At 32.7% G+C, this 72089-nt stretch overlaps 4 protein-coding genes across 5 annotated transcripts in view; 2 read left to right on the top strand and 2 right to left on the bottom strand.

Annotated features, from left to right (window-relative positions):
* The window catches only part of LOC118063362 (branched-chain amino acid aminotransferase 2, chloroplastic), an 8287-nt gene extending 3131 nt beyond the window's left edge, over nucleotides 1–5156 (top strand). Inside the window, exons 8-10 of the mRNA XM_035077384.2 lie at nucleotides 132–227; nucleotides 3284–3396; nucleotides 4700–5156. Of these exons, the coding sequence (XP_034933275.1) occupies nucleotides 132–227; nucleotides 3284–3396; nucleotides 4700–4817 (327 nt within the window). The 3' untranslated portion in view covers nucleotides 4818–5156. The remainder of the gene's footprint in view (nucleotides 1–131; nucleotides 228–3283; nucleotides 3397–4699) is intronic.
* Nucleotides 5157–10565: 5409 nt separating this feature from the next.
* On the top strand, nucleotides 10566–12223 carry LOC118063347 (transcription factor RAX3). 2 transcript variants are annotated; one of them, XM_035077369.2, is made up of 3 exons: nucleotides 10566–11028; nucleotides 11121–11253; nucleotides 11341–12223. In XM_035077369.2, exons 1-3 carry the CDS (start codon nucleotides 10893–10895, stop codon nucleotides 12104–12106), a joined length of 1035 nt encoding a protein of 344 aa, XP_034933260.1. In that variant the 5' UTR covers nucleotides 10566–10892; the 3' UTR covers nucleotides 12107–12223. The 2 variants fall into 2 exon arrangements, with proteins under 2 accessions (XP_034933260.1, XP_034933261.1); XM_035077370.2 differs by having other exon boundaries at nucleotides 10573–11028; nucleotides 11124–11253.
* A 23589-nt stretch (nucleotides 12224–35812) lies between these two features.
* On the bottom strand, nucleotides 35813–38005 carry LOC118063348 (1-aminocyclopropane-1-carboxylate synthase). Its single transcript, XM_035077372.2, has 4 exons — nucleotides 37688–38005; nucleotides 37468–37599; nucleotides 37222–37382; nucleotides 35813–37123 (listed from the first exon to the last, which is right to left on the bottom strand). Exons 1-4 carry the CDS (start codon nucleotides 37832–37834, stop codon nucleotides 36160–36162), a joined length of 1404 nt encoding a protein of 467 aa, XP_034933263.1. The 5' UTR covers nucleotides 37835–38005; the 3' UTR covers nucleotides 35813–36159.
* Nucleotides 38006–55417: 17412 nt separating this feature from the next.
* Nucleotides 55418–61785, bottom strand: LOC118063299 (GTP-binding protein At3g49725, chloroplastic). Its single transcript, XM_035077312.2, has 13 exons — nucleotides 61342–61785; nucleotides 61189–61253; nucleotides 61049–61111; nucleotides 60866–60955; nucleotides 60644–60756; nucleotides 59632–59700; nucleotides 58167–58311; nucleotides 58018–58073; nucleotides 57847–57897; nucleotides 57661–57715; nucleotides 57525–57581; nucleotides 56531–56650; nucleotides 55418–56413 (listed from the first exon to the last, which is right to left on the bottom strand). The coding sequence occupies exons 1-13, from the start codon at nucleotides 61700–61702 to the stop codon at nucleotides 55904–55906; spliced, it is 1755 nt and encodes a 584-aa protein (XP_034933203.1). The 5' UTR covers nucleotides 61703–61785; the 3' UTR covers nucleotides 55418–55903.
* Between the last annotated feature and the right edge of the window lie 10304 nt (nucleotides 61786–72089).

Below are 72089 nucleotides of genomic sequence, written 5' to 3'. Positions count from 1 at the left end.
TCTCTGATTTCATCTTGAATGCATCTGTTATTTGGTGAAATAATTACATTAGAGGATGTTTTTGGGTCTTATTTCGAGTCCATTGTTCTTAGAGGTAATGAGTGCTGATAGATTCTCACTTCTTTTCTTAGGGTAACAGCATCTCCACTCCTGCAATAAAAGGGACAATCCTACCAGGAATTACAAGGAAGAGCATAATTGATGTTGCTCGAAGCCAAGGATTTCAGGTACTTGTGCTGCAGTTATGAAGATCATCGCTAACTTGTGATACTAGAGGATTGATATCTTGATTTTGTTCTAGATAATGGCATCCTCCCACAACATGTACAATAATAGGCAATTCTAGGTTCATTATGCTTGTAATCTATGCATAGAGGTAATGAGTGCTGATAGATTCTCACTTCTTTTCTTAGGGTAACAGCATTATGCTTGTAATCTATGCATTTGTTTGTTTTGTGGAGCTAGCTTGCAAGGTTTATGAAGTGTCTTATCAATTAACCCCCTCAACCAGAGTTATTAAACTTGACCCGGGTTCTAGACTGGGAGGATTAACCTGGGTTGACCCCGTTTGACCTATTTTCTTTTAAATAAAAGCATAAAAAAGACGTAGTTGTAAAGGTTGCAGGTCAATCCGGATTTCTGAACAAGTCAAACCGGGTCAATTCCTTCCCCATTTTTCTTTAACTTGTACCGGTCTAGGCCCCGGTTGGCTTGGTCCCGAGTCGACCCACCGGGCTTGTCCAAGTTTTATAACTATGCCCTCAACTTTCATAGCATCTAAAATTTTTCCTTTCTGTCTATTTCTGTCCATAAAACTAATGGAAACTAGGAAACCATACATGAGAGGCAAATACTCCCTAGCATGACTCACAAAACAAAAACAGAAACTTGTAGCCCAAAGTGTTGTCTAGTTTGTGTTCTTGTGTTACACTCTCTTATTATCTAACAAAGTTTTTGTCCATTTGTTATACCTGCATGTCTAGGAATGTGTCTGTGCCATTGTAGACTAGTGAAAATTTTTAGAGTACTCTAGGAGTAACTACCAATACTTACTCCATGAGACCACTTTGAAGAGAGAGATGATGAAAGGGAATCATATCTGGACCCACCAAAAGTGACAAGTATTATTTCCATCTGGGTTCAAATATTTTTTCATTCTCTCATGTTTTTCTCTCCTCCTTGTGTGTGTGTGTCTCTCACTCTCTTGTAGAATAAGTATTGGTAGTTATTCCTGAAGTACTCTGAAATTTCTCAGAGACTAGTGTACTTGTATGGGTTCTTTGTCTTATTTGCATGCTTTGTTGTGTCAAAGCCAAATCCTGTGTATTTGCATTATAGGGGGGCACTCCTGAAAAGCTATATTCAGGGAGAAATCTATGTTTTTAGGACTATTGCCTCTGGATGAGACAGGTGGTCAGAAGTAGAGGATGTGGTTGAAAACATGGGGATTGAGGGGGTTACAAAGTTTCAGAGAAGAATGGATGGCAAAGACTTGTATGATGCACTTTAGTGAAAGATGAACATGCAGTTAATATGGTCTCCCAAATTCCCATTAACAAGGTTGTAGTGATTTGCTTGGAGCATAATGTGATTGCGAGTCAAGTAGGTTTAACTTTTGGTGTTTTTGGAAAATGCAAAAGAAACGAGGAATCGCGTAAGCTTGATGTTGATTTAGGTGACAATTTTCATGGCAGTCAGCATATAGCTGGGAGTCAAGTGATAGGTGGAAGTCAAGTCATCAGAGGTTGTCAAGGTATAGGTGATAGTCACTTCCTTTGAGGTAATCTGATGATAGGTGCAAGTAAAGTGGGACGTAGTAGTGAGGGTACACATAGTGGGAAGGGTGCATCCAATAGTAAGATTGTGGACTTGACTTTAATTAAGACTGATAAGAATCCTGATTTTGATGATAATAATAATTCTTATGAAAATGTAGATGAAAGAATGTTGGGCTGATCCTCTTAACAAAGGAGACTGGTTTGAAGATTTACTTAAATATGATAATAAAGAAGACAATGATATCCATTAGTTAATCTAGCCCTCAAAAAATGATCACCAGCTTTGGGAGATTGAAGTTCGAAGGTTGTTGGGTGGTTTAATTTTGTCTTGAGTTTTTTTGTAACAAACTCATGATTTAGAAATTTGGTTTTGGACTAGTGTATGAGTGTTGTTTTGTCTATTTGTTTTTTGGGGTGGGGGTTGTTGGGGGTGGGGATGTATTGATGTTTTTTAAGCCTATTTGAGAGTCTATGAATTCTAGTTTCACTGGCCAAAAACTTGCTGCCAAAATAGGGCTCTATTATTTTTAGGATGGGTGGGAAAATTAGTGTGATGAAAGTTGAGGCTTCTTGGGTGGTGTTGAGACTCCCCATAAACCTTGGGGGGGGGGGGGGCGTGGGTGTGGTTTGCAGCTCACACTTTCTTCCCCTAAGAATTCTTGTGATTTATTTATTCAAGCGATGGAGCTTGCTCATGAAAATATTCGATGATATAGTCCATCCCTGGTTGGTTTTTTGCTTTCTTTGTCCAGTATTTCATTGTCAATGATTTCCAGCTAGCTGGACGTTGGGTTGTGTGGGCTTGAACATTTAGAGGTCCAATTGCTTAGGTTGTCCAAATGGGGTTTAAAGTACTCAGTTTTAGAAGTCGTCATTCTGAATGTTCTAGTATACCAATAATCTGCTTAAGTTGGGTCCTCCCCTTGCCTGCAGTATAGCCCAAGAATTAAATCTTTAAATGTGATCGTCTTTAGTGATAGGTGCTTCTGGATGCCAAAAGTTTCATAGCACACGTTTCATGGTAAAAAGTGTGCTCGATTTCTCTCCCTCATAATGTCTTGGCAGTCTCCGAATTTATTCTGTTGACTTTTCCTTACCTTCTTTATCAAGTTTTACTAGGAATTTCATTTGGTTATATTTGATTCTATGAATGACTCTGCCACAATTCTTCTGTCACTGACCTCCTTCAGACCCAAACATGTTCTGCATGTTGCTATTGGTATAAACTCAGGAGTCCATTTTGTTGACAAGTCATAACTGACAGGCATGTGTTGGTTAGTCCAACCTTTTGAAATTCCATGTATGCCAATGCACTGATTTTAGTGGTGCCTAGCTTATCCCTTCACAATTCCAATTCTCCCACTTTCTCTACCTGGCACTTTACCTAATTGATAAAATTTTGTATATCTATGCTAATAGTGCAATAATTATGCCATGAGAGGTCATGGATACCGTACCATTCAAAAGAATTATTTGACTTACTAATGCTGATATGGTAAATGCAGGTTGAGGAACGGCCTGTGACAGTAGATGAATTGCTTGATGCTGATGAGGTTTTTTGTACTGGAACAGCTGTTGTTGTGTCACCTGTGGGAAGCATCACCTACAAGGGTAAAAGGTAAATCCTGTAACCTCATCAGTGAATGTGTTGAAATTAATTTGCTGTCAATACATTGACAGACGAGTTCTTTAAGTTGATCTGGTGTTCTATACATTGACTAATCAGTTCCAAAGCTAAAATCTTGACCTTGAAGCGGGTAGAAAAGTGTTTTTTTTTTGTGGCATTTGGTAATTGAGAGGAGACAATGTTTAAAAGTCTATCTTTGTACTGGTCTCATTGAAGTATTATCCATTTTGCATGTAGAGTTAAAATGATTATGTATATATACTGTTTTTGGACATAGAACATTAAATAGTTCAGCGATGAAGTGTATAATGGATAGGCTCATGGTCAGCATGAGCATGACTCAGTATGAGCCACGCTTGGCATGGCACATCAATAAACTGTGCGAAGTGGGGCTAAAGTTTCATGGGATAATTGCACTATTAGTACACCAAAGGATAAACTGCAATTTCTGTACACCAACTTTCACCTTTCTCAATCAAGTAATTGGATTTTATTTTATTTTTTGTTTTTGTATATACTGACCTTTTTGATTGTGTCAATCAAGTACTTTCATAAAAAGCCACTACCTTTCCCATCTAGTTTGCATTGACAGTAAAAGGTCATGTTTCAACAACACATGATTTTGATCAAAAACAATTTTGCTTTATTCAACACTTTAAAGGAAAAACCAATCATAACACAAATGCACATATATTTTGTCAATAATATAAGAGGCAGTTAAGAGTGCATTTGGTATCGTTGCTGTTTATGTGTTTCTTATATGGTACCTTTGACGTGTTTGGTATACAAGTTGCCTTTTCCATTTGAAGAGAAGGGAGAAAAATGCGCATGTTTATGGACAATATAAAGTGGTTTTTCATATGATGTTTCAATATTTCTTTCCTTGCACAATTCTTTCTACCCTTCTCACATGCAAACTCAATTATCAAACACATCTGTATAAACAACCACCCTGAGACAACAAAACCCATCAATTTCCCTATGTTTTTTTTGTTCACCCCCCTACTCTCTTTCTTTAATTTGGTGACTTCAAGTGTCCAATTTTTTTAAATGACCAGCAGGTTAGATCATATATTTAAGATTAATTGCTCCTTTGAGTAGTGGAATTAAATTCGAGATTTGGTTTTGGTTCAAACGCAATGATAGATGAATTTTGATGAAAGGTGGTTTCGGTGTCATCAAGAGCTGCTAATTCAGGTGGCTATGGTGGTTTGGTATAAAAGCCATGGTGGGAGCGTTCTTGTGCATTTGGCAACATTGGATGTGAATTTATGCAACTTTTCCTGTTGTGCAGGGTGTCTTATGGAGAAGAAGGTTTTGGTGCTGTCGCGCAACAACTCTATAGTGTGCTAACCAAGCTACAGATGGGCCTTATAGAGGACAAGATGAATTGGACTGTGGAGCTGAGTTAGGCGTACTGCAGTGATCGAATTAGTAGAGGAAGCACAGCCGTATCCATTTTCTGGCAGTTCAAGAGGTGTCACCTTAGTCTGCTTTTTTCTTGGTAACATGTAGATAGGTTTTCCAGATTGTTGTTCAGTACTTTTTTCCATCACAACGTGTGACAGGATGGTTGTGTCTTCAAACGTCTGGAGTTATATTCGATTGATAACTGTATTCAGGGTAATAATGAAGGTGTTCCTGGATAGTATTGTCAGCCTGAGCTAATTTCCACCATGTTGCATGGTTAGCTCATTTCTTTGAAGAATTTTCATGCTTCTGCTGTCAATTCATTTCCGTTTTTAGGTTTCCATCCATCCCCAGATAAAATATATTATCCCGTGTTTTGATATTTCTAAAACACAACATAATCAAGTTGAGAGAGGAGAGGCAGGAAGACTAGCTGAAAAGGGAGAGAGGAGAGCTTTCGGCTGGCTATATTTCTAGCTATAGAAGGAAGATCCAAGTGTCACTAAGTTTGTCTCGTAAAAATGAGTTTAATGAAGGTGGCTGGTAGATTGAAATTATTTTGAGCTTTTAAGTTAATTAGAGTATGTTTTGGCCTTCTAAGATTTTCTTCATTAAAACATGTTGAAATTTGAGTTTGATTTTCCAATAATTAGATGAAAAATAAAATAAAATGTATGATAGTATATTCATATAGGCGAATGACATTTCTACTGTGTTTTTTTACTTTGAAGTATATATATGAACTTTATACATGTAATATTTTTTAAAAAAAATTGCTACCGAATATTCAATAAGAATAAATTATCTATTTTATTACCTTTCATATTATAATTTCTATACATATTTTTTTATTTGCAAATTAACTATCCTTTTATATTTTTTTTCATATAACCGCATAAAAATCATCCATACATATTTTTTTTTTGTTTTTCTAACCAAAAGATATAGTAGAGTCTCTAGTGTTTAGACATGTAATAATAAGAAACCCAATATTTTAAAATGCAGTCAAATACCCCAGAGCTAGGTCTATGCGGAACTTGTCTTCTCCTTGTATTTACCAGACGCATCCATCCATCTTTTTCTTCTTCCAAGTAGCTTTAGACCTCATAGTGCATGAAGGATCAAAAAGCATTAAAACGCGTTCATGACTTGCTTTTTACGGCAGGTTATATATATAAAACTAAGTGGAGGTGCTTTAATTATGTTGACTTGATTATTTCAGTTTCGGAAAAGCTTCTTCTCTCTGGTCGCCTAAGGCTTGGTCACCGTCATGTTCAGTGACATGCTGTGAGACAAGTAAGCTTTCACCAAAATTTGTTCACACAATCTTCTCCAAAAAAGTCTAGATAATATCATTTACTGAATATTTTTCTTAAAAAAAAAACATTCATAAATTCAGTAGGTTTAAATGCATGGGATTTTCTTCGTGGTTTCAGGCCTTGTAAAGTCGAAATTGGTATTAATTTATGTGCAAGTTATTTTTTTTTTTTTTTTTATAATGGGTGTCCGGGCCAGCTTACGCGCACCACAACTAATCCTAGGGCCCACTGAACATCCTGCAAGCCCAGTAGGCAGGTAAGACACCGCGGGAGTGACAGACTGGTACTCTTGAGGATCGAACCCAGAACCTTCGCAAAAATAAACCTTGCTGTTGATCAATGAGACTAGACCCTCAAGTGTACGTGCAAGTTATTCTTGGAGTGACCAGAGGTGGAGCCTAACATTTATTAGTTTTACATAGGCCAAGCAATGCTGTGCAATATTATAACCTCGATCAAATATTTTTGTTTTAACTCGATAGATAAAGCATGTAATTTTATATAATAATATATAACAAAAATCGCACCAACATGATGTAATTTTTGTGTAATATTAAAATTTAATCTCTAGAATAAATGAGCAGAAAATCATTAATCTACAGTTTGCCTAGCTTAAAAAAATCAGATTAAACAATAACTACCTTGTCATTAGCTAAGAGACAAAGTAATTGAAAGAAGTAAAAGTACTGACTTTTAACTCGCACATCAAAATGATTTTCACTTTTAAAACAAGAAAATTTGTTCAATCCAATAAAGTTAGAATGATTGTATCTCCAAGATAAGGGAAGAGTGAAAAAAGAAGGGAAGTTTTACTAGCAATATTTATTTATGGACTTGAGAGCTTGAACATCCAGGTCCCAACTTTGTTTCTACAGTTGAATAACAAACCTAGAGGCTAGAAGGAAACCAAGACATGTCAAATAATGTCTTAATTTGCAAATCTTTTGGAAATCTCATCAAGCTAGATCCTGCCTGCTCTCATCTACAATATGCCCCTTAGAGGGACCATGTCCCATTTGGAGAAGAGTTGCCAATATTCAAGGAGGGACAACTAATTAAGGTTAAGTTTATTTTCATGGTAGGTAAGTATCTTGTCTTAAATATAGTTTCAAAGTGGTTGGTTAATTAATGCACAAATAATTTAGCATGCTTGAAATCCTAGTTATTTTTTTTTTTTTACTTTGTTATATTTATACTTGTTAGGAAATGGACTGAAATAAATCTCAACGAGGGATGGAAGCAGTAATGAGAGTTAATTGAAACAAATCAAAAGTTTGAGGTGGGATTTAGAAAGCAAAAATCTAAATTTACCCCATTACAAAGGATGACGCATGCAGGAGACAATTAAGCAAATTTAATCAGAAAAGAAATGTTCTAGAAACTTGTCAATGTAAACGACAGTAAGGTTCCACTATAAAATATTAATTAACTATAGGAATTTTCATTGACGATAGAAAAGTACCTCGAGGAGGCATCTCTAGCTAGAAAATGCCTCGAGAAGAATGGAGCTTTGAGCTCATGTGTTCGTTGGGTGAGAAAATAGTGTCAGATAAGACTCTTTCAAAGTAAAAAAGGTGCAAAGATCTCTCGCACACAATTAAATAAAATGAGAGAAGGTGGCCTACCAAGAAGACCATTTCCTTGCGAGTTGACAAACTTGTTCACAGAAACAGTGAAAATCTAATCCATCAAGAAAGATCAAAATCAAGGAACTTTCTTTCTCTTTTTTAAAATAATATTGCCGTCATTGACATGTACCCTAGCCAGCTTGAAGCCGTTTCGTCTTGCAATTGAAATTACGACTGCTTGAGTTTTAAACATATATTTAGCATGAAAATAAAATAAAAGTAGTGTTGTTTTTAGTATTTCTAGGTAATTTTAATATGTTTATATAAAAAATAAATAAAAATCTTTTGATTTCTCATTAGTTTTTGATTGCTCTAAAAGAAATAACTAGGTTTTCCAAGTTCAACAATCACGGTGTCAAAAAACTATCTCAACCTAATAGGTGAGGTTTTAAGATATGATTTATATTATTCTCTAACACACCTCCTAAATGAAATTCCTTTAAACTTGAAACTTGCACATACTTACATTATTTTGTACTTAATTTTTATCAAATAAATAGGGATAGTGAGATTCAAACTCGTGACCGCTTGATTATCAATGCTCTGATACAATGTTAAAGAATTATCTCAACCTAATAATTTAAGCTAATTTATATTATTTTTTAAGATGTAGTTTTAAATTGTAGAAAAAACCTTGGTTTGCTAAATACTGAATATTAATAATTATTATTGAATAATCTATTATGAGAAAAATAAACCATATAACAATATTCTTACTAGTTTTAGATCTAGATATTTTATAAGAGAAAGGATCCTTAATAAAAGTTACATGGCTAACAAAACTCAACTATTATTAAAAAAATTAAACTAAATAAATAAAATTCAAGATTACTAAATAAATTCAAGAATAATTCTGATCAACCATTTCTAGATCTAATATACTAACCTCGTCTAATCTAATAATAGCTTGCTGGCCCAATAAAAAATTCATTTAATTCCCCCAACCTTTTTTCTTCTTGGATTTGGACTCCTTGATCTGACATAAAAATTATTTATAAAAATTATTTGCTAGTTGCTATGTAAACTCATGAGATTGTTATTTTTATTGATTTTCCAGATTCAAATTCTAAGACCCACGAGTTAATTAAATTCATTTGAATGAATAAAACAAACATAGAGGATGCATATTTAGGGTTCTATGAGATAAAAAATAGTTCCATGAACACACAAATTGATTTTAAAAATAATTTTTCTATCATGAATACAAGAAATCGTATAACGTGCCAAGAAAGTGTAAGAGACAAGCGGCGAGGTCTCAATCGTGAGTTAATGGATGGGACAGTGGACTTGCCTGTTCGTTATAGATATTACATTTTGGGTCCCAAATGGCATGACTCATTGGTCTCCCTTTGCATAGTTTGATTAAGTAATTAAACCCATCAATTATTGTTGTTATTATAATTGATCCTTTTTTTATTAAAAAATAATAAAGGTTTTTTAAATCAGTATTAATTCTTTTTTTCTTCTTCTAAATAATCAGAAAAATACATTTCCATATTAATTTAATGCATTTGAATTTAAGATTTCTTTTAGCAGCAGAAATCCAAGGCCTTGATTCGAATTCCATGGCGAATTTTCTTTTTAGGTGGTTCCTCCGGTCACCAACCACCACTACATACAGTAGTTTTTCATCATTCTAGAATGGCATTTGACTTTTTGACCTTTGTATTTAACATTTTTTCCTCTCCTCATTCAATAAGAATCTCAGAAAATAGCTAGAAAATACCAATTGTTTGCGATAATTGCTATTAAATATGAATAAATTCATTTTTTAAAGATTAATAATCAGTAAGTTTTATAGTATTTATGTTAGATCAATAAATATAATATATATTTTTTTTATTTCAAATAAGTTTATATCTTATTATATCTTTATGTAAAAATATTCTTATAATTAATACATTTTAAAACTTGATGTTCATCTTCTTGTTTTTTCATTGAAAAATATCTTTACATCACGTCTTGCTATGTAACTTTTTTCACTTACATTTACATATTTTTATTTTATTTTATTTTATTTTTCGAAGTCTATACATATATATACAAGGTTACTTCTAAAAATCTAGCAAATCAATGTGGAATTGTGACACTTCTAGGAAGTGAATTATCAGATTATATACATATCAACTTAAATTTTTATTAGTAATATAAACTTGTTCCATGAGTTTCATGTGTAGAATGACAAAATTACCTCTAACTATTCATGTCACTAGAAAACAATTGGGGACAAACAATTAGGTGTAATTTGGTCACTTCAAACATAAATTAAGAATCGACTCTGCCAGCACAATCCCATTAATTGGTCCCATAATAGTTATAATACCTGCATATGAATCTCGGGTCAGGAGGATGAATTAAAACTTGATTTTTTTTTAATTTTAAATAATATCAAAATAATATATTTTTTTAATATATATTTTTTAAATTAACAGATTTTAACATGGGTTTTTGTTATCGGGTTTTACTTCGCGGTTGCGTGTCAATTTAGTTTTATAAATCGGTTTAGGCCGAGTCAATTTCTCACAAATAATAAATATCAGTTGCTATTGGCTGATGTTAGATCCTACGTTGCCAGAGCCGAAGGAACTATTCAACCAATGTTTTTGAGGTTTGATCTGCTCTACTTAGCATTTAGCCAGGTCCAAACAATTGCAGGGTAGGGTCATGATCATATGATCAAATCATATCATATCATGAGACACTATGGGTAAATTAGATTTGGGTATTATATATGAGAAAGAAGAAAGTCAAGAAGAGAGATGGGTGTGAACTAGTGGGTATCTTGAATAGATTCTGGGCTAATAACAAGGACAAATAAGAAAAACCTTGCTCTACTGTTGTGCCTATTCTTAATTGAATTACCCATTATTCAATTCATAAAGTCTCCTCCTTTTTCTCATAAAGTCTTCTTTTTGAAAATCTTGACGAGTCTCCATGTTTCTCCTTGATCTCCAGCTACCATACAGTACTTACAGTTAACATTTTCTCCCACACACTTGTGTGTGTGTGTCTATGTATATATACACACACACACACATATAAGTAACGTTATATATCATTACCATTCTTCCCAAGGAGATATAAGAAAGGGAAGCTAAAGCTTTAACACAAAAACAAGAGAGCAAGAATCATGGGGAGAGCTCCTTGCTGTGACAAAGCCAACGTGAAGAAAGGTCCATGGTCTCCGGAGGAAGATGCCATACTCAAGGCCTATATTGAGCAGCATGGAACGGGTGGCAATTGGATTGCCTTGCCCCAGAAGATAGGTAACTGATATATATATGTACATAGATTGTTAATTTGCCTGTAATTTAGTGTATGTGATCATCAACTAACTAATTTATTTGCTATATACAAGTAGGCCTGAAAAGGTGTGGCAAGAGTTGTCGACTTAGATGGTTGAATTATCTCCGTCCAAACATTAAACATGGAGGGTTTTCAGAGGAAGAAGATAACATTATTTGCAGTCTCTATATAAGTATTGGAAGCAGGTAATATAGTTAGTGCATTTTTCATGTGCAATATGCATCTATATCCATGATCCTAACAATAATTCGTTCGTATAATTAATGATATAGGTGGTCTATCATTGCTGCTCAGCTACCTGGAAGAACCGATAATGATATAAAAAACTACTGGAACACAAGGCTTAAGAAGAAGCTCTTAGGAAAACAGCGCAAGGAACAAGCAGCCCGGCGAGCTAGTCTCAAGCAAGAAATCATGACAAAGAGAGAAATAAACGAGAGCTTCATGGTTCCTGGGGCTATCCCTCATCAACAAAGCCCTTACTGGCCAGAGGTACCAGCTCTAGTCATGAATCAAAACCAAGATTCTCATTTGATGGATCAAGAATCCATTAGGAACTTGCTGATCAAACTTGGTGGGAGATTTTCTGACAATAATCAAGAGTCAGCCCTATTCACTACAGTCAACAATTACCCTCTCGACGGTTCAAGCAGACAAGATCAAGTACCATACACAAACTCCATAGATGTGCTTTCTTCTTCGGCACCCATGCGATCAATGGATAGTACCAGTTGTTCACAATTTCCTAATAGCAACTACAACGGTCCAGATATGTGTCAAGCTGGACTTGAAAACTTGTTGGTCGAGCTAGGTGGATTGGTCTGTAGCAACCCACAACGTGTAGAAGGTTTGGATAGTTTCTATGGGATGGACATGGCTGCCAGTGGCAGCACGGGGGCTAGTTCTGCAGAAAGTAACAGCTGGGGACATATAAGCTCTCTTGGTTATCCTCAGCTTGTTTCTGACTATGAAACTTGCTTGCAAAGCATGCCACAAGATTCATCTTTTGAAGATTCAAGCTTCTTTGGGCCACAATGACAATACTAGCTGTATAAACCAGTTTGTTCAGTTTATATATATATCTATAGGAATTTGGAGTCTGGATGTCAGGAAACCTTGAGAATTTAATTTAGTCAAGAAATTTGTTTTTGTTTTTGTTTTGTTTTTTTTTTTTTTTTTTGTGACTTTCACTTTCATTTTCACCACTTCATCGATCATTTTCCCGTTCATTAATGATAAGCAGCTAATTTCTTTCCATTTAATCCTCTTGATTTCTACTGTTTTGGTTGAATTGCTTCATAGCAGAATGAATTAAGAGGAACTTAATTTGACACCATTCTTTTCGTTTTTTTAGGCTTAACTAACTATTAAATTGTATGCGGAACCTGAACTCAAAAATCAATCACCACTTATTAGAAAAACATTAGAAATGAATTCTGTAAATAATTTAAATACATCATTAACGCAAACTTTACTACTCTAGATTATGTTAAATAGCAAAACCAAACTATTATTAGATCTCAATCCTCACAGAGAAATCGAGTTTAATTAGTTTCTAGATTAAAATAGCATATTTTCATGAGTGTGGGCACCACTAGACAACATTCATTGGTAATTGGGTTAAATCCAGGTTTATATTAGTGACTCAGAGCGATAGATAAAGATCAATGGAGCTGTGGAAGACTTAGTGCTGTATTATCTATTAATTTCTTAAATGAAACGTAAAAAGTACGTACAATTGGTGGAATTAAGTAAATGCACCTGTCACAAAGTTTGCTCAAGTTGTTCATGGAATGGCATGCAGTAATAAAAGCGGGAAAGATTGCTTTGACGTTTTGGCAATGATTTGCTCGGCTCTAGCTAAAGTAGGGCATCACAAAGTGGCTGCATTCCCTTTTCTTTTATCTTCATGTCTGCAACGCAACAAGAGGTGTGTCTTCGCACATGCTATGATCACTCCATGTAGTTCCAACTACATCTGCCAAATCGCCAAGCACTTTCTATATGGGACTTTACTGCTAGTGTTATATATGTTACTGATTCTATCTATGTGTGTGTCTTCAGATCGATTAATTTATAATATGTAATAACAGAATATATTTATAATATATTCTTGAGCATCCTAGCTATCTAGCTAGGTCATTTAACCTCCTTTTCTACAGTTCAATTCATGATGCATTCTCTACCTGGTATATTAACGAAAGCAAATTGCTACAGATGTTGATTCCAAGATTAAAACTTAGAAAACTAATTAATGATCAAAGAAATTAATTATAGTTTAAAAATATCTAAATTGAATCCTTTTGATGTATGGAAATATGTCATATTTACACCTCAGTGCAACCTCATCCAATTGAGACCTTATGATTTGAATTTTCGACAGCTTATAGGCATGTGCTGTGATCCAAGATAGTTTGCTTGGAGTCAACATTCTTGGTTTACTTTTGGAGGGTGAGTTTTAATGCGTTAGAAACATGTCGAAAACTCATTTGTCATCCATAATGCCGTTTTTCAGAGACTTAATTTCATTTTAGTTGTAAAGTTTTTTTCTTAAGAAATTTATCTAGACTGTAGTTTTATTTTATTGCAATTTGGTCCCCTTTTGGGATCCTTTGGTCCTCACGTTTATAATCTAGTCCTTATAACAAAACCTCCTTGCAATTATTGTCCATGATTCAAATAGTTTTCTTTGTATTATTGTATCGATAGTGCTTGTGGTAAAGGTAATTTCATTTTTCCTTAAATCATTACGTGATTAAGAATTCATATTTTTTTTTTAAATTAAAGGGATTAAAATGAAAGTTTGACAACTTTCATATATTATTATAATTTTTATGGTTCAAATAATTAAAAAATTATTTTAAGGAGACAGATTGTATTTTTGAAGAACACATAAGGACCTAAAAAATCTTTCAAATAAGAATCAAATTTTAAATAAGAAAGTAGAGGGACTATTTCTTTTTTTCAAAATTATAAGACTGAAATGAGAATTTATTGACATTATTTTTTAATAGATAAAACAATATAATCGGATATAACCAATGGGTTTTTCACACATGTCCGATTGCCAAAATCCACCCTTCAATAATCACCAAAACATTTCGACCCCAAACACACTCCCTTCGGGTTCTTAAATTTCAAATTCTAACATTCTAATTTGAGAGAAGTTAACAAAAGAAAAAAAAAACTTGCTTACCCATGAAATTTAATAAAAAAAAAATGTGATTTTTGCAATGTAGGGTTTAGAACTATAAGAGTATATATCCACCACCTGACCTACCACCTTAGGGTTGATGCAGAAAAATAAATTATAAACATTTAACAGTGGTGGGATACTTATAATATTCATTATTAAAATTGTAGGGTTGAAAAGCAAACACCAAAGGAAAATACATGCATGACGTAAATTCTCTTTTTCCATGCTCATAAGTCAAAAACATAGAAAAAAGGTAAGCACTATGATTGACAAAATTGACCTGGTCCCTTTGTGGCCTCGGGAAAAATTCAAGATCAAGCACTGACAGCTTACACGTTTTTTATTTTTATTTATGTGGATGTCCGGCTAGCTTACGCGTATCACGATTAATCTTATGACCATTACTGAACATTTTGCAAACTCAATAAACATGTAAAGCACCACAGGAGTAACAGGCGTGCACAGTAAGGTTTGAATCCAGGATGCAGAGAAAACAAAATAAATCTCTTTAATCGCTGGGTCAAAACCTCAATTGCAGCAGCTTACAAGTTTCATGACATGGTTTAGTGATGAAAGTGGTATGTATCTAATAATATTCATGAGTCTCAGGTTGAACAATTTTCAATGTCCTATCTATCTTATATATAGTCACCAACTCAAAAAAAAAAAAAAAAATCACTGTTTATTCACTTCACTTTATAATTTATTTATTTTTAAATTTTTTTATCTGTTTGAAATTAATTTTTTTAGTGTTATCTCATTTTTTTGATATATTAATGTAAAAAATAATTTTTAAATAATAAAAAATAATTATAGCTTAGTTGACGTCGCACGGATTCCTCGAAAAAATAAAATGCAAGTACTCTACCTCTTGCCATTGATGTCACTGCTTACACAATACATCATTCTAGCTTGTTCAAACGTTTTGAAATGGCTAGAGAGAAGTTTCCTGGGTCTTGCGCGGCACAAGGGCACGATTTTCTGTGGATTTTCATGTCTGGTTTTGGATGGTGCGCATGCTCTCTCCTCAACCATTGGATGTGCAGCATGCCAAGTTTGATCAATATATCTTGATGGCTGGGAGGCTTTGAATTTCCTTGTCAATTTCTGTTGTGGCATTATAGAATTACTGCTTAATTGAGTGCAAAATTATTAGTCATGGGTGCATGCTTGTTGTGTAGGGATCAACTTTTTAATATTCTAATAATATAGCCATTATACCTTCCATTTGGATTTGTTGTGTAGCTGTTTGTTGAGGATGTTGAAACATTCACTAGCTCGGTCATTCATATTTGTCAACAAGAGCTGCCGTGAGAGGGAGATCGGAGTTCATTTGTTAATTCTTCAGCCGACGTTCACACAGAGAAACAAGTGTTAACATTTCCAGAAAAACGACTCCGTGGATGACAGGAGAAATTAAGAACACACACACACACACACACACACACACACACACACCTTGAGGAGCAAAGTTTTCTTATATTGTCTGGCTTGGTCCTAGCTAGGGGTCAAAGAAATTAAGAGAACACACACACACACACACACACACACACCTTGAGGAGCAAAGTTTTCTTATATTGTCTGGCTTGGTCCTAGCTAGGGGTCAAAGAAATTAAGAACACACACACACACACCTTGAGGAGCAATTAAAATTTTCTTATATTGTCTGGCTTGGGTCCTAGCTAGGGGTCAAAGAAGCATGTATTTTCCAGTCTCTGAAAGGAGAAATGAGGAGCCAGCTCATTGCTAAATTGGCGAAGAAAACAAGCTCAAAATGTAAAGTGCTTCGCGGTAGGTTCTCCCATCTCTTTCCGTACAAAAAAAAGAAGAAAGAGGAAAGCGAAATAAATTAATACAAACGGGTAGAAAGAATCATAGATTGATTTTTTTAGATTTATACTTCATTATCAAATTAACGTGCAAATCCATGCCATGATAATATTAATAGCAAATTAGAAACTGTGCTCTCTCTCCTTTTTCTTTGTACAAATCCATCATAACTTATTGTATTTGGTTTTTTAGGTGGTTCAATCTATCCTTATATAATAATAATAATAACAACCAATTTATTTTACATATAATTAACCAAATTCACAGCCAGTAGTTTGATGCCATCTTTTCAATAATTAATACCGCTACTCCTCAACAACGACAAGATGGAAACAACTCAGCATTCATACATATCGACACAGATGATGGGCCCATAAGTGACTTGTTTTAGTTAGTCTTTTTTATATCTCGGGATTGATTTGAGAGATATCATGGACTTCTAAGCCAGCTTTGCATTTACATTGACAAATGCAATTGCTAGCTAGCTAGCTAGCATTTCAAATTCTTGTCAACCAAAGAATATTATACTTTATGGTGCTGGTGTACATTATATCTTTGGTGCACCAAATAAAATTTGATGTAATTAAAGTCAAGATGCACAACTCTATGTGTGATCACACGAATTCTCAGAAATTTGAGTTGGTTCGTTTTTGACCTTAATAGGTCATACCTATATTGTCTTTCTTTAACTTTCTATTTTCGTTTTTTATAATATATAGTCGATTATATTATAAACAGCCTAGATGACAAAGAAAAAAAGGAAAAGCTATCATGTTGTCTTTGTTTAACTATTCTTAGTTTTCTAGCTATTTAGCTGAATAGCATGCAGCAAAAGTATAATAGATATTTATTTAATTCCTTCAACACACTTCTGAGTGTGAAACCAATGAACTGTGTGCTCATTATCTTTCTCATTTTCAATTAGGCTAGATAATGTTCGCTTGATGACCAAATGAATTATCTCTACACTAGAAAAAATTACTTGGGTTTCAAGCATGAATAGGATGTTACTATATATATATATTTCAACTTTAAAACTTGAGTTATTGGACTTGAAACTTTCACATATTCACACTAGTTATTTTTATTTTTAATTAATTTTAATTAAAAGTGTGATTTAAACTTGTGGTTATTTGGTCAGTAAATTTTTGAATATCATGTTAAAAAATCATTTTAAATTTCAATCCAAGAACTTAAAATATCATACAAAATTTTAAAATATAATTTATACTATTTTCTAATAGTTATAATCCTCATAACAGTCTATCATATTAAAAAATTATTTTAATTCAGGTTTTTTTGTATGTGTTTATCATTGTTTTTCCATTGCTTTTAGATGGTTTAGATTAATCTGTATTTCTTTTACATTGATATATTCCATATTTTAGATTAATACATGGCTAATCAATAATACAAAGGTAACCTCTTATTTGTCTTTACAAAATCTTATTTTACAAATAATTTAGAAAAAAATAATCTAATTTTGATTGATTTGTAAGCTCCGAGTATATTTTTATTGTCAGAAAAAAAAAAAGAATTAATGGAAAAATGTTATACAAACAAATAAACCATATTTACTTGAACGTTATAAACACTTATGTATTAAATATAATAGAAGAGATACACTTTGGATTCCAAGGAAAAAGTAAACTATCACCGAAGAATAAAAACAAAACTATCATATCAATCTTTTTGTTTATTTATATAGCATGATAGATCACGTAAAGGAGCTCAATCTTGTAACGTTTATTTATGAAATTGATGAGATATAAACCGGATCAAAAGATTTGTAGCCTGGACAAGGATGACAATTAATAGGTCAAATCATGCAATTGTATTTTTTTTGATAAGATTGTTTTTGAAGGATGTAGTCATTTCAAATCTAATGTATAATTTAAAGTGGCTTGTAATCTAAAATCAACTTTAGGCTCCGTTTGTTTGCAGGAAAGTGAATTCCTTTTGGAAAGTGAATTCCTGGAAAGTGAATTCCGATGTTTGGTAGTGTTATGGAAAATAAACTGGAAAACACTTTCCGGTGTTTGTTTGTGTTATGGAAAATGAACTGGAAAATAATTTATTAATGAATTATTTTTTTTTCAAGTTTATCTATATATATATATAAAATATTTAATATAAATATTTAATCACTTACAATAAAAAAATAAAATCTAAAAAGTATAATGATAATTTTTTTTTATTATTATTATATCCTATATTCATACATAGCTTATTTTATAAAATATAACTATATATATCATATCATATTATATAGAAATAAGCTTGTGAAATATTTTTGAAGCAAAACCTAGTAATATATTTTTTTCAATTTTAAAAGCTTAAAATAAGTTTTTTTTTTCATATGAAGAAAGCCAAATTAGTTTTTTTTTTTGGTATGAAGAATTTTTTTAAAAGATAAATACATACAAAATATATTTTGATTGGTTTTTTGGATAAATATTTTTTTTTACGGGTAAAGGCAATTACCCCTTGAATATATATCAAATAATCATTAAGAAATAAATATAAATACCTAACATCAAACACAATCATGCATAAATATTACGTTTCGATGTCATACTTGTCAAATAACAAACATAGTCTGAACCTAAATTTTCGACATATTAAAACCATCTTAGCAAGCAGGCCTGTAGCAGTGTTGGTTCACAAAATTCTGAACCCAAATTTTTCTCAAATTAGCATTTTTTACCATAAATGCTTTTACCAACATTTCATTTTGGACCAAATGATCGAATATATATTATAATTGGTTCTACTACAACAATATGAATAAATTAACATAAAATTAAAGACAGTTTCATTTCTTCCCCATATTTCGGTTTCATTCCCCTTCCCTGTGTAATTTTCTCTATTCTGCCTATCTCTAACTCTCTCCCATAAAATTAAAGACAATTTCATTCATTCTCCTCATTCGGTTTCATTCCCGTTCGGTTTCATTCGTTCGGTTTCTGCTCCCATTTCATTCCACTGTCATTCCCATCTCATTCGGTTTGTCGTTCCCCTGGCAATCGGTTTGTCGTTCCCCTGGCAATCGGTCACTTACACTTCGGTTTCTCAGGCTCGCCTTTCATTCCCCTCTGATTCCCCTAATTCCCCTCATTCCCCCTAATAATTTTATTGCCTATCACTGTTCGTTCTCTCTCGCCTATCACAGATCATTCTCTCTCGGCTCTGTCTCACCAATCCCCTGTTCTCTGAAGAAGCAGGACACCATCACATATTGAAGGGGCAAGGAGCAGGAGAGCTAGACCTCAAGATCTGCTCATCATCCCCAGTTCTCATCCCTCTCTCACCCGACAGTTTACCCTCATGTTTGCGTCTCTCTTTGTGCTGGATCTGTCACAGGGTAGGGGCTAGTTGGGTTTTGTTGGGGATTTTGATTTCTCTCAAGAAGCTGCCGAATGTGTGAAGGAAAAATGACTTGATTGTGATGCTTCAATTGGTTGGGTTTTTCTGTGCAGATGTTGAATGTGCCGAATGTGGAAGAAAAAATGTGTGTTTTATGGCTTGATTGTGATGCTTCAGTTGGTTGGGTTTTTCTGGGTTGAATGTGACGAGAAAGAAGAAAACTGGGTTGGGTATGAGAAAAAAAATTGACAGGCAAAAGATAAATTAACAGAAATAAAAGTTTTGTTGGAACAGACAAACAAGATCAAGGATTGTTTTAACGGAGCTCAAAATAAGAAAGTGTTTTCCTTTTGATAAGGAAAGGAAAACACTTTCCTACGAGGAAAGGGAAAGTTTAAGTTGACTGGAATTGGAAGGAATTGATTTTTCTTTGACTTATTTTCCTGATAGTCACCAAACATGGGAAAGTGAGGAAAATGAATTTCGGGAATTCATTTTCCTTGAAACAAACAAAGCATTATACAGGTGGTGAATTTTTTCCTCAAACACGGGTTACTTTCAATAAAGCAATCAATAAGTTTATATTGTGCAATAGAGCAAGAGATCCCTGGTGCATCCCTCGGACTTTAGATTTTTTTGATTTATTAATGGTTTTTTTTAGTGAAAGATGAATTTCAGATTCGAGCATAAAATCTCCTTTCCTTCAACATAACATGGAGTTTTTAATATGATACATCTGGATTAGAATTCAAATTTTTCTTTAATGATCAATAGACTATAGGTTTGACTAAAGTATCATGAATTTAATTTTATCTGGTAACGATTTTATTCATAATACGTATTCAAATGTAAACAGGTACAAATCATTAAATTGACTACTGTTTCATTTTATATTTTTCTTTGTTTTCTCTTATCTTTTTTGTAACACATTCATTTTATTTTCATGTAAATGATCTTTTAACTTTTCAAGAGTCATTCTAAATGACTTTATTTTTATTAATACACTCTATTATTATATAAAAAAAGATAATTTGATGTGTACTTAAATATTCTTTACATGAAAATGTTACTATACCACTAAAACCATTTAAAAAAAAAAAACATTTTCAAGACCACATTCTGTCAACGCCATGAGGATTATATTTATATATGCAAATGTAAAAGTAAATATCAAATGAAGCCTTGATTGATGCCTTATGGTCACCGGAGACGAGACAAAAGCCTCACAACCTTTTCATTTTAATATTACCAAAGCCATCTTTTTTTTTTTGTTTATTTATTTGACATGGACACTCACTAACATGCATAGTCTCATTTTCTTTCTCATCTCCAAAGTTAGCATACTTGTTTTTTTATTACATTAAACAATTCATTCATGTCTTGTTATGTTTTTTTTATGCCGTATGAAAACAAGAGTGATAAAGGGATGGAGATAGTTCACAAGATAACATCTTTCCTCAGTGTGTTTTGTTTGTTTCATTTGGACCAATTTAACCGGATTTATGTTCTACTTGGCTTTCCTTTTTTATGAAAAAAAAAAAATTTTATATTTGGTTCCCGGTTAATCTTGCATTTAAATGTGTAATCCGGTATTAATTTGAGGTAATAATCTTTTATTTTTGTAATCCGGTACCAGCTTTTAAGTTATATGACGTGTGTATTATTTAGTGATCTATGAAAAAAAATTGGATCCCAACGTATGAAACATGTATTAGGGCCATATTTGAGTACTTTATTTTTAAATATTTTATTTATTTGAGTTAGTACTTTTTTTTTTTAACTTTTTATGTGGCACCTATTGTTTATTAAGTACTGATGTGTCCGTTATCTAATAAGAGAAGGTAAAAAAGAGTTTCATATCCCGTTTATTTGTTGGAAAGTAGTTTTTTTTAAAAATGAATTATGAAAAAGTGAATTTCAAAAAGTGAATTTTTTTCGATGTTTGGTAATATAATAGAAAATAAGTTGGAAAACACTTTTCAATATTTGGTTATGTCATGTAAAATGAACTGGAAAATAACTTATTAATGTTTAATATTTTTCAAGTTTATTAAAATAATGAACAACAACTCTTACAAATTAAAAAGTTAGAAGAAAATGAAATTGAAAAAAAATATAATTTCATAAATTATCTCAAATAAAATAAATAATAATCAAAATAATAGAGATCAAATATAAAAAATAAAAAAAATCAAAAGATGAAAAAATTAAAATAATAATAATTAACATTTCATAAATTATTTCAAATAAAATAAGTAACAATCAAAAGAATGAGGACCAAATTTGATAGATAAAAAATTTCAATTAAAAAATGATAAGGGAAAAGAAAATAATAATTATAAAAATAAGGACCAAAATTAATATAAAAATTAAATTGTAAGGGATGAGATTGAAAAATAAATATTCAAAACAAAATATATATAGCAATAAAAATTTGAGGATCAAATTTGATATAATCAACAAATAATATGATATTTTTAAATTTTTCACAACTTCTAAAAAGTGTTTTCTATCCAAAATAAAAGGAAAATACTTTTCTAAAAACCAAGTTAAATTTTCGTTTAACTGGAAAGTGTTTTTCGTTGACCAACTTTTCTAATGACAAACAAACACAAGAAAGTTTGGAAAGTGATTTTTTGAAAACCAGTTTTCGGGAAACAAACATAGCCCTACATAGATAAATACGGAAACACTAATAAATAATTTTTTAAAAAATAAAAATGAAAGAAAACAAGTTAATAATGCTTATTGTTACTCATTTTAGAGGCCCTACATAAACAAAAAATAAAGAGAAAATACAAAAAAAAAAATCAAAGAAATGTTGGAAGAGAAAAAAATATATGATATAAGTGAGAAGAGTAAACTAGAACATCTAGAAAATTATCAAAGACTGATTGAAAAAGATCAAATATATAAGATAAAAAAAATCTGATAGTGCATTTTCAACTAATGAAGACCCTTTTAACAAATAAAATTCAATTTGAGGAGGAAAATTTAAAATTGGATATTTAAGGACTCAATTATAATTCTTCAAGGTTTATTCAAATTTATTAAGGGTTTAATTGCAAAAAAAAATATTAATTTTTAAAAGCCAATTTAGGCTTTAATTGGAAGAAATTAAGGTTCGAGGTCGAATTGTAATTTTTAGAAGTTAATTTGGTTAAATCAAGGGTTTAATAGGTCGAATTGTAATTTTTAGAAGTTAATTTGGTTAAATCAAGGGTTTAATTTCATAAATATTGAAATTTGATGAGAAATTAGAGACTTGATTGAAAAAATTCAAAACCAAAATCAAACTAGAAAAGCCATGTGAATATAGGGGCTGAAATTGATCAAATCAGTGGTCAAATTAAAGAAATTGAAAGTTTGTTAGTTAATTGAGAGTTAAAACACACAAATTCAAAATCAAGTACCAAAACAAAAAAGATGGCCAGCTTAAGGGTTGATATTTGAGTCTGGAAGGGGTTAAATTGCATGCAATTAAAAAGTTTTTTGTGTCTATTAAAGGTGCTTGTACCAAAATTGGAAGAATAGGGAAGAAATTGAAACTGTCAAATTTCAAATTAAAAACCCTTGTTTATAGGGTTTTAACCTAAGACAACACGTCATTTAACCTCTGTTCTTTTTCTTCTTTGACAATTAACGAAAATCAGGTTAACATATCCAAGAGTTTGTTCTAAAGTTTTAGAAATCCAAATAACATGAATTTTTTTTTTTAACAAATGGAAAAGAAACATCCTTTACACAATCTTATTTCCATAAAATTAGACATTTACATCATAATTCTTCTACAGACAGGGAAAGGAAATGAGCAAGGCGGAGCTGTGCTGAGGGCTAGGGTGGGCTCTAGGCCAGGTTAAAATTTTATCATTACTTTTTTTTACTAGTATTATATAAAATAAATTTTTAATTTTTAATTAAGTTATTAAAAAATTTTAAAATTTTGTGTAGAGCCTTGTAATATAATACTTTAGCTTGGATTAAAATTTCAGAATTTTTGGAGAAATTTAGAAATTTAATGAAAAATCACAATTTGACTAGTTTTACGTTATTGAACGTAATTTTTAATCCGACTATTAAATTGAGCTGAAATTTTGCAAGGGATCTTAAAATATATTGAATAAAATCTGGTTAAAATTTTAGGATGAACGGAGCTTGATAGTGCTAATAAAAAAAACTGTCAAATAAAAGCAAACACAACTCATTAAAAGTAAAATAATTATTTGCCATTAAAAAATAAAACAAATAAGCTCTTTCTTTTTTATATATGTTGATGACCGAAAAGAAGCAGAATAGAAAAAGAAAGAAAAGAAAAGGCAAGAGAGAAAAAGAGAGAAGAAAGGGAAAACATAAAAAAAAATCCAAAGAAAAAAAATAAAAAAAAAGTAAGAGAATAACCTTATAAACTTATAAAACCCTAATCTAAGGAAGAATCAAGTGAAGGAAGGAGGAATTGAGAGGGGGAAAAAAATTAATTATTTTTTTTTTCAGTTGACATGAGATTATTATTTTATCTTGGTTGAGGGGTTATTATAAATATCGATTCAGATTTGATTATAAATGAATTATATTTCATAAAACATCGAATAATGTAACTTCAATAGTGAGTTTCTTTTTACTTTTTATTTTAATTTTATGTATTTTTAATTTTTTTTAATATTTTATGTAATGTATTTGAATTAAAACTGTAATGTTAACTTCAAAAATTTATATACATAAATTAATAATTATTTTTAAAAAATTATATATTTATTTAATAGCCCACGACATGGAAAATTCCTGGTTCCGCCCTTGGAAATAAGCATACCTGATTATGAAAAAAGTGGAGCCGATGGTGATGGTGGCCTGCTCTGTTATTTCCTTTATTCTGGAAAAGAAAGAACAGATGGTGGCTCAACTCCTCTGTTGGTGTTGCGTTTTTTGCTGGTCCTCGGTTCATCTGATGGTTTTCTCATCCTCTCTGTTTTCTCTCTTATCTGGCTCACTCCATTTGCCTCTCTCTTCTCTCTGTTTTTTTTTCCTGCCCTTTCTCCCCCTCTGTCCCGTTCTTTCTTCTTCCTCTGTGCAGTCCCTCCTTCTTCTACCCCTGCTCCTCCTCCACCTCTTGGTTAAGTCTTTTTCTCCTGCTTTTATCGGTCAGAGAGAGCCTTATGCTGGTAACGGCCGGCTTGTCATATGGAATGGAGGGATCACAGCGTTAAAGCATGCTCCATAATGGATGCCATGCTGCAGAAAACGCCTCAGCCATTACTACTGAAAACGGCTGCATGGAAGAGACAATGAATAGTGTCCAAGAAACGGTGCCGTTTCAAAATTCAAATAGATAATTCTGATTTGGTCATTGAATATTTTGCACTTTTGTAATCAAGCCCCCCGAAAACATTGTAATTGAATCCCTTGATTTTAGCGCCGTTTCTGGTTTGGTCCTTGGTTTCGGATTGTTTCAATTAAGTCCTAATTGACCATCAAACTTCAATAATTATACAATTAAGCCCCTAATTTGACCAAATCAACTATTCAAAATTATAATTGGATCTCAAAACTTTAATTTATTCAAATAAAAGCATCAATCAACTTAAAATTTAATTTTTATTATAATCAAACCCTTCATAAATTCAATTAAATCTTAGATAAAATTTAATTTAGCCCATAAATATTTGATTTTGGACTTTTCTTCATAAAATTCAATTTTCTTTGTCAATAGGGTTCTCACTAGTTAAAAATATACTGTCAAATTTTAAAATTTTATATTTTTGAACCTTTTCAACTAATTTTGGTATTTTTCAGCATTCTAGTATTCTTTTCTCACTCCTATTATTTTTTGAATTTTTTTTGAATATTTTTGAATATATTTTTTTGTATTTTCTCTTCTTTTTTTTTTGGCAGCCCAAAAGTGGGTGACAACAATTTTTTTACTTGAAAGCTTCTAAAAAACACTATAAAACCTTCATAAACCACTTACCAACCATAAAACATCCTAAAATCACTCAAAAAACTAAAATTAACTAAATTAAAATTATCCAAACAATTCCCCATCTAGATTTTTAGGCATGTTTATAGAAAACAAATACCATCATTGAACTTTTCTCGTCAAATAAAACCTATTGACCCAAATATCTACTATTTTTATTAGTGGAATATAACCAATTGACAATTTTCTCTCTACCCTATTATTTTCTAGTGATTATACCTTTCTTCTATCAAACTCAAAAACTAAAAAATAAAAAAATAAATTTTTAGACCAAAATAAATATTTTAAGAATTTTGAGATTAACAACATATTTTTTGTGTGTTTTACATTGGTGGTCTTCTATCTTTTAATTTTATCTTCCTACTACAACTTAAAAGTCTATCTTATGGAATTAGGCTGCAAAATGATTAAATAAAAAAAATTAAGGATAAGGTTTATATTATAAAAGGATGAAAAAAAAAGAGAGCTATGAATAGGGAAGCAGTGGGAGAAAAACCCCAGTGAAGAAGAATGAGAAAAAACCTTATTTCGTCTAGTATATTTATTAAAATGCTAATGACTAATTTTTGTAGTTGATAATAACCAGGTTAGATAAATTAGTTATCTTCAACACAAACTCCTCGAATCTGATCAATTTGTTCTTCCCACTTCCTACTTTTATACATTAACAAAAACATATTAAAAAACAAGAAAAAAAAAATCTGTAAAATGCGAGTCATCGTCTAGCAAATACCCAAATCAAATTAAGAGAAAGTCGGCCTCATGGACACTCCCATGCACTTTAGTAGGCCTAGAGGTGGAGTATATATGGTTTGAATAGGAAACAACAAGTACTAAGGCAATGAGCCCAACTTCAAAATCCAGTATAATTCATCTTCACTGTACCCCAGCCCGTTAAATTTGCCACCCAAGGTCCAGCTTCTTGAAATTACCCTAGATATTATTACTGATATTTTTTTTTTTAATTTATATTGTAATTTATTGATAATTTTTTTATACATATTGTCATTGGCATATAATTGATTATATAATTCTATTATTATTATTATTATTATTGTAATAATAATTTTACTGTGTTATTAAAATCATTAAGAAACAGTACATATGGTGAAAGGCAACTAATCACAAATATAAATCCCATTATTCCGGTTTCAAGAATCTGATTTTTTTTCTTCTTTTTATAAGGAAAGCATGAAATTGGTCTGGGATTAAGCGTGTTGTTCGATAAGATCAAAGTTAACATGTAATTATTTCTCAAAAACATAAATCCAATTATTGTGTCATGTTCAATAATTGAAGAATTAGGATTGGGAATTGATCAGGGAGGGAACCATGTTCGTCTGCCTTGTTCTTAAAGTTAACCCCATTTAATCTGAAGGTGCTCTTGCCGGTCCATAAATGGAGGCAGACATTTTGGCTAATCTTTATTTACTTCGTTATTTGAGTAAAGGGGGGGAATATGTAGAGTGCTCCAACAGCCATGGCCCTTTACCCTAGCAGATCAGAACTAAAAAAATGGCATAAAGGCTCACTTTATCACTGGAAGATCATGACCACAATCTTCGGGGAGGCAGAAATATTAACATGGCATTATTTATTTATTGTATTTTTCATCTACAAATTGATCGTTTATTATACATGTACCACAAGCATACTGAACAAAAGAGAATTTACTTATTCAACTCAAGAAAATATTTTTCATATCCATTAATAAAATCTTTTTAACATTTTTATAAAGTGTTTGATTCAAAACAATTGTTTTTTTTTTCATCCTATGTATCGATCGACTTTTCGAATAATTTAAAGACTAAACTATATAAACACATATGTTGAGTTCTTGAATAATTTGAGGGATTTCACCTCACAAAGACACATAAGTTCTATTCTTGAAAACCACAGACCAGTATAAGATTAATTATGCTATTTACATGAAGTCATCTAAGCAAAGAAATTTGTTCAATGTTAGGAATAAAATATTAAAATGTTCAAATGTACATTGACTAAAATGTGATGTTTTTCAAAACCTAGTAGGCTACTGCCCTTTCCAGTCCCTTCAAGGATCCGTATTTCTTTCTAATTATTATTATCGTAAGAGAAAAGGGTTCAGACTCGAGACTTTTTTAGAGAAGAAAATTAAAAACATCAGTATCAATTGAGCTATATAACTTTGAAAAAGGTTGACAAACAAAATGCAGCATCTCAAGTTGTCTTTCCCCATTCGTAATCAGATTCTATAACTTTCTAGATGTTGAATTATACAGAGATGCCAAGATGATGTTTGGTGCAAAGTATACCGATCTCCTCTAAACACAAGGCCGGATATTCGCTTAGCATGATCATTCCATATATATATATATATATATATATGGAATGATCATGACTTTTTGAACAACACTTTGTTCCAGCAGAAAAATGTTTTCCTTGGTCTGCTAGATCAATACTGTCGATCCCCTCCCTATGTAAGGCCAATTCGAGATCGACCACGGTACGATTGGAATGCCCCACACAAACCCCACTAAACATGACAGCATAATTAAAAAATAACCTAAACTGATGCAGCTAGCTCATCTGCTCATCTGTTCATCTGCCCTTTCTTAGGAGCGAGGCGGGATATAAGGGATATACCCTCCACTTTGGAAGCAGAAAAGGAATTGCAAATTTACAATAGTCTAGAGGAAAAGGACGCATCTCATGAAAGCGTGTTTGGAATCACTCAGAACCACTTTATACACTGAAATTTCTTGGAAATTTAAGAACCCAACATAAAAAGTCTTGAGATACTATAGCTAACTTCCCGCAAAAAAGTATTTTACTTTATCTCTTTTGTTTGCAATAATAAATATGAATGGTTAATATCTTATGAAAAAAAAATCTATATGTTAAATGGATTCAATACTCTTTAATTTAAGCTGTTATATTGAAATTGGTGTTCATCCTTGCATGCATGTGATCCTCATATGTGCATGCTCGATCAATACACATGTGAAGATAGTATAATTTTGATAACTTAATATTTGATAAATAATATATCAATTAATTAACAAATATTCATGGTACAATGGTTAATATCTTATATATATATATATATATATATATATATATATATATATATATATATATATATATATATAAGCAACTCCCTAACATCCTATATTTTTCAGGTAGAGGCATGCAACTATCTAGATGACATCTCTTGAAGAAATACTGAAACAACTAGCTAGCTAGGGTCTGGTAGGTACCTAGCGACAAGCGAGTAATGTAGATTTTCATTGTTAGCTTTGACATTGCTCCAAAAGCACTTCCTGAAATGGCTATTTTAGTTGGTAAAGCCTTAACTCTTGAAATAAATTTTCAAACCTAATCCATGACAAAAATTCAAAAAAGTTGAGTGTGAAATTTTTAAACTAGTTGGCTGCTGTCATGATCCGAGAGAAACCTTGATAAGATTTTCTTTTATTTTTGTTTTTTAGCATGTTGTCAAACGCGTGCTAAAATTGACACATGTACAGGTAAAAAATCACAGACCTCTTATATGATGCTATACATCTGAGTAACTAGGGGTCCTTAATTTTAGAAAATATCTTTTATCAAGTGATGTGGCATTTCATTTTGTGAAAAGTCCTTCAAAATATACGTTGCGAATCTTATGACAATTAATGATATAATGATAATTTATGAAAACTATCCACCTAATGCCTAATGTTCATGATTGAGTTGTTCACCATATATTTCTAATGGTTGGAATTTGTAACAAAATCTTAAAGAGTTTTCTTATCGTATATTCAATTGGGAAACTATTTTACTAGAGAGGAGCTCTATAAAAATTAAAAAAGAAAAAAAAATAGAGAGATAGCATGTATTAATGGATCTCAAAAGAAATAAAGGGGTAAAATGCTTTCATATGAACATCTATGATTCTAATCAAAATAATCTATACACTTTATTTTTCATAAAAATTGCCAACCTTAATATAACCAAAAGCAATTGAAATACTAGTGTGAAAATAAAAACTTAGTGATTCTAAGTTAAGGGTTTGTTTTGCTTCCTCTATTCTCTATACTCTCTATTGTACTAATTAATGATTTTATCTCTTTATCTATTATATTAAATATTATTAATTAAATAATAAGATACAACGTTAAATTCACTAATATCTTATAAGGTTATAAGGCGTAAACAAAAGGTTGAAAAGCAAAGAAAATTTAAGAATACCTAGAAACTTACTAATAAAATGAGCATAGCTATCATGAAGAGTTTGTGAAATCAAAACATTCAAACTTTTGAATCTTGAATCTTTCCATATACTGGATTAATGACTTCTAAAATAATCATAATCTTATAAACAACCTAAGTAAACTAGAAACAACAATAAAGTGTAAACATAACTAGGAGTTTACTGAGATTTCTTTGGAGAACCAAATTTTGATGCTCTAAGATTTTTTTTTTCCCAACTATTAAAGGTTGTCAATAAGCATTGCTGAGATATTTGCACTACTTGTGCTAACTTTTTAGTCATTTCATAAGTATTTAATATCAAGATAGTATATGTAATGAGATAAGCTAGATGACTCATTTTATTCTTCCTTTGATAAGCTGTTTAATGTGGTGTTATCGAGTGAAGTTGATAATAAACTGATATGAAAATCCAATTTTAATGGTCTTTATTCAGTTAAATCTATGTGTGGCCTTTTATCAACTCTTGATCAACTTAATTCATTTAATTCTTTTAATAATGTATGAAAAGGATTGGTTCCTCCAAAATGTTTTTATTTTTATTTTTGCTAGATGGTTGTTCATGGTAAAATCAATAGTAGAGGAATCTTGGTTAGGTGGGGTATTATTGAAGCTAGAGATGCATACTATCCATTTTATTTGGCGTTAGAGAAATTGATGGATCACCTACTTATTCATTGTTATAATCACTAGTGTATTTGGTCTAAATTTGTTGTTTGATGGGGTTTATCTTAATGTTGCCTTGAAAATATATTAACCTTATTTCATTAATGAGAATCTCTTGTTCAAGAAAAATTCCAAAGGAAAACTTGGTTTATGCTATTTTTTTATAATCTCATAAATAGCATATGTATAATAGCATATGTATAATACTCTTTTTCTCCTAATTCTAACCAGATTATTTGTGGATTAAGGCTTTATTCTCTGTATTTTCTTATTGTGCTCTTCATTTGTTAATCTATTGACAGTTTAGTTTGATAATGAAATAATAAGAGTGTTAGAGCTTACATTTTGTGGTCTTTTGTTGAATCTCATATGCTGAAATGGAATCTTGATGGTTCATCCATTAGCAAACCATGCTTTGCTAATATTAGAGGGGGTTTTCACAATCATAAAAGCTTGATGTTTGGTTTTTCCTTTATTCTTGTTAGGATTAAAGATTCAAATGAAGATGATGTTATAGCTGTGATAAAAACATTTGAATTCAAATGAAGATGATGTTATAGCTGTGATTAAAACATTTGAATTCAAATAAATTTAATCTTTGAATCTTATTCTGCTATTGTGGTTTATTTCATGAATAAGCCTTATAGTAGGCCATGAAGATAACATAAGCTTTTCATCCTTGCATCTAGATTTCTTCAAATCTAGGTTACATATCTTTCTTTCATGCTATTTGCGAAGCTAAGCTTATGGCTGATGATTTTGTAAAGCAAGGTGTGACTCAAAGTCTTGACTTTGTGACCTGATTATGATTTTCCCACTTATTTACTTGTATATCTAAAAATTATATTGTTGTAACTATTAGTTGTTTATTGTTATTGCCTTTAATTTTTGTTGGAATAGATTCCAGTACCTCTTTTTTTTTTTCTTTATTATTTTAGGTTGGTGTCATTGATGCTTGCTAGGTTATTGGCTTACCTAATAACAAAAGCAAGGTGTCTCTCATACATAAGAATATAGCATGGTCGTCAAACTACACCTTCTATTTTTATGGTGTCTTGGTTATGTAGTCTTTCTTGGATAAAAGTATTTGATAACCTATACCTTTCAATTCTATAGTTTCTATTATTCTATGGTTTTATTTCAATTATTTAGCTTTCTTAGTAAATGTTATGTAAATTTGCTAAGTTCTAATATAGGTAATCTGTTGTTTCATTTTTAGCATATTCATTTTGTACTTATTTGCTATTCTTTATGGTGTTTTAATGCAATATCTTGCTTATATAAAGAAAAAATTCATAATAATTATGGGGAAAAAATCATTTTTTTTCATAAGTGATTAGTGTTGATTTTTATTAAGCTTAGGCAACAATGAAATTGCTTAGGTTTATTTATGATAAGATTGATAGTTTGCTAAACTTTTTCATTTTGCACTAGTTAAATGATCTTGAATTTGTTGCAAGGTTTATGCACAAATTTGATATAACCCCAACCAAAATGAAAATAGTAAGTTAGTTGTACATAAAAAGATAATATGCTTTACATTTACCCCAATGTTACAAAGGTATGCTGGATTTTTGGAGATAAGAATTTGATTTGTGATAAAATAAAGGGGGGGTTGCTGTTATATGCAGAGAAAAATGAAGGAAGAAGAAGAAATGAGGGAGGGGGAGAGAATGAGATCATTCGCTAGGTCATAAATTAAATATTAATAATGGATTTACAAACGAATTTCATTGGTGGGTTAATTCTGTTAATATTTTGATCGTATAAATGACAAGTTAATGCACCTTTTGGATTTCTTTAATTCCTTTCTTTTCCACTATAATTCGTTTGATATATACCTAGAAAATATTTCTATCGGTGTTTACTGATAGATACAACGACGGACTATTATGTTAGCAAAGTTCACTGCAATCTACCGACAGAATTTTTTTATCAGTGTTTCCATTTAGATTTGCTAATTTTCTGGTAGTGTATCTCCTTGTGGCAGCCCTTAATTGAAAGAAACCACCTTGAGCCACCTAGATCTAATTTAACTAATTTTGTAGATAATGTAAGTAGTGACTAATTAACTTACAAGGTTTTGTCCAATGCTGATTGATGATTGATGATTATTTGAGTAAAACATAATGGCAGAGGCTTTCTTCTCATTGTCCCATTATTATTGAAAATGTAGACACGAGGCGGTGGTTACTGTCTAATTGTAATGTTGGTGTCCAATTGAGTGTGGACATAAGCTTTCTCAATCAATTCTTTCTATGTCTGAAGTGTTTCTAGTGGTTTTCAAAACTAAAGCCAATAAATTAGCTGTTTGCTTACCTTAACCCAAGCTTTACTCAACCTTCATGCCTGTTTTTGTCAAGCTAAAAGGTGCTGATTATATAATCTTTGTAGCTACACATCTCAACCTAGGGAAATTTCTATTTCTTAGCTGCTATATATGCATGTTTATTTATTTAATTATTTATTCATTCTAACAGTTTTTTATTATTATTATATAGTAATGATATTTTTGGACTAGCTTGCATGTTAACTAGAATGTTAAGTCTCCGTATCCATCTGATACATTTAGAGAAATTAACTTCAAAATTTAAATCCAATAAAATAATAAAGCAAATATCTTTAAGTACGAAAGCCAACCTCTTGAAATTACTAACAAATGTTATACGCAGCAACACACAACCACACCTAATTAAGCAACTAATACCGACTTTACTTATGATTATATCCTGAGTTTTTTTTTTTTTTTTTTAATTTGTACTCTTTTTTCTATTATGCCATTTATTTCATGGCTATAAAAATTAATTAATTAATTAATCTTTCGCATTTCATCAGAACATCCTAATTAGAAACTAATATCAAATTTACTTGCATTACACACACCCACACACACCCATCTCCAAGATTATTTGAGCGTTTATATATATATATATATATATATATATATATATATATATATATAAAAAAATTGAACTGCCGAACCAAATCTCAGACGTGTTGAAAGAAATAAAACTGACTGAAACCGCGTTAACATTTTAATTAATAAATCTAGCCAGAAAACCATAATATAATATCAAGTGTTGCTGTACCAGACCTAGCAACTTTAGTATCGTTTTTTGATTTAGTACTTCAATGATCCCAATATTAGTTAATTAATTATCCTCGAAACTAATTTATATAACTATTATTATATATATAAATGGGAATCGAAAACCAGAAATCATATAGGGCACATGCATGTAGTCAACAAGAACATGGAAATCGACCAAAATTCTCATTTAAAAAAAGAAATAATTATTAGTTAATCTGTTTTATAATATTCTTATTAGTCTCCAACGTAGTAATTAATGAGAGCTATACAAAACTCCAAATCAATGCAAGGATCATGGCAGTTTTGACAGGTATTCTCCGCATATCATGGACAAACCATAAAACTCTAATCAATGCAAAAAAAATTGCGAGTTACATATAAATATTTTCTAGAATAATAGATTGGATGTTCAATTCAATTATTACTTAGGAGGGTCAACCGCTTACCTGTTTGGAAGTGTGATTGGGTTGTTTTTTAGAGTATTTTTCATATTGACATATATTAAAATAATATTTTTTTATTATTTAAAAATTATTTTTGAGATCAACACATCATAATTATCCAAAACATAAAAAAAATTAATTTTTAACAAAAAAAATTAAAATTTTTATGGAACGTCATTTACACCGCGTTCCCAAACACAGGTGTAATATTTTGTCTCTCCCACACATAGTACATTCAAAGAGGCCTTGTTAATATTTTCTTCTTCTTTCTCGATAAATGGATAATCTTAAATGTGTTGATCTGATATATTTAGGGGAATTTAATAGTTTTTAGGTGTTAGTTTTAAGTTTTGAATCCAAAATATCAAAGAATATAAGCAAATGTTACAAATTAAGTTAGCAGAAATATAAGGATTTGCAGAATATTTAAGACTTTTAGGACTAATTGGTAGTTAGATATATTATAAGTATAAGCACATGACATCATGTTAACATGATCTTTAACCACGCCATATTAAATTAATTATCTTGAGAGCACTCTAAACTGAATATTTAAGTAACTGCGACTCCTACATATATTAAAAGAACAAAAAGGCTTTGACGCAAGTATATACTTTAATATAATATCCTTACGATGGACTTTTTTTTTTCTTAGAAACAATTTTAAGAAGAATCTTATTATGATAATGTTAATGTCATAATCATATAATCTCATTGATAATTCTATATATATATATATATATGTTACAGGAAAAAAAATGAAAAAAAACTCAGTGGTGAGGTAATGATCACCAATTTGCTTCAACTAACCAAACTAGCATCACATGTCCTTCATATTTTCAGTTAACTACCATATCTCCTTAAGATTATTTTATTTTTTTCATATCTCCTTAATTATGATTATATCCATCATATATATATATATATATGGATATGCTAGTCGAAGCCCTTGTCATAGCACCAATATATCCATATATAAAAGCTATTGTGTTAGTGGTCTAACTAACTAAAGAAAAGTCTTTCATATGATTTTGGATAGAGTGTCATTATAATTTTACCCCTACATTTTTAAAATTATTTTTTAAAGAAAAAAAAATCATTTCCTTGATTTGGTCCATAGCTGATCACATGCATGAGCTAGTGCCTAAATCCCAGTCCAACTCTTGATCATTATCATTCCTAATATAACATTAAAAAGAGAGATAAATAAATTCCCGTTAAGCCATAGGATTAATCAAATAATAATTATGTATCCCATTAATCAGAATATATACATATATTGCATTATTATTTGATTGGATTAATTAATTTAAAGCGAGGTTCGTTTCCTAAAATTTGGTAACTTTGGGAGACAAATATGTTAATAAGCTGCAAAACCGCGTAGCTTTAGGAAACAGACATTTTAAAGTTAACATAAAAAAAGGCATTGAAATGTTTGCAAGAAACTCTCCCTTTCTATTGCTTGCGTGCACCAAGCCGAGTTTGAATTAAAACAACCTAGCAAGACATTTATTTTCTTCACTTTACATGCCTGTTTGTTGAAGCTAAGAGAAGTGTGGGAGTCTTTTGAATTTGTTTTGGCTTCACTTCATAGATATAAAGTAAAAAAAAGATAGATAGACAGACAGACAGACATTGGAAACCCTAGCTAATACCTTCCATAAAACATATGCCCCCTTTTGAGTTTTGACTCGTTAGCCTTTTGACCCACGCTAACGCACCATACATTGTAGAATTTAATATCAATTCCCTACTCACACGGCTTAAACAACGTTTAAGATCGAGTACGTGTGTGTGTATAATGCTCAAGGTCAGTTGAGAGGCAATTAATGGACGCCGACGACACCCACGCCGACCACAATCGTCATCTCTCTATCCATGATCAATATGTAGGCGGCCATTACGTGTATAGTACTTGTTTATTGTTGCAAGTAATTTGCAAATGCAGTGAAATAAACATGTATACGTACGTAAAATTATATGAAACAACGTATCATAATTATACACGAGAAGAAGAATGGAAGACGGTTTTCATAATTATGTTAAATAATCCATAATTAATCACATTAGCACATCCTTTAATTGAAGAATTTTTTGCAAGCGACACGAGGTTTTAGGAAGCAGATCTAGCTTACAGCCACTCCAAATCCCGCAGGGATCGAGTGCGCTTCTACAATTCAAAAGAAGAATTGAGAAAAACTTATCAACCAAAAATAAATTTTTGGTTTGAAAAAAATTAAATGGATAAGAACTACTCTGTTTTTAATTATGTTCACACTTGACATAATTACCAGACTATCGCTCCTCAGGCTCGCGGTGATCATGATCAAACGATAGTCGGAAAACCCACTTGGTGAGGGACTTTCTTCTTGAGCTTTTCAGCATTTTATGATGGCTTTGATTGTTCATCGACTCCACAAATGACTTCAATCGTTGGATAGCAAGGTTTAATGTTTCTTCAGACATGTTAGCGAAGCATACTCGAAACCACCCTGGCTCGGTACAATGACAGGAAGAACCAGGAGAGATATTTAGCTTAACTTCATGAACAATCTTTTTCCAAAGTTCCATTTCTTCTGTAAATGTGTTAGAACTCAAGAGATGCTTCATGTTAACCCAACAAAACAAGCCAGAATTGCTCTTCAGGCAGCTGATTCCAGCTTTTTCAAGGCCCTTTACCAGCAATTTTTTACGTTGTTTAAGCCTCTTTTGATTCTCCGAGATATAATTCCTCGTAAACTTTTTGTCAGAGAGTAGAGCAGAGAGAAGATACTGAGTTTGAGAAGACACTAAACCAAAGCTAGACATTTTGGTTGCTGCTGATACAACCATGTCATCGTTGGAGTAAATTGCACCAACTCTAAAACCAGGGAGACCAAGATCCTTTGATAGACTATAAACAATATGAACTCGATTCCAAACTTGACTATTTTCACATTTTCTATCCTTCAAAACTTCCAAGATACTTACAAATCCTGGAGAGCTAAAAACTGTACCCGAATAAATCTCATCGCTTATGAGATGAATGCCCTTCTCGGTAACAAAGCTTAAAAGAAGATTCAATTCATTGCGGGCCATTGTAGTTCCCAGAGGGTTTGAGGGGTTTGTGACCAAGACACCCTTAACCCGTAGTTTTCGCTTTTGTGCTTCTTGAAAGGCTTCTTCAAGGGCTGGTGCTGTGATTTGGAAGCCATTTGAACTTGTACACTGAATTGGTACAATCTCAACCCCAGTTCTCCACTTGAGATCTCTATCAAATCTGCAATAATAATTAATTAATAAGTAACTTAGCATTTTAGAAACAGGGAAAGTATATAGGAAGATATATACAGTATACCATAAAATTAATTAACTTACCCTGGGTAGTATGGAGTGGGAAGAAGGAAGGCGTCTCCTGGCTCAGCAAGGCAGAACATGAGTGTCTCATTCGCCGAAGTTGCACCGGCAGTGAGAACTATTTTGTTTTGATCAAAGCTTACTTTGTTGCCTCTTATTTCTGCCATGAATTCTACCAATGCCTGTAAGGAAAAAGAGAAAAATATTGGAACACATAAATCATTTATATATTAGTTTTATGACTTGTAAAAACAATAATGGACTTACTTTCTTGAACTCAGGAAGGCCATGATAATCTTGGAAAAGAGCAAGCTCTCTAAATATGGACTGTCCATCTTTTTTGAACCCAGCTGCGTCCGGGTTATTAGCCAGCCATGACTCGAGAAGATCAAAAGAGAGCTGCAAATAATAGCAAAAAGGAACGTAAGCTACCATGTTATTCTAACACACCCACACCCACACCCACACACATGCATGGTTTTCTGACCTGATTCTCTGCAAGACCCATCTGAATGATGCCTGTTGAATTCTTGATCTCATCGTATGGGTTCTTCTCGTATTCCTGCCATCCTAGGAAGTAAGAGGAATCTTGCCCATGAGTATTACACGTGGCTTTCCTAGACAACAATCTCATTTTGGTATGTATTGAACAAGTAAATAATGCTGTTTCGAAGCTCAAATATGCAAAAGCAAGAAATAACTATATGTGTAGTCGAGGACACGATATATAGAAGAAGAATTGGAAGGAGAAGTCTTTGGTTTGAGATTGAGTTGATAAATTTTGAAGGGGAATTGAATATATTGTGGGTTGGCGCTGTAGTGGTGACTGCATCTCAATGTAGCTAGCATATATAGAGAGAGAGATTGACAAAAGACAATTTTGACCAGAGACAGGATTTCTTATGCTTGTTAATTAATTTAGAAAACCAAACTGATGTTAATACGCGTATTGTCCCACAAGACATCACACATTTCTGCTCAAATAATTTGGTCACAATGTTCATAGTGATACCCTCTTACCATGCCGATTTAGATTGACAAGTATGCTCCACCAAATACAAAATCGCCATGGTAAGAGGGTATCACCATGGCTCTATGTGTATTATTAATAAGTTTTTGGATATGGGAATTCATGTAGGAAGTAGAAAACAAAACAATCCTAGTGTTAATTAAGACTAAAGAGAAAAGGAAAGAGATTTGGAGTCCTGCTCCTGTAGCAGTACCTTCTTTAAGGCCATACCGACAGGAAATATGGCTAAAAAGTGGCCCACAAGGTAACTTGAACTCTAGAGTGCGCCACCACCGAGGGTCCATATGCCTGGCCTATTACTCAATACAAAACCCATGTCGGCCACATTCCCCCTCTTTAGCCTTCAAAATGGTCCATTATGTTTCTGCTTAATTTTGTTTTTTTTTTTTGGGTATATATATACACACACCAACCATTTGATATGAAGTCAAACATTTAGTCTTTAATGGAAACAAATTAGTTGGTATCATATATTCTGGGTAGGTGGCAACACACAATAAATCAAGATATTGGGGTAAATTGGTTAGTAATGGTATCAGTAATAAGGGTCAGTCATAACCAGAAAATTATTAAATTATATAACGACAAAGCCGATAGAAAAAAAATATTATTGGTAAATTATGATGATATTTACCAATAGAAAATCACATCACTATTTTTGTCTTTAATAACCAACAAAAAAATTATTTGATGTATACCAAGAGAATTACCGATGAAATTCAGAGAATAAAGAAAATTAAGTAGGTATTACCTTGTTAATTTCATTAAAAAAAATATGACGTGTCAATACTTTCAACCAAATTACCGATGATAATAAATCGTTGTTAGTTGATGTCGGGGAATTCATTAATAATATTAAAGTTATAACTAATAGGGCGACCCCCTACCCCCTCCCTCAATTTTTTTTCTTGCAGAAAACAGTACCCTCTCTTTTATTTTGTCATAAATCTAGTTCTTATTATCACAAATTCAATCACCTTAACACTTAGTCTACTAATATTCACGTCCCGGTTTTTTTTTTGTTGTTTTTAAGATTCGCCAAATTAGGTTAGCAAAACCTATCTATTTTTTTTATTGTAACCCATTTGTTGTGTTATTTTATGACATTTTGTGTAGTATATGTTATTTGTTTTTGTGTTTACTTGTTTTATAGCGTTTTTATAGATAAGTTTATTGTATGAATATATGATTAGTACATGTTGGAGTTTGTTTGAGATTTTAAAAAAAAATATTTGTTTATCATTTGATGCAATTGAGTTTGATTTTGTAATTTAAGTGTGTTATAATGAAATAAATAATGAATTATTTAATGGGCGCATTTTATATTTTTTTAATTTTATTGTTAAGTTGAAAATTTAAGTAAATTTGAAGAAATTTTAACTTTTGGAGAAAATTGAGAAATTTGAATTTTTGGAGAAAATTGATAATGATTAAGGGATACTATTAAAATAAATTGAATAAGTTTGAATTGAACCAATGATAGCTAATTAGTTAGGTATCAAATAATTTATTTAGTTCATATTATTAATTAATACATGTTGTTATTAATATTCTATATGGGTTTCATATAAATAATGAATTATTATTCTTAAATATATCAAGTTTCATCAAAAAGGTTGTGCAGGATTATTGTAGTGGGGTTAAGAGTTTTATTAATTATACATTATCTAATCCGAAGAATATTAGTGGAGGCGGTATTAGATGTTCGTATAAGAGGTGTAAAAATAAAAAGTTTCTCGATATAGATGTTATTACGATACAACTTCTATAAAAAAGTTTCATAAACAAATATTTATGGTAGTTTGCATATGAAAAATCTTATGTTCCTTACGAGACCATAGTAGAAAGAATGACTGACCTAACTTCTATTCTAGAAACATACATGGAGTTATAGTTGATAATAATATTTTTTTTATAGGAGTATGATGATGAATGCAATGAGAATATATTAGATTATGCAAGTGAATGTTCAAGTGTAGATGAAGAACTAAATGCAGATGCAACTAGGTTTTTTTAAACGTTTGAAAGATTTTGACAAACCATTATACGATGGGTTTACAAATCACTTTACATTATCAGTTGTTGCATAGGTATTCATCATCAAGTCAGATTATGGGTTAAATGAGACCAGTTATGACAAAATCATCGAATGGGCAAGAAGTATTTTACCTGAATGAAAAAAAAAAATTTCTATATTGCTAAATCCATTATGAAACTCCTTAATCTAGAATACCACAAAATTAACATATGTCCAAACTTTTGTATATTGTACTACCATGAAAATATATTTTTTACTTTTGTACTTTACCTCGAGGTATGCTCTGTATAAACCCAAAATTGGTAGGAGAAGGACTTTTATCGCACATAAAAAACCAAGATACTTTCTGATAACTCCTAGACTACAAAGGTTATTCATGTCTCCAATGACTATTGGGCATATAACATGACTTCTTTTATATGATGTAGTGGATGAAATCATGATGCATTATTTTGATGGTGAAGCTTGAAAGTAGTTTAATAAGGTGTATCCTCAATTTTTAAAGGAACCACAAAACTTATAGATGGATTCAATTCATTTGGGTCATTTATTGCACCATATTCTTGTTAGCCAGTGATACTCATAATTTACAACTTATCATTGAGGGTGTGTATAAGGTCGGAGTTCATGTTCTTATCAACGTTCATACCTGATCCAAACAATCTAGGTAGAAATATAGATGTTTGTCTTCAATTGTTGATTTACGAGTTGAATTAGTTGTGGTCATTTAGAATTTTGACTATGATGTCTGAAGAAAACATAATTTTTAGATGAAGACAACTTTGATGTGGACTATCAATAATTTTCTTACGTATAGGATGATTTCTGGTTGGAGCACACATGAAAAATTAGCTTGTCCATACTGTATAGAAAATAACAAGACCTTCATCTTAATAAATGATGCTAAAACATCTTTCTTTTAAGTTTTTACCAACTGATCATAAGTATATAAATGACTTCTTTGTAGGTAGAGTTATAATTGTGATAATGGTGAAAATCTAACTACGAAATATTTTATTTTAGATAGGTTTTGTTTAATTGTTTATTGGTAATGAAAATTCAATTGGGAGATTATTATTATTATTATTATTATTATTATTATTATTATTATTAAGTGTTAGTTTGATGAGTAAATTTGAATAAATTCATGTGAAGTGCATGTTGGTGTGTAGTGTGATATTATGGAAATTATAGGTTGAGATTGAAGAGCTTGATTGTGTAGAAAAATAATAGAACTGTGATATAAACTGTTTTGAGTATACTTCTATATATGGAAGGTGCTGTGGAATTTTTTAAAATAAAATATAGTGATAATATTATTTTTTTTTATCAAATTTGTTTTTGGATAAACTCTCGTGTACAGGAGCATTGTTGGTTCTTCTGGTAGCGTATATGATGAGCATAAGTAGACAGTGTCTCTAGCTGCTGACCATGATGAGGCACCTTAGGCATAGGTTCCCTCTCTTGACACAGGCTCATCGAGTGCGAGAGTGACTCATGGAGCAGGTTTCCTTTATGAGAAAGATGTTTGCACTAGGAAGTATATTGCTTAGTGGAATCACAACCACAACATGTAAGTTTGTTTTTCTTTTCTACACGATAAAAAATTAAACAACAATGGATAAAGTTTTAATAATTAATTTTAAGGAACAGATTAAAATTCAAGCTTACAAATGTTGAGGTTGTTGGCACAATAACATGGGTAATGAATCATCAATGGAAGTGTCTTTGTTTCGATGGAGTTCGATTTCTAAAAATTCTAAAAGGAAGCCTATGATTGATTATTGGTTTGAAAAGTTAAAAGTTAGTATATACATAAACAGTTACTTTTTAATATTTAATTTGATTATTTTTTTAATTTTAATTAAATAATTATTTTATGAAATTAATGTGCAAGAAAAAAAATTTATTTGGGAGGAGGCTGACAATGGCATAGCCAAGAGAGTGTGGAAGAATCACAACATCATTAGATAAGATTGAATTCAAATTATGATATTTATTTTTAAAATATTAAAATTTTAATTTTAGTTATCTTATTTTATTTTTTTTATGAACCAAGGTTACATGATTTCTGGTATGATGCCCATAAAAAAAAATAAAGAAATATGCAAAAGATAAACGTCTTCAAGTTAGGAAGATGTAGCCGTACGGGGGGTTTCAAACCTTCGCATGTCATAGAGGGTCTTTAGGACACTTATCTCCAGCACGTGATGTCAGAACATTTCTTAAGGCAATCACTTTTCGGTTCAAAGAACCAGACCAAGGAGATTCATGGTTCCATGAACATGCAAACCGGCGAATCCATTTCGTTCGTTGTGCATGCAAAACAGATAGTAAGGTTCTGTTTTATATGATAATTATTTTTAAAAAATTATTGTAATTATATGAAAAATTTTAACTAACTATAGATTTATTTTGCAGGATATGATGTTTAGACACGATCCAAGATCGATAAAGCTTTTTATCAAAGCCCATACGTGGAAGGATGATAAATAGAAAAGGGTGAAACAGCTTGTGGATAATTGAGCATAAAATTTCATGGTGAGTTGAATTTGAACATTCTTTTAGTTATTGTTTTTCTTATATTTGATGGTTTAACAGAATATTCCATCAGTGTTTAAAGCTTGATTACATCTGAAATAAAATTACTGGTGGAATAATATTTCATTAGTGTTTTGCTATTTTATGGTAGTGATTGATCGTGGGTTCATTCTCTTAATTAAAGTAAAAGAAAAACTAATAGGACTCAATCTTTCAATGTAAATCAAGACATAGTTTACAGTAGATTGGAGCACTATAATGATCATCTTACCCTTCTAAAAGTATCAATGAACTAGCTATTCGGAATAATAAAATCTTTTTGTAAGGATTCATTAGTGATTATCATATTGATAGTGGACAAGTCAGTCTTCTAATATTTTCTTTAAATAGGAGTTCAAGGATATTTTTGTATTTTTACTTTTTAAAGCACAATCAAATGACTAAACTACTCTTAAATGCAAAAGAAAAAAAATCTTAACTTGCATTCAAAGGCTTTTTCGTATTTTTACTATGATTTTTTTTATTACAATCAAGTTGAGTGAGAGGCAACTTAGTAATTTATTAAATTATAAATATTATTTTTTAAAAAAGTGGGTTGTGGATGTTTTATTCAGATGGTGTTTGTTGCGATGTTCGAATTGCCTCGGCTACCCCTCCATCCTTAGACAGTGATTGTGGTGAATATACCTCTTATATGACATTGACAACCTTTCTCCCCGTTCTTTTTTTCTCTATCCTTGATTTTTGCATCTAACCCTCTAAATTTTCAAATTATCCTTTCAATTTGTTTTTCCTTCATATTTTATCATTGTTCTTTTAATTATTATTTTTTATTTGAAATAATTTATAAAATTGGATTTTTTTTCAATTTCATCATTCTTATTATTTGTTTTTCCTTCATATTTTATTTTTAGTTTAGTCCTTTTTATTTTGATTTCTATTTGTTTTACTTGGGATAATTTTTTTATGATTTCATGCTCCTTCAATTTTTATCTATCAAATTTGATATATATTCTTTTTATTTCTATTTTTTTTAACATTGGAAAATATTTTAAAATGATTTTTTTTGTTTCATCATTTAACATTAAATTGGTTGAAAATTGAGCTCTTGATTGAGCACAAGTTTAGGATTTCATAGGTTACGAGTTTAGGAGATTGACCTATTTTTAGGAGATTTGCCCAGGTGTGCTTGGTTTTTTCCCTTTCTTTTACGCTCATGTTTTTTTTTTTAATGATTAAACTGATTTTAAAAATGATTCGAGTTATCTTGAGTCTTTTTATATGTTATTCTTTGTTAACTTTAGATTTTTAAGAGAATTTTTTAAAATTAAATTAATTGATTAAATATAAACATAAGATACTCAATTCATAATACGTTATTTGATTTGCTTTTTGGATCGTTGTCATTATAGTGCGTGTTATTTGATTTGCTTTTTAGATCATTGTTATGATAGTGCGTATGGTCTCTTTTAATGTTATTGTGTAGTCTTTAGTAGTGATGTTAGATAAATCTCAGTAAACTCTTTTTTATACTGGGAAAGTATTCGCAAAGAATGATGATATGTCTTTAATGAATTTTTTTTCTTTATTTGACCTGACTCGTGATATAGTCCAAGTCACATATCTCGTTACGACTAAATCCTAACAACAAGAGATGTGAAGAAAAGATTGCTTTATTTCCTTTATTAATCGTACGTGTGGCTCCTTGTTGGTTCCCAATCCCATACTCCATGACCCCACTAATTGAACCACCGTCAATTTTGAGTAAAATGCCAACATTTTTCAGGATATAGAGCCAAAATCTTTGCTGTTTGACAAATAAAGCGAAAGGGATAGTTAATGTGCGTGTTTTTTTATGAGTTGGTATGGTAAAAGCAACCGGAAATTGCCAACAACCAACCGTCGGCCCTTAGTTTTTCTGCTCCCTGATTCTGACTATCCCCCTGACCCAACTGTAAATTAATTAATATATACGAATGGCAATATTTGGGTCATTATGGTCATATATATGGTACAAGCTAGCTAAGAATCCGTCTGGGTAAAAGGGAAGGATCCCAAAAGATATTGCACCCGTTTGGTCAAGAACAATTTTTATATGTGCAGTCTATGTGGACTCCACACTATAGAAAAAGAAATAATCGCACTTTTAACAGTATATTTAATCAAATATTTTAATTACATGTTTTCTCCCCCAGTAAAAAAGCTCCACTACTCAAAAGACACGGCACTCAAAAAGCTTACACCTATTTTCAACACCCTCAGAAAAGTAATTATTAAATTACTCAAGTTTTTTTTTTAAAAAAAATAGTAGTAAAAATCAGGGGAATGAGGTTGTTAAGAGTTTTACCTTGTGAGTTTTGTTGTAAAGAAGCTGCGTGAATTATCAAAGGCAAAGCTAGGTAGGTGAGGTGGTGGTAATGGTAATGGCGGTGTTGCATATGGGGGCAGGCAAGCAGCTACCAGATTTAGAAGACTTTTCTTTCAGGATATGATCTCTCTTTGCTTTATTACAGCATTCGATTCAAGTGAGGTACAGCTCATCAACATATAATTAACATTCTTAATCTTAATTTCCTTAATTCGAGCATCAAGGTGGGTTAGCTCGTGAGAGTTGAAACTGCTGGGAAGTAGCCTGTAGTTAAGACTCTATATAATATATGGTTGGTAATTACATGCTTAATTAGCGGTGCCATTAATTTCAATTGCGTCAATGACCATAGCTAGGTGAAGGCTTCTCTCTTTTCCCTTGATTTTTCTTCTATTTTATTTTTTTTTCGGTTTAGGAGTAAGACGGAAAAAACACGGCCACCGGCCGCTTTATTAATTTCCCCTTAATATGTTAAGATATGGAGTGGAATAACATGTCGAACTCTTGAATGTGACTAATAATAAACATGAAAGGACAGCAGTGTCTCCAGAATAGAGCATTAATCCAAATCAAATGCTTGAAAATATAGGATCCCCCAGTTCTTGCCATCCATGCAGGTCTCCCATATATTTCTAGAATGATCTGATTGATGCAATCTATGAAGATTTGGCCTTTGACAGACACAAGCTTTGCTATGGGACGACAAGCAAAGACAGGATTCGAAAGCCCAAATAATGTGATGGACACACACACCCCAGATTATAGTCAGTAAAATACATGGACTGTTTCTGTGTTTAAATTAATAATCAAGAACAGGATTCTGGGGCAGGAAATTATTGGTTTGTCGATTGATAAACAAAGACTTGCAAGATTTTGGTAGCTTCAAAAGAGTGCTATCCAAATTAACATTTCGGCTTGATCTTAGGATTTTTCTTGGGTTATTCAGTACAGAAGAAACAGGCCCGATTGAGTTACAAGAAGCCAGTGCAAGTTGGCACATAATTAGTTGGGTTTAGAGTTCAAAAACACAAGAGAAAGGGGATCGAATAATTGAAGTGGCCACGTGGTTTGTAGTAGAAAAAGGGTTGTAATCACATGTGAAGCCCTCGTTTAGTTGCCCCCACACCGCAAGCCACTAGAAACACATATAGAACAAGAAGATGGGCTCGGGGACCAATTCGGAGACTGTACCTCCATTGGTGACAACGAGCATGATGCTCACGTTATTCCATTCCTCGTAGACTTCCTAGGAGACACTGTCATGGACCCTTTGCTTCCTTCACTTCAACTACGTAGGTCCCTTCCTTAATCCTCCATGAATGCTCTCTCTCTCTCTCTCTCTCTCTCGTGCAATTGAGCAAGTTGAGGCCATTCCCTGGTAAACATTTGGAGAGGTCAACGAAAACTAAAACTCACCAACTAATTTAGTGTGCATGAAAAACGTAAATTCCAAAGGGCTAAAGTAAACCCCAAGTATGTTATTTCTTCTTCCTTTGTTTTTTTATTTTTTAATTCTTAATTAGCATTGACTTCAATGGAAGCGTACATGAAGTGATTCCACGGTTCATAATTCAAAGTTTGATTTATATGGGTTGAATTTGGTATATAAATAATTAAGAATACAATACGTTTAATACTCTTATAAATGAGGCGATTACAATGGTTGAATTTGGTACCTAAGTTGAGGGGAAATACCTTTCCATAGCAGTGGAGTGAACAAAAAAGTACCTGGAAATTAATTTAGTCCCTAAGAGGGGAAGCATGGTGACAAAGAGTTTGAGATCTGCACAGAAAATCTCAAGTTCGTGTTAGGGTGTGCATCTCTTGTAAGAGTCTGAAACAGCCGGAATTTTACTCACTCACCTGGACCCACAAAATACGCCTTCTGGAAGGTAGGGTTTCCCGAATCCAAAAAAAAAAAAAGTGCTGCAAGATTTAACTGTATATCCTCCTTGTTTATGTAGCACCCACCGTTTTAAGTCTACCCTATTTGTGTCCAGTTTGATCCCATTTATCAAAGTGTGTAGTTGTAATTACAGCTGTCATTGTTCTTGAGAGCATAGGGTATGGCTCCAGTTGAGGTTCCACAACCATCCCGTATGCTCCCCCATTATTGCCAGACACGCTGATTTAGTTACGGAGAGTGCATAGATTAATAGAAAGCACTCTCTCAAAATACCATATAGCAACTATATGTCTGTCCAAAAACATATTGTCTTTGTGTGGTCCAATGATAAAAGCTTAAGATAAAGAGATTTATTATCTTTGTAGTTTTAAGTTCGGGTTATGTGATTGTTAATATTGATAGCCACTGAAAGCTTACCTAGTCGTTAACTTCAACACTCGTGTGGATTAATCGAGGTACATGCAAGCTGACCCAGAAGTTCATTATCCTAGTTCCGCCCCTAACATGTATGAAATATAAAATAATATGATATTTTTATTTTAAATAAATATGTTTTTTAATAATATATCTTGTTATATTAATTTTAACCTTTCTGGTCAAATACTACTAACTCTGTCCTAGCCGAGCAGCCCACATGAATTGAAAAAAAAAAAATACATATAGTCTCCTCGTTGCCAATTTTGAAGTAGCAGTTATTTTTCAAGAAAGAAGACATTGCAGTATCCATGTTGAAAATTGAACTAATAGCAGTCCATATTGGTGATGTGGGATTTTTAAACAGTGGAAGGCCATTAATGTAAGTTGGTCGGTGTAAGTTGGTGATAAGATTCTGCCAGCCTCCTTCATCATTATTAACTAGTATTCAAAGCCTCTTGAAAAGCATTGCCTTTTTTATCCCTACAAAGAGCCAAGAGGCAATCCACCTTTGTTTTTCCTTGCAAACCTTTCTTTCAGTAGATACACTAGCTAGCCCATAGAATTCTTCATTGTATTGTGGTGATCAAACAAGCTACACCCCTAGGCATTGAGAAAGATAAACACGTAATACAAGTTGAGAGCCTTTTCAGATTCGCACCCAAAGTCCCAAGTATTTAAATGGCAATGTGTCCTAGTTGCAGTATATCACATCTACCAGAAAGCTTTTATGAAAGTTAATTCGCAGCCCTGATGCCATTTAAAACCAACATAAGATCCTCTTAGCATTCATTAATGAGTTGTAGTTGTTTTGCACAAAAACCAAAGTATCATACGCATATTACAAATGACTGATAAATGCCCCATTCCCATAAACAATGCCCTTGAAAAAACATGAAAGTGATGCCCTTTGAAACAATGGAGTGAAAGGAAAGCAGTGCTGCCAGATTTGATTGTGTAATCACTTTGTTTAGTTAGCTCCCATTTGTTTAAATCAGCCCTACTTGAGTTCAAGATGACCTCATTTATCATAGAAGAAAGTTGGTCTGGCTATGGTTGTTCTATACTTGTTACCCCAAAACAACTCTTTCACAGTTGATCATTAATTCATCTGTTTTTTAAATTTATTTTATTAAATATAAATAGAATCTTCGTATTTCTCAATTGAAAAAAAACTTGGTACAATAAAATGCATAAATATATTTATGTATTTTTAACTATATTAAAAAATATCTTTAAATCCTAGCCGCAAGGCATCGCAGATTTTAAAGTTAGTCTCCATTCTATTTCAACAGCTTGCTTAGCTCCAAAGCCCTTTTGATTTCCAAAACTTCAACTTCACTGGATTCTTTGATGCATGTAGGGATTGAGAAAACACACAGAACGCTGCCCATATGGTCTCGCAAAACCCCACCTATACCTAACCTTCTCGGCTTTCCAGGAGAGAAGCCATCAATGTTCCATTTCAAAGCTCCCACATGAGGTTCTTTCCATTCCTGATTAAACTATCTTTGAAATCCTTCCAAGTTATGGAAAATATCATTTTTAGTTTAACAAAATGATCATCAAAAGATTTAGCCCAAGAAGCCACTCTGAAAGATTATAGTAAGAATACCATCCTAATCCGAAGGCACATTATTAAAGACATAATAATCATTACGAGCTAACCACACTAACCATAGGACCATATATAATCAAAGAGTCCAAACTTTTTTGCTGAATAAAACCATGGATGAAACATCCCGGCCCGCTGTTGGAGAAGGTCACTTAAAGAACCCGGCACAATCCATTGGTTACCCCACCATCTAAGAGCACGGCTCCATAAAGTCCAAACTTGTCGGCAGTGAAGCAGAATACGTCCTGTAGTTTTGCGATTTGGGTTGGAGAAAAGGCGAAGATTCAACTATGACCCTATACTTTAGCCATGTTCTTGTCTCTCCGAAAAGTTTATTTAGAATTTTGCCATTACAAAGACCTGCAAGCTAGGTTTACTTCGACTATTTCAAATATCCTAGTAGATTCAATTGATTATGAGCCAATTAGTTGTTAACTTCAACAACGTACATTAATAATGGAAACTTGCAATAAAACCTTTCTTCTTTGGTATCGATGTCGTTTCTTTACTCTCTTTTTTTCTGAGTTTTTAATTTTGAAAACAACTATATTAGAGAATAATAGTAGAAGAACTAGCAATTGGAGATATCACGAAAAGATGATAAGACGTAATATGGCTCCTGAAAAGTTTCTAAAAAGAAGAATAAAACAATGATACATGATACCAAACAAGCATGAACATAGATATATTCACTTAGAGAGTACTTACAAGTAGAATATACTTTCATTCAATCTTGGTGCAAAGAGATGGGACTATTCTTGTAACTACAATGATTCACAAGACATAAATAAGTATTGAAAAGAAAATATCTTTGGGCATCACATAATAACCCAAACCTACATATTAACAAAGCCAACCAATTAAAATTAAGAAATGTAAAAAATATATATTGCATTGTGATGAATTAGGATTTATCAGTATTTTTTCAAATATTTTTTTGTTAGTTTAAGTTCACTTTTATGACGACCCGGACTTTGAAGAGGATAGGGAAACAAGTTTGGGCTCAGGATTGTGGCTTGACCTAACTCAAGTTATTTATTAACAATCATGCAAGTTGCAGTATAGTTAAAGTTTTAACACATACATTTGCTAGAAGAAAAAAAAAAAACATGAATAGAAAGCACTAATTATACTAGAATTCAAGTTGTAAAATCCTTACCCGCCATAAATAGCTTGTAGGATTTATGATTTATATGAAACTTGATCTCTATAATATTATAAATAGATTACCTAGTAGCTAAAAATAGTGGTCAATCTCATATATACAATTTCTTTAAAAGTTTTTTCAAGTTTTTTGCAATTTATTATACTTTCATTTGCTTATCATAATTTACAGCTTTCTTTTGTAACATTCTTTTATTTTTATTGTTCGACAAATGAATGTATCTATGAATCCTCAAATAACATCTAATCTTACAATCTCCTATTATATTACAAATAAGCAATAAAAATTATTGAAAACTGCAATGTTTATTGAATTAAGTATCAAATAAAATTTGACAAAGTTTTCCGGGTCAAATTAATTAACTTTCCAGTAGATTTCAATCCAATTATTAGAAACGTCTTTAACTAGACAGTTATTTATGAAAGAAAATGGCTTTGAGATCCTCGCGAATGACTTTAACAACTAAGTTATCCTACCTAAAATTAATTTGTTGAATTTAGCATTTATTTGACCATCAAATCAATAAATGAATCCAACTCGATTCAACGAAGAGGAAAATCTAGTTGCTCTCGAAGTCACACTACAAATTTATAAACCGAGGACCCATGTTTAAGCCAGTCCAAGTCTTGAATGTTTTTAATAAACTAGTTGAGTTTTGTCTTGTTATATCCAAGTGGGTCAATATGGGGTAACAATCAAGCATGGAATGTATACAAACTCGAACATCAAGTGTTCTCAGCTGTAGAAGCTAGCCTCTTTCCCATTATTTGCAGCAATTATCCAACTCAAAGAGTTCCAACCATGCCATGTTGCATCTTTTTCGATGGTGACTCAGTCCAGCCTAGCTTGAATGTGATTTCAGTTCCTCGTGGCCTCCACTGACCGCAGTAATTGTTCAATGCACGCGTTGGCCTTCAATGTTATTTGCATGCTAATCGAGTATTGTTTCAACTTGGATACGACTCTTGTTTCACAACTCTTACTTGACGCGTTTTCTTTATCATCTTCACCAGCCATCATTAATGCACGAGCTGGTTTTGACTAATATTTTTCAGAGACAAATGTATTTGGGGGGGGGGGGGGAGCCTTCATACGCAGTAAGTTTTTGAGGATAAATTCTGAAATACGAACACTAGACATACCAAATTAGAGACCAAAGACCCTTTTCTCTTCTTCCTCTACACTTGGATTAGATTTTTCGTCAACCGAAGCTAAATTCATTGATTCTTAGACTAGATCAACACAGAATCATAGCTAACTTCTTGATCGGTTCTAAAAACTCAATTTCTTGAGATCTTCACGATTCCATGTTCAGTGTCACACAAAACATGGAGGAGCTTATTACATGATTAACAGTAAGTATTTATACTTATTGTATAAAAAGACCCAACACAGTTTTATGGTGTATAAAGATTAAAGGCCCGTAGAGTTAATGGATGGACCCAGAGCCAGTTAGAATAGCAAATGCTTATGTTGATTCTTGTCATTTTGAGTCCTGAATCGAAGTGAGGCGTTTCCTGTCTTCCAGATGAGAAAACACCAAATGAAATGGGCCAGACATGCATAACATACGCTTACATAGCCCTTAAATCCGGTAAGAAATGGACCCCTTGTGCATATATTAGCCACCAGATACTTGAACATAGCTTCTGTTCTTCTGCTGCCACAGGTGGCATGTTACAGGTTTAATCCTCGCACTTGCTCCCGGCAGGCACCAAGGCCTCGCTACTGGGTTGTAACTCTTTTAGGCTCTCCAAGAACTGCCTTTGTAATTCCTATCGGTTAATTGATGTGCTTAACTTTAATAATCCGTATTCTCTAGTATATATATTCGATCGTGTGTCCCTATACATCAAATATTTGATGCAGAAACACAACTAATAGTGTAATTATCGCTTGAAAGATAGGCTTCGGAGAAAAATAGTCACCAATTAGCTTCGCAAGTGTATTGGTGAGCTATATTTCTTACTAATTTTACAATAATTGGTTCAATAGTTAATAATTATTAATTCAAAGGTATAAAGCGTGTATATTTATAATAAAATACTGCTAAAAATAGTCTTTAAAATTTTGTATAATTTTCTTATATCACTTTGTACTAAAAAGTCTCATATCTTTATTTCAAGAATTGTTTTTTAGAAAAAGAACAACATTTTTGTTTTCTTGCAATGCACATGGTGGGCCTTTAGGTTCTTTTAAACCCAGCACAAGAGCCCATTCAAAAAGCATCTACAACATAAAGATTAGTGAACTCACAATCAAATACTAGATAATGATCATGAGATTAACAATAGTAGGCTTATAAATCCATCATTTTGCTCTTGCTCTAATCTAAATACCTAAATTATATAGTAGAAAATCTAGGTTAAGGTTGTTTTTGGCGTCGTTCGGGTAATGCTTTTTAAAAATTTTGATTTATTTTGAAATTATTTTTTTTATATGTTTTTTTATAATGTCAAAAATAAATTTTAAAACTAAAAAATTATTATTTTAATATATTTTTAAGCAAAAAATACTTTAAAAAATAATATCTATCATTATCTCAAACACCTCTTAATAACATCACTTTGCATCATGAAGGTTAGTTTCTACAACAATACTAAAAATGCAAAAAATAAACAACGAAATCCAATTTTGACATCAACTATATCACTACCGTCGGATAGACATGTTAAGAGGAAAAGAATTCCCAACTCTAATTTACAAAAATTTCCTACAACTATCAACTATTTCAAAAATCAAAGCTTGTGAAGAGATATATGTTCTGTACTGTAGTAAATGAAGAGAGCTTCATTGTATTTCAGTTGCTCGTGCGGGATCAAAAGAGTATTGCTGTGGAATTTATACTCTGATATTTCATCATAACTGACAGGCTAGGTAGCCAAAAACATTTCAAATATTTCCATCAACTTTGTACACCATCTAAATTTAGTTAAGCACTAGTCAAGTACCTGTGTAATATGTTGTGACTAGCATCTCAAGTTAATTTTAGAAAAGAAAAAAAAAAAGAAGAAAAGGAAGAAGAAGAAGAAAAGTCTCAGCAATTATTCCAATAATTACATATCAAATTTGATCTATGGACAAATATACAAGCATATATTTTATGCTTGTTTAAGTAATAACAATGAAATTTTCCATTATCATGCTCAGAATAACTAGGATTTTCAGTAGAAGATGTCATTCATTTGATGAGAAATAAAAAGGAATATCAAAAATTCGAGTGGCTAAAACTGAAGCAACCACTTTCAAAATAACAGGAAAAAAAAATAATGACTAAAAGAAGAAGAATGCCATTGTGAATAAGTTTTCTTTTATTTCATGTAATTATATGTTAGTCCAAGTATCAAGATTTGGTTTCTAGTGTGCTTAAACTATCATATGTAAGATTTACTCCTCAGTGATAAACCAAGATTTTACCAGTATATTTTTATCAAAAAATATTGAATCAAAAAAATTTTATGGGTATAAATTTTCTAAAACTTACATGCTTGGCATTATAAGGTTTTTGTACAAGGTTAATTTATGTTTTAGATACAACTTCAGGTCGGGCTCTCGATTTGTAAGGTTGTTGTTGTTGTAATAATAATAATAATAATAATGTTATACAATGAATTATGACTTAATTCTTGTAGTTTGAGCTTATTTATTATTATAATAGTGGTTGTTTTTTAAAAAATTTCTTGTTTGAAAATATATTAAAAATCTAATAAATTGAAAATATATATATATAAAAAAAATAAGGATAAATCGAATACAATGAATAGATTATGGATAGATTGGAAACAATAATTAAAATATGATGATAAATGCATGAAGGCATTGTCTAAAAAAGGCCTTCCTTACAAATAAAATTATCCCATCTTAAAAACTTTGAGAAATTGATGAAATGAGTAATTTATAAACAGACTATAAAAAGAGGTATTGAATATAATATTTGAAAAAATGAGGATTATTTAAATTACTTTCATTAACTAAAGGGACTAATAGAATATAATGATAATGGATTATATAATCATCCAAGTTACCTATAAACCCCGCAAAGTCTAAATAACAACTCTTGTAATTGTTAATTTTAAACTTAGTTTCTAACACTGTTAAATAGTCCGTATAGCTGCTGCACAGTAACTAGTTTAGCACTAAAAATTGATTGAAAAAGGTCCATTTACATCCAAAGTCAAAGCTACTGGTGTTTTTGCAAGATAGAATGACGCGGGACAAATTGGTGGGGACATCGAAAATATTATTTACACACATGTATAGTCATAAATGATAAAATATAATACAAATTATTAAAAAAAATGAGTTTTTAATTTATATTTTTTGGTTTAATTTATATAAATTTTTAGTTAAGGTTTATTAATTTGAATTTTTTTGTTGAATTTAATTTAATTATTGTTACCTATTTTATTAGCAAACCATACGCTCAATCGCTTATTTCTAGTTAGAGTTGTAGTATTTATATCTTATTTTTCTAAATGTTAAACAATTTTGATGATTAATGAAAATATTGCAAACTTAATATATTTCCATCCCATTTTTTTCTTCATTTTTTTTTTCTTTAAAAAGCTTTTTTCTTTCCCATCTTTAATTGGCAATAAATAAAAGAATTAAAGCAGGGAAGGGGAAGAAAAAAGCTTTTAAAAAAAAAATAAAAAAATAGGATTAGAAATATACAAAATATGCAATATTTTCATTACTCATTAAAATTATCTAATATTTAAAAAGTTGGATATAAATATTAAAACTCTAACTAGAACATGTGATTTAACTTGTGACCCATTAAATAAAATAAACAACAATAATTACATCAAACCTAACAAATAAATCATAATTAATAAACCTCAATTAAAAGTTCAAATAAATTAAATTCAAAAACATAAACTACAGCCCAATTTTTAAATAGTTTATGCTATCCTTCATCATCTATGGTTATACACGTATGTAAATAATGTTTACGGTTCGGTCCCCACCATAAAACACCTGAAGTACTGAGAAAGAAAAAATGGGATAGATATCTGATATAAACATCTTCTCCCCAAAAAACTCAGCACCATGACTCTATCATTGCCTTTCCTAGAGCTCAACAAACAATGCCAAGATTTATACCATTTAAGGTGACTGCAATTACGAGAAACAGGCATTCAGAACATTTAAATGCTTCCATTAATGTATAAACCTCCTACAGCCGCATCATTGCTTCAAGGGAAATTTACACCGTCTGTCTAGCAAAACCACAACACCACACCCAAATACTGAGCGGATAAGCTTGCATACCCTAGCACCCCTTCAGGAACCTATTACTCTCCTACAAATAAAATGCACTGCTCACCACACATACGTATCTACTTCCTCCTTTTTGCTTCAAAATGGCTGCCTTTGCCTTCACAATCTTTGAAGAAAAAGTAAGCCATCTCCATCTTTTCAATTAGGTCAAAAAGTAAGCCATCTCCATCTTTTCAATTAGGTTCCCTCCATCTGCATTTTTGCTTACCAAGCACCAAAATTTATTCAGTGGAATATAATAGAGTGCCTCCATAATCGATCATCCATGCCTTGAAAACTTTTCATCTTATTTCAGTATTACTCTCAAGGGGAATTTAAAAATGTGCACATAATGTTATTCTTGTCACTGTTCAGCAGCTGCTATACCAGCATCCTCTGTACGTGGAGGCCTCCATTTTTTATTAAAAAAACCCCTTTCCACTACATTTTGTTCCTTGAACTTCTCATCCTGAGTCTTTAGCCTGTCATCAATGAGTTCCAGCAATTCTTGCAAGCCAACTCCTGTCATAGCAGATATTTTGAGATGTGGACCATGCTGGGCCTGACATTGTAAGACTTTTTCCATCCCCAAGTCATTTAAGGCCTCATCTCGTTGCTCATCCAGAGTCTTCAACCAGTGGTCACCTACCATCTCTTGGTCATCTCCTGACAACAGCCAGTCGCCTGAGTAATCATCTTGCTCATTGTCTATCGTCTCTTCAAAATCTCCTTCACTTCTTCCAGAGAAACCATTGATCTCATCATCTGCTCCTGATGCTACATCACCACCTTCATCACCAGACAAACTGCTAGCCTCACCATCTTCACCATCACATAGATATTCATCAGCAACCATTTCTTCCTGGTAATCAATCTGAATGGTTGCAAAATCCAATAATGTACAGTGATCTCTGGATACACTCTTCTTCATTGACATCTTCCATTTTTATTTAAGTTTTCAAGGGAAAAGGATAGAGTATAATTGTAGTACCTTATTCCAGACTTCAATCATATTCTGTAATTTCTCTTCTGACACTCCTATTTGCTGAAGAGCTTGCAACACAGTTGCTCGATGCTCCTCAAGATTAGGAGCAGTAGAGTCCATCAAATGCTGCATCAGTGTTATCAAGATACATCAGATGTGCATTGACAATGCTCTCTATAGATGATAAACTATATAAAATATGTGCTGGGAGATGCATTACAAGAAAAAGAATATACACGCCAATTGACCTAGGCTTACATCAGGCATAAGTAGCAGCAGGAAGAACAAATACATGAATAAATGCATCATACGGGAAGAAAAAAAAAAAAAAACTAGTTCTAAATATGCCTACACTCTTATCTGATATTTCATGTTTGATACCAACTTTTTTAAGCCAAAATGTGAGAATAACAAACATTAATCAACAAAAATATCTTCATAATGGCTCAATAGATCAGGCCTGGAAAAGGGAAAGGGGTCGCAATAAGTTGATAATCAGCATAAAACTTTGTCCTGTCTCATGCATGGATCGTGCCAGCCTAGACATAGGCTACATCGACACCCAGGTGTAGTGTTAAATAAGCATGAGGTTCCATCGCATTGCTGCATGTTTGGGAGTTGGGGCAATATATTCTTGAAATTGGAACGGATTTGCTTTAAGATTGGGCTGAAATGTGCTAAAGGATGGATATAGCTGACCTCAACTAGTTTGGGGTTAAGGCTTTGCTGTTGTTGTATAGGCTAAACTGGCTTGAACAAGGATGATAATATCCAATTACCCTTGGTTAATATTTGTGTATTTGATGTCACTCATCTTATATTCATTTCCTTTTTCTTAATGATTTGCTTCTCTTTACCCGTTTTCACCATCTTCATTTCAAACTGTTGCCATTTTGGGAAGATGGGTAATAAAATTAGTGCCAAAGTCAGCAACAAAAGAATCTACCATTAGAAAAATGATAGAGAAGTTAGCAAATGGTAAGGCAAGCAACTGACTTACCACAAGGAGGTCAGCTTCCACCACTTCCTCTAGAGTTGCACGAAACGCTTGCACCAACTAAGAGAGTAATTATAATGAAGAGAGAGAATAATGAATATGATTAATGAATCAGCAACTGCACATACATTTCACTTACCTGCACTGGCAAATCTGATATAAATCCCACAGTATCACCAAGAAGCACTTTCCTCCTGAGAATTATAGCTCAATCAGATAAATGAAGAAAAAGAATTATTTTCAAAAACACTACATTCAAGAGCTTCACTTCATCACACCACAGAACATAATAGAAAACAACTTAGATTCAACACCAACTTCTTACCCTGAAGGAAGAACAACACTTTTTAATCTAGCATCCAGTGTTGCAAACAGCCTGCACAAACAGCAAGTCCAATTAACTACTTACAAAAAACAATACTGATATTTCAAGTACCGAAGCCTGGTTCAAATGTGGAGCTTAAATCTAGAACATTTCATCAAGGAGATGAAATACCGAGAATCACTGTAAAGATCATTCCCTGAGAGTGCACTAACTAATGTTGATTTTCCCTGCAAGGATAAAAAAAAATATCATTGCTGAGGATATTTAGTTTATTTGCATGGTAACAATTTTGAGATTCCGATCAGATGTCAATCACTTACAGCATTTGTGTACCCTACAACAGCTACAGTGGCCAAATATTGACTATCCAATTGACAATGCCTCTTACGAGAAGCTCGCTGCAAAGCTCGAGTACGGCGAACATCTTTGATTTGGGTCCGCAAAGTCTCACGCCGTTCTAATATTCTGATATTGGAGTTCCATAAAACGAACATATGAACACACATATAATATCAAAAGTGCATGCCATAGAAACCGAACCATGAAGATTTATCTAGTCTATGAAAGAGGTGAGCATTCAGGTGATTCAAATGAAAAATTGTTATTTTGGGTAATTAGCCAAAAATCTTTCCTACTACCCCGCCAAAAATAAATTTTCTTTAACCCAAATTTGCTTAGCCTGATCAAGTAATTCTGGGAATTTGGATAAACCAAATGTTTTACCCTTATTATTATTATTATTATTATTATCTTTTTACATAAGAATAAAAATATTAAAATTAACTAGCCAACATTAGGTCCAAATCGCCATTAGTTTTAAGAAGTTTATATATAAAAAATATAATAAAAAAATATATAATTCATTTGGGATCTCTGAATAATGTTTTTCCATTTTTAAACAGTGAATCCAATAATCCAACAAATAAAACTAGCCAATTGCCTTGGAATCAAATAGAAATTCCACTTCCGTCAAAATGAAGTGGAAGGTAACATCAAAAGTATAATAGTTATTTATGAGTGACCTAAGCCAAACAAAACTTTTTATAGAAACAACTTTGTGTATCATAAAACAAATAAATGAAAAGTGTAACAAAAAACTGTTTCCCAAAATATTATGTCATGAAAAACAGAGCCTTCCAATCTATTTCTAAGCAATGACAAAGCAGGAAAATGTAAGAGCACATGATGGAATGAGAGGCGACTTTAAACAATGTGACAGCATAGTAAAACACTCTAACCTGACAAAAGTGTCAGGAGTTGATTAGATTCCAGAACTTTTTGAAAAACCATAAATGACAGAAAACTGGCAGTTGAGTAGTATAGAACTCTGGCAAGCATAACAGTTACAGGAAAATGTGATCCAGATTTATTTTCTATTGAAACAATAATTTCACAAAAATGCTCAAGAATAGCTTCTAAGGGTGGGCATATTTCAGGAAAAATAAAAAATGCACTCATCATAGAAAAAAAATTCAGATTTGCATTTATTACTCTCTTTTTTTCCAATATTTAGTACTACAAAAATATACCAAAAGGTGTCTTCATGTAGCATATTTCACACAAGCATGCCCATGTATAGTATTTGGCAACACGACATGCTTGATACCAGAAAGTTGCAAACAGAAGTAGCCTGGACATCTGGAACTCCCTCTAAAATATGTGCTATTATACTTCATGTAAGCATTGACTAGATTTTTATCATTTGAGTACCACTGACATATAATGCAGGTCATTCCTCTTAAAAAAAACGTTAATCTAAAACAAAAATAGACTCGAGGAGCAAACCTTCGCCGCTGAAGCTGAAGCTCAGTTTCTCCAGCACCACTGGTAAAGCCACGTCCTCCACTTCCTCTCCTGTAAACAATTTCCATGCAAATCAACACTTTTCCTAGCAAATGATAACTGATAAATGCAAACAAGCATGTGCAAGTACACTCACTCAAGTGTATATTGAGAGAAGGGGGGGGAATAGAGGGGTAGTTGTCTGTGCCAAGAGTACTCATGCATTCCTAAACCAAATATCATTCAAGCTAAGCAGGTGATGAATGCCAAAACAAAATTCAAGAAAATCTCTTGAAACATATTAGGAGCCAAATATCCAGGGTTTAAAGGATGAAAGCATACAGGTATTGTGGCCACCAAAACAATAATAAGAATAAAAGTGAAACAATATAAAAGCCATCAAATACTGTCCCTCCTCAAAAAGTTATGCCTTTATGAGAACATGTGATTTACAGTGACATAGACTATGCAGGGAGATAACCAGTTCAGGTCAGTAAGTCCTTTTGTCGGGTTGTGGTGCCTATGATGGATCGTTTAGTTGATCAATGTATTTTTCAAGAAAAATCAGGTAATGCAACTCTACCACAAATCAACATTCAAACTCAACCAAATATCAGAATTTGAAACAGGATAACTTCCCTGAGCCCAATTTTCACAGAGCAGGTGCCGGTGCAAAGCAATGTTTTTCCTAAGAAATTAAGCTGCATGATGAGTTTTGATTGCATGGCATGTATTGCACCCATAGAAAGAAATTTAAAGATCATTCTAATTAGTTTTGTCCATCTCAAAAAGAAGACAAAAAAAGGTCAATATTATATGTTTTTGAGCTGGAGGACAAGGTTGTCAGAAACAGAACATGCTAGCCACTAATGAAGATAAACTTCCAACTATATGAAGCTCTCAAGAAAGATAAACATATGAACAGGGTATTAGGGCAGTGTATCTTAACCAAAAATGAGAACCATTTAATACACTTGCATTAAAAAAATTTATTAATCAAGAACAACAAATTCACCCTCGGGCACTAACAACTTCAGCATCTCCAAATGCTCCGAAAGTCAAGCGACCATCACTACTTCGTACTCGAACAAGTCTACTCTTTGCATACATTAGAGCCGCTAATTCCGCCTGGGAAAAAAATTACAACCAAACAGTCATTAGCCAAAACGCATGGGAACAGGACTAAATCGACACTGAAGTAAAATGTAGTGTAAATAAATCTTGTCAGTAACTAAACCTGAAGTTTCGCCTCCTTTGTATGGGCATGAGCATTGAATATCTCTATTATAAGTGACACCCGGTCTAACACAGGTTTATTCCATTTCCGCTGAAATAACAATGAAACAAAAAAAAAAAGCAAAATCAATATACCAAAATAATCATCATCTCCAAAAATAAAAAAATAAAAAAAAGAACCTGCCTCCAAATTCCGCAGTTGAATCCCACTTAAAATAGCATTTACAAACACAGCATCGACATCATCCTGTTAAAAATCACACATCATCATTGTTTTTTCTTCAAAAAAAAAAAGGTTTTTTTAAGGAAAAATAAAATTCTTGCCTTTGACTCAATTGCTCTGATATGGCACAAAATATCGTCTACAGTCCCAGTCCCAAAGTAAGTATCTGCACATACCAAATTGAATCAGATTATTAAATCAAAGAAAAGCAAAGGAATTGATTAAGATTGGAAAGAAAAAAAAAAAAAAAAAACCTGCTCGAGCTTTAGAGGAACGGAAGATGGGATTTTGAACGAGGATGTGAGGGGGCAAGGGCTTATCGAAGAAATCAGAATCGAAATGCCCATCACGCTGTTCTTCGAGGGAATTGGCGAGGCATAGAGCTTCGTTGAGCTTGGCTTGAAGGAGAGTATCGGGGCGGAGACGAGGCTGCACCACAAAGAGTCGAGGTGGGCTTGTTGGGTCTCTGTTGAAGGACGAATCCACTTGGTCTTCGTTCTTTCTTTGTCGGTTTGAAGACGACGAGTGATATGAGTATGAAGAGAGGATAGTAGTATTTTGGGGCTTCAGACACCGCCCTAAGCGTACTGCCACTCCTAGCATTCCCATTCCCATGCTCTGCTCCGCTTCCCCTACACCTTTGTTTGTATAGGGCAACCGACAAGAGATGAAGCTCGATTCATTCTGGTCCCTGCAAAGCCTCGTTAATTACAAATTTAGTACTTAATGGGATTTTTTTGTATTTGAATATTTTTACTAATTTTTCTTCTATTGAAAGATCTTATTTATTGTTTTTTTTTATCAAACAAATACTTCTGCTATCTTTCTGTTATATATTAAAAATATAGATCACACTTTATCACATTGAATTTAGCATTTTCTATCATGGAAATATGTTAGAAATAATAATTTTCAAGTACTGTGAAGAATACTATAAAACTTAGATTTTTATTTAAAACTAGATCTTAAAATTTGTAGTTAACCCATCCTAATTTTCAAATACTGTGAAGAATACTATAAAACTTAGATTTTTATTTAAAACTAGATCTTAAAATTTGTAGTTAACCCATCCTAAAAGGTTTAAACTCCTTACTTTAATGAATTATATATAAGCTCTAGTGTCAGATTTTTTAATTAGTGAATCTGTAATATTATTTTACTTTACATAATTAACATAAATAATTTTATTTAATAGCAAGTATTTAATGATATTATATTTATAATGTTATATATATTTAGATTTACTTTCATACATGTTATTTCATGTCTTTATTTGTTGATTGATTGTTTGCAATATAGATATAAATTATTAGCACTAGTTTTTTCATAACATGGATATGTTTTAAGAAATTCTAAAATCATTCAGCTTCATTTCTAATTTTATCAAAAACAATAAATTCTAATTTTATCACAAATCTTATAATAGATAGATTTTCATTGCATAACTATTTAGTTGAATGTGAAGATAAACTCATGGTCTAAGATGTATCTCAAATATATTTGAACACCATATCAATAGGTTTTAATTATTCATACTTGGATTACTTGTAAATTTACTCAGTTAACTAACCAAGTATGTGATATTAAGTATAGTGCAATTCATAATAAACATTAAGCTCTTAATTATCAAAAAATATTTTAATTATTGTATTCTCCCATCTTTATTTTTTGACAATTTTTTTTAAAAAAAAAATACTAATAAAGGAAAACCTAGGTGCATGGGTTTTAAAGCCCAAACCCACGTGCCTAGGCTTGCTAATTTTTTTTCTTTTCCTAAGGGTTGGATTTTTTGAAATAAAAAAATAGATAGATAATACATTGCCTGCTATTGCTAGCCTATGTTCCTTCTACCACATAAAATTATGCAAACACCGTTTTTTGGCAAAAAAAAAAAAAAATTATTTTTCAACAGCAAAAACACCTTTAAATACCAAGAAACCAAACTATCAACCTATTAAATTCAAAAAGTTCCAAACCACTAAATTAAATTGAAAAAAGAGATTGCGTCTTTGACCTAGATACGGTTTTTTTAGGCCGAATTAAGGCTTAAAACAACCACTATAAGACTCCCCTCACATATTGGAACCGTTAACACCAATTTTAACATGTTTGGTGGTCGGAATTATCACTAACGAAGAGCTTTCTCTTTCTTTGCTAGAATCCTACGGCTTCTCTCTCTCCTCCCTTGAAAAAAAAAGACTAAAAAATAAGGAAATGAAGTGTGGTATCAATATATATAGTTTTAAAAAAAATAAAGAATTGGTCACCTACAGCAAAAAAAAAGTTGGGGGACTAAAATGTTTTCATAAATAAATTTGAAAACATCATTTATATTACTCGTGTTTTTCACTTCAATCCATTATTTTTCAATTCAACCCTCCATCCAAAAAAAAACATGTAATTGGATACTAATTTTAGCTTAAATTGGCTCAATTGTATAAAGAAAAAAAATTTGAGAATCAAATTAAAAATTTAAAAAAATCACTACTCCAGTCACAATGATTTTTAAGAGAGTGAATAATGATTTTATGCACAATAAAATTGTTACAAGCTTTAGTTTTTTTTTTTTGAATACGCAATTTAAAACTCTTCAAAAAGTTTAGGATAATATAACACTAAAGAGTATAAATGCTTGTTACTTGTTTAGCAGCTAAATCCAAGTTAATAAATCATGCATTCAATTATCATTTTATGTTTACCTTTATTTACATCTTTTACTTCATGTTTTAGGTGAATTACTTAATGTTTAATCTCATCTTTATGTAATGGTCATTGAGTCTCTTTTTTCTCTCACTTTATGTAATGGTCATTGAGTCTCTTTTTAACTCTATGGGTTATTTGAATATACATTCAAATTTTTTTTATTAAAACTTAATTTTTACTTATAAATACATTAAAATAATATATATTTTTTTTATTTTTTAAATAAAAAATTATTAAAAAAACACATACAATTGGAACGCATATAAAAATTCAGGGTGATGCCGCGCATGCATCCACCTTGAAGATCAAATAGGGAAGAAGTGGTCTCGGTTAAAAGATACCTTCACTTCACTGTCTAATAAAAAAAACACTTCATAATTTCTGTAGGTTTTTAAATTTAAAGACCTACACTAGTTTTCTTATATTTTCCACCAAAAACCCTTATCTTTAGCTTTTATCCCTAAAATCATAATAGGCGATTTAAATTTACATTTGTTTAATTGTAACTACCAGCCCCTCACAGGTGAGGTTCAACCCTGTAGAAATTTTATTGATAATAAAAGTGTTGGTTATATTCTTTAGTTTGCAGGACACACGTTAGTGCAAAGCTACAGCAGAATAGAATTTATAGAAGAAGATATTTTCATTGATCTCAGAATACTCTTTAAATAGAGTTAGAGTTTTACATGGAAACAAAAACAATTCAAAATTCAAATGCATAACTACTGATCAGATATGATCAGTTATTTATTCCTAAAATCTTGGTCTTCAGCAGAGATCCTTATTGACGAAACTTAATCAACATGCAGCAGCTCAGCTTCCTGGTCTTCTGCAGCTTTCTAAGGCATTTAAACAATACTCCTCTTTGTCTTAATAGCAGCAGATACCAAGCTTTCTTCGTAAATCTTCAAAACTTGCTTTTGGAAGGGCTTTTGTTAGAACATCTGCAATCTGATCATTAGTTCTGCAATACAGCAGAGTAACTTCTTCTTCCTTCTGCGCTTCTCTTAGAAAATATAACTTAATTTTAAAATGCTTAGTTCTGCCATGAAATACTGGATTGTTTGCAATAGATATTGCAGCTTGATTGTCAACATAAATCTTTGTTGGTTCCAGTTGATTCATATGCAGACCAGTAAGAATTTTCCTTATCCAAATAGCTTGATTGACAGCAGCAGTAGCTGCTGCATATTCAGCTTCAGTTGTGCTTTGAGCTACATTATCTTGCTTCTTTGAACACCAAGAAAACATACCTGATCCAAAACTGAAACAATAACCTGAAGTGCTCTTCATGTCGTCTACAGAACCTGCCCAGTCACTATCAGAGTATCCATGCAGCATAAGTTTCTGAAGATGAGAATACTTTATTCCATAGCTTAATGTACCTTTAATGTATCTTAGTATCCTTTTTGCAGCTTGTAGATGCATTTCAGATGCACAATACATAAAACGTGACAGCAAGCTCACAGCAAATGTAATGTTTGATCTTGTAGCTGTTAGATACATTAAACATCCAATTAAACTCTTATACTAACCTTCATCTGCTTTGTTTGTTCCATCATTCTTGCTGAATTTTTCTTTCAAATTCATAGGTGTGCTTGTGCTCTTGCAGCTCTCCATGCGAAACTTCTTCAGTATCTCTTTAGCATATTTCTGTTGACATATGAAGATTCCATCATCACTTTGTTTCACCTCCATTCCAAGGAAGTAAGACATCAACCCGAGATCTGTCATCTCAAATACATCAAGCATCTCTGCCTTGAATGCTTCAATTTGTGTCTTATTACTCCCTGTTACAAGTAAGTCATCAACATAAACAGATACAATAATTAAGTTTGCATCAGCTCCTTTTACATACAAAGTTGCCTCACTTAAACTTTTAACAAAGCCAAGTTTGTGTAAATGATCATCAATTCTGCTATACCATGCTCTAGGAGCTTGTTTGAGGCCATACAAAGCCTTTTTCAGCAGGTAGACTTTCTCCTCTTGTCCCCTGACTTCAAAGCCTCTTGGTTGCTCTATGTAAATCTCCTCCTGCAGATATCCATTTAAAAACGCAGACTTTACATCCAGCTGATAAACCTTCCAATTCTTTTGTGTAGCAACTGCAAGTAGTAATCTGATTGTGTCCAAACGTGCTACTGGTGCAAAGGTTTCTGAAAAATCCACACCGAACACTTGAGCATAACCCTTCACAACTAATCTGGCTTTGTATTTGTTTATAGAACCATCTGCATTTTGTTTGGTTCTATAAACCCATTTTACTCCTATGGCCTTCTTGTGCAAAGGCTTGTCCATCAGCACCCAGGTATCATTCTTTTCAATCATTCTAAGCTCTTCTTGCATTGCAGCATTCCATTCATTCTTCTTTACTGCTTCTTCAAATTCTGCAGGTTCATAGATAGCAATATTGCTTCTTTCATAAATTTCAGTTAATGATCTTGTACCTCTTACTGGTTCATCATCAATGTTGTTGTTGTTACCCAATTTTTGACCCATGTTTTTTATATATTTTCAAAAAAATCAAAAATAGAGAAAAACAAAGAAAATCCAAAAAATATGTTTTTTTTAATATATTTTCGTCATTTTAGCATTTTCAACGTCGTCTAAAAAAGAATTTAATTTTTCAAAAGATTTTAAACGCGTTCGACTTTTCACGCGTCGTTTTTAAAATCATTGATTTTCCTCATTGAGTCGACGTTGATATTGCTCGTTTTCAAAAAAATACAAAAAAAAACAAGAAAAAATCAAATTTTACAAAAAAAGAAAGTTAAGGGACCAATTTTGAAAAACTTGGCAAATTTTTTTGCCTATAAAATACTGGTTTCCAAACACTTACAAGGGAGGAGGGGTTTCATTTTTTTGCAAGGAGGTTAATTTGGAAAACATCAGATAAATACAAAAAGAAAAAACCCCTAAACCTAATCTTCTCCACCATTTTTTCTCAAGCCGGCGGCGCCTCCCCTACTGGTTTTGAATTTTTATTCCCCGGGGTCCTTGGATTTTCCTCTCCCAGAACCAGAGAGCCAAGGACCCCCACCATTTCTCATCCCCCTCTCGGCTGTTTCTCCCTTTCTCTCCTTCGGCGACTCATCCTTCAGAAACCAGAGCCGGTTTATTCCTCCCTTTCCACTTTCAAAAAACAGCAGCCCCCAGTCGGTTTGAATTTTTTCTTCAAACCCGACAGCCCCTTCTTCATCTCAGAACCACAAAACCCTCATCTTTCCCCGCAGACCAGTGAGCCGACCACTTATTTTTTTCCCTTGGCTTTGCTAAACAAACAGGGAGCATCGGAATGATCTCTCTCTCTCGGCCATGATTTCCATCGTTTCCAACGCCCCATCATTTGGGCAAACCAGCAACGGCGAAGCAGCACCGACAGAGCAGCTGCTTCCCTATCTTCCCCGATCTCTTCCTCTCCATCAACACCGGAGATTCCTCCAGTAGCAGCCGACACACACGGCGCCCACAGGCCCACCTCCAGAACTGCCCCGCAGTGGCCACCGCAGCAGCGCCCACAGAGTCGTCCCCGTCATCACCAGAACCACAGACCGGCCTTCTCCGGTGATATCTCCACAAGCAGCTCCAGCTCCTCCCCCAGCGGCACAACAAAACCGCAGATCGGTTCCCTTCGACTTCGGTCTCCATCATCAGCCAGCCACCGCAGCCTTCCCATCAGCAACGGCTGTTTTCCCCTTCGGTTTCCTCTCCCAGCGGCGGCCGAACAGCAGCGCCGGGGCAACACTCTCGTTCGCTCCTCGAAACCACCACCACCGCTGCCTCCTAACAGCCCTCCTCTTCAACACCGCCAGACCGGCCACCTGCTGAAGAAGGAAAGAACAGACGCACGAAGAACAAAGAAGACAGAAAAGAATAGATCTAAAAAAGGGGAAAATCAGCACAGATCTAGACATAAAATGGAATAAAATCAACTGTTGCGTGTGTTCTCTTTTCTTGTTTACAGATCACTGCCGGAGAGGAAGAGGAGCGGGGAAGGTAGCCGTTTTGGACCCCCCTGTTGCTGTGCTTTTTACTGCGGCGGCGCGTGAACCCACGCGCCGCCAGTGGCGGTGGCGCGTGGGAAGACGCGCCGCCAGTGGCCTGCTGCCCATGATTCTTCACAGTGTCGTTCCCAGCAATTCCAGGAGGCTTTGGGGGGGCTGTTTTTGTAAATTTAAAATTGTTTGATTTTTTTATTATTATTTAGCATTTGATTTTTTTTTATTGTAAGTTGTAATGTGATGTAAAAGAAAAGAAAAGAAAAGGGAAAGAAAAGAACAAAAAAAAAAATAGTGAAAAGTGAATGTTTGTGTTTGCATTTTTTATTTATGTCATTAAATTATAAAAATAAAATAAAAAACAAAGAATTATTTGTTAATTTAAATATGGTTAAATATCTCAAGGACAAATAAAATCAAGTTGTATTTTCCATGAAAATATGAGGACAAGTTTCTACATATATTCGGGGATTTAATAACTGATTTATTCAAGCCTAAGAATTTAATTAATATTTTAAATTTTCAAATCACATCAAAACACGAAGCAGCTTATCTCAGGTAGGGTGTGTTAGGGGTGCTAATACCTTCCCTAACCACAACCAGTCCCTTACCCATGATCTCTGACAAGACCAGTACATCAGGTTTCCTAGTAGCCCTCAATAAATTACTAGGTGGCGACTCCCACGAACGAATTCAAAGCAAACGCAACAAACGATGAAAAATCGCCAGCCGACGCCGCGCGCCTGACTGATTGATTTTTTTTTGGGGTGCGACAGAATGGCGACTCCGCTGGGGAAGGTATTGTTTTCAACTTTATCGGACTAAGCTTTGTGTTTTGATGTGTTTAAGTTTTTTTTTGTACTTTGTTTTATTTATTTGTGTTTATTCATGCATTGTATATAATTCTCTCATGCATCACAAGTTTTAATTTTTGTTAAGCACACACCTGCTTTAAGTTAGGTGGGGGACTAGCAGCTTACCTTATGACTTGAGTCAAGGTTGAAGTTTGTGTAAACCCCAACTCTTCGTTGAGTGCTTAGACTGGTAATAGTTGGACACGTGCCAACCAATTACCTGCTGGGCCCCTATATTGCCTTTACGAGGGCAATCACTGGGACAACAAGAGACCCCTTGTAGAGACCAAGTAGCAAACCTACCCTGTCTCACGTAAAATGAATAGAACCTGCCTGTAGGATGTATGCTCCATAAATATTTGTTTTGCATCCGAGCAAACCCTTCTTGAAGCATTGGCCGTCACTCCGAAAATTTTCATTGGAGAGTTTGGGCAAAAATCATGATTCTTGTTCCATCATACAAGAGTTACGACCATATTGTCACCCCTCGAAGGGTGAGTTCGTCATATAGATTACATATTCATACATTTATCATGCATGTACCGGGTTGACAAGTAGGTTCCCCCGCACAAGTTGTGCTGCACGTGATTGAAGAAAGATGATGAAAGTGAAGAAAGGTGTCAGATAGAGGCTCATTATCAGATTAAGGTTGAGAGCATCGAAGGTGAAGTAGTTGGACTCAGATCTACTCGAACAAGTGTTGAGCATCAAATGGAAAGAGAATGTCTGCATAGTCTTCTATAGGAACACTGCTTGTTCACATCCAATTGAAGCTATATCTCTCATTTTCAGTCATGAACAAACAACAACGCCTTCAGTCATCAACTAATGACAACTCTGATTCTTGTCCAGTTGCACTGTTAAGTGTTCATCGCCTCCACATCATTTAATGAAACCAAACGACTACTAGCCTCCTGTACATGGTGCATTAGCTTGCTTTGAAGTTACCCCCGATTATGAGCTCAATTCCAGTTCAGCAGCACAAGATGGTCTGAAAAACCATGAATCAGACACTGCACTTCTACGTGGTAGAGCTCTCTCTGTAGAGATTTAATTTGAGGATCTGCGCAATGGGAAATGCAAAAGGGATGTATTAATTTCATATGCTTTGAAATGTTTTTCCCACCAGTGGCACCGGCAAAGCAATTGTAGTAGGCAGAAGAGTCAGACCTGGTTTGAAAAAACATGGAGCAGACATCAAACTTCAACGTTGCAAGAGATCTCTCGGCAGGAATCTATTTGTGGATCTGTAAGTGGGAAGTCCAAGAAGGAATATAGTAGTTTCAAATCATCTATGATTTTCCTCCAACCAGTGTCAGTATTAAAATGCAAAAAGTAGAGAGAAGAGACATGCCTAGACTGAAAAAACATTGAAGAATACTGAAACTTCAACAGAGCAGGACTTCCTCTATAGGTGTTTGTTTGCTGCACTGTCAGTGAGAAATCGAAGAGGGGACAAAGGAGTTTTAGATTCATCAGGTGCTCTTCCAATAAAGACAATGTGTGATTCCACACGTCGGGTAGTGGCGATACTACAAGTCTCTAAGCGGCTACCGAGGATTACCAAGATATTGGAAAGAGGTTTTCCAACAATCCTAGAAACAACAACAATAACATTGGAAGATTGACATGAAGTTGTGACGGATTGCCCAAAATTGAACAAGCTATTTTGAAGATGGAAAGAATTGAAGTTTTTTTAGTTCTATGGATTCCAGAACAATGTGAAGAGTAGTTGAATTCAGATAGATGACTACACTCGATTGAGAAAACCTCAGTTAATTTTCCTAGGTCAAGCCTTTCAAGCATCAATTGATCAAATCCAGCCATGTCTTTTGCCAAAATTGACCATTCCTATGCCGTTTAAGTTTGCGAACCGACTTAAGCATCTGCTAGATTCCAGAACCTTTTGCTTGACTGCCGACAAATCCATGCAACCACAATTTTCTAGGTGGTTATAAATCCAGACAAGAGATGTGATGTCATGGTGGGGTCCTCAACCATTTCAAGTGAACAGTTTCAAGAATTGCAAGAATTGAGTCTGAAGTTGGATGAGCAAGAGACAAGTGGAGTCGGTGAAGGAGGTGTGTCATTGGCTATATTTGTCCCGAACATCTTCAGAATGACATGTGATACGAAACAGTGCTTGGCAAAAACGCCAGATATTGCCAGAGAAAAGCGTTGATTCAAGAATGGTGATGAACAGTCAATTCATATTGTTTTGGAATTCACTGCATTATTTGTTTTAGGCGAATCACATCATCTCATCCTTCAACGAGACATGCCTTGCTTGTCTCTTTGTTGTTTTGAAATCAATAAGATGTTTAACATTTTATTTTGATAAATATTTTGATCAAACTCCCAACATTGCGATAAAGGTTATAATAATCTGAAGAGATTAAAAGTGTTTTGATTACAGAAATGACTCGATGCTTGTTGAAAATGACATGAGGTGACTAAACAATTTTGAACTCCATTACCTCTTGAAATGAACCACATATTCATATAGCTAAGTTTTAGGCAGTATGCATAATGACATGTAGTGGATTTCGGTAGTTTATGGACTCGTGAATCATTGATTCTTTACAAGTCCAAATCATTACATTGGATGAGAGCACGGTCAAAAATTTATCAGTTTCTAACCGTTTTTCCTTGCGTCACTCACCTTTCATGCTTGAAATGAGAAAAGGCATCTTTGATATATCCCTTCACTTTCTAAGATTATATCCCTTGTAGTCCCATTTTGAGCTGGATAAAATATCTTTTTCATTGAAAACCCTGACTAGGGATTCACACCCCACACTGGGGGTAAATGAGAAATATTTTGGAGACACTGATATAAATCAATGGATCAAAGAAGGCTTTAGAAACAAAGAGCGTCCAATGATTTAGAAGAGAGCGACGAAACAATATTGGGGTGCTGGGTCAGAAAGCTTTTTGAGGAGGTAATGAAAAAAAACAAAAAAAAATGTAATTACCTTCAAAATACCAATGTCAAAGGTAAAAGAGAAATGCCTATCAAGTTCTAAGAGAGACAAGACAATTTCAATTTGAGAAAAGACAGTGAATGCAAAAGTCAAAACTAGAAAAATCAATGCTAATTCTGTGACCTTTGGTGTGTCCAATAGAAGCCTCTAATGTCTATAAAAAATATTCTATACGATTAGGTTATTCATCAAAGAAAAAGTTGGATTTTGCATTATGACTTATGTTAAGAGAAGTTCTGATATTTGAGAATTAACAAGGTTATAGGTCACTCTCTACCAATGACAACAAGAGAAAGAGAATTCGATGAATAGCATTTAATGTTGATCCTAAGTTCGTTTGAAAACCCTCAAACACCTTTTGAGCCTTTGAAATTCCTTTTTCTTTCATAGCCATGAACCATTAAGCCTGCATTACGTGTTTTTAAAAGCCCTTTTTAATCAAGTAAGCAATTTGAAACCGATA

The sequence above is a fragment of the Populus alba genome, chromosome 7 (assembly GCF_005239225.2).
Source record: "Populus alba chromosome 7, ASM523922v2, whole genome shotgun sequence".
NCBI lineage: Eukaryota > Viridiplantae > Streptophyta > Magnoliopsida > Malpighiales > Salicaceae > Populus > Populus alba.
This window is presented reverse-complemented; position numbering and strand designations above follow the sequence as displayed.

Coding starts and splice junctions, on each gene's coding strand:
- LOC118063348 (XM_035077372.2), bottom strand. CDS start 37,834: ATGAGATTGTTGTCTAGGAAAGCCACGTGTAATACTCATGGGCAAGAT. Junction 37,600..37,687: donor TGGGTCTTGCAGAGAATCAG/GTCAGAAAACCA, acceptor TATTATTTGCAG/CTCTCTTTTGATCTTCTCGA. Junction 37,124..37,221: donor CCCACTCCATACTACCCAGG/GTAAGTTAATTA, acceptor TTATTATTGCAG/ATTTGATAGAGATCTCAAGT.
- LOC118063347 (XM_035077369.2), top strand. CDS start 10,893: ATGGGGAGAGCTCCTTGCTGTGACAAAGCCAACGTGAAGAAAGGTCCA. Junction 11,029..11,120: donor TGCCTTGCCCCAGAAGATAG/GTAACTGATATA, acceptor GCTATATACAAG/TAGGCCTGAAAAGGTGTGGC. Junction 11,254..11,340: donor TATATAAGTATTGGAAGCAG/GTAATATAGTTA, acceptor TTAATGATATAG/GTGGTCTATCATTGCTGCTC.
- LOC118063299 (XM_035077312.2), bottom strand. CDS start 61,702: ATGGGAATGGGAATGCTAGGAGTGGCAGTACGCTTAGGGCGGTGTCTG. Junction 58,074..58,166: donor TTGTAGGGTACACAAATGCT/GTAAGTGATTGA, acceptor TTATCCTTGCAG/GGAAAATCAACATTAGTTAG. Junction 56,651..57,524: donor TGGAAGCTGACCTCCTTGTG/GTAAGTCAGTTG, acceptor ACACTGATGCAG/CATTTGATGGACTCTACTGC.